At 57.2% G+C, this 58568-nt stretch overlaps 4 protein-coding genes across 11 annotated transcripts; all 4 read right to left on the bottom strand.

Annotated features, from left to right (window-relative positions):
* Positions 1 to 11036: 11036 nt before the first annotated feature.
* On the bottom strand, positions 11037 to 30148 carry EFNA2 (ephrin A2). 2 transcript variants are annotated; one of them, XM_037042345.1, is made up of 5 exons: positions 24292 to 30148; positions 14364 to 14677; positions 13367 to 13409; positions 12952 to 13017; positions 12320 to 12406 (listed from the first exon to the last, which is right to left on the bottom strand). In XM_037042345.1, exons 1-5 carry the CDS (start codon positions 24432 to 24434, stop codon positions 12403 to 12405), a joined length of 570 nt encoding a protein of 189 aa, XP_036898240.1. In that variant the 5' UTR covers positions 24435 to 30148; the 3' UTR covers positions 12320 to 12402. The 2 variants fall into 2 exon arrangements, with proteins under 2 accessions (XP_036898239.1, XP_036898240.1); XM_037042344.1 differs by lacking the exon at positions 13367 to 13409 and having other exon boundaries at positions 11037 to 12406.
* A 175-nt stretch (positions 30149 to 30323) lies between these two features.
* On the bottom strand, positions 30324 to 32990 carry FAM174C (family with sequence similarity 174 member C). Of its 2 annotated transcripts, XM_037042347.1 has the most exons (3): positions 32652 to 32987; positions 31464 to 31580; positions 30324 to 30709 (listed from the first exon to the last, which is right to left on the bottom strand). In XM_037042347.1, coding segments are annotated over exons 1-3 (399 nt in total). In that variant the 5' UTR covers positions 32933 to 32987; the 3' UTR covers positions 30324 to 30708. The 2 variants fall into 2 exon arrangements, with proteins under 2 accessions (XP_036898242.1, XP_036898241.1); XM_037042346.1 differs by lacking the exon at positions 30324 to 30709 and having other exon boundaries at positions 31460 to 31580; positions 32652 to 32990.
* Positions 32991 to 33931: 941 nt separating this feature from the next.
* CIRBP (cold inducible RNA binding protein) lies at positions 33932 to 37656 on the bottom strand. 3 transcript variants are annotated; one of them, XM_037042351.1, is made up of 7 exons: positions 37526 to 37656; positions 37333 to 37439; positions 37097 to 37238; positions 36921 to 36999; positions 36737 to 36807; positions 34261 to 34392; positions 33932 to 34086 (listed from the first exon to the last, which is right to left on the bottom strand). In XM_037042351.1, the coding sequence occupies exons 1-6, from the start codon at positions 37626 to 37628 to the stop codon at positions 34388 to 34390; spliced, it is 507 nt and encodes a 168-aa protein (XP_036898246.1). In that variant the 5' UTR covers positions 37629 to 37656; the 3' UTR covers positions 33932 to 34086; positions 34261 to 34387. The 3 variants fall into 3 exon arrangements, with proteins under 3 accessions (XP_036898246.1, XP_036898244.1, XP_036898243.1); XM_037042349.1 differs by having other exon boundaries at positions 33940 to 34086; positions 34261 to 36361; XM_037042348.1 differs by lacking the exons at positions 33932 to 34086; positions 34261 to 34392 and having other exon boundaries at positions 36605 to 36807.
* Positions 37657 to 46365: 8709 nt separating this feature from the next.
* Positions 46366 to 56179, bottom strand: MIDN (midnolin). 4 transcript variants are annotated; one of them, XM_037042360.1, is made up of 9 exons: positions 56049 to 56179; positions 54175 to 54827; positions 53050 to 53137; positions 52784 to 52846; positions 50705 to 50833; positions 50306 to 50620; positions 49944 to 50088; positions 49464 to 49724; positions 46366 to 48383 (listed from the first exon to the last, which is right to left on the bottom strand). In XM_037042360.1, the coding sequence occupies exons 2-9, from the start codon at positions 54405 to 54407 to the stop codon at positions 48106 to 48108; spliced, it is 1512 nt and encodes a 503-aa protein (XP_036898255.1). In that variant the 5' UTR covers positions 54408 to 54827; positions 56049 to 56179; the 3' UTR covers positions 46366 to 48105. The 4 variants fall into 4 exon arrangements, with proteins under 4 accessions (XP_036898255.1, XP_036898254.1, XP_036898257.1 ...); XM_037042359.1 differs by having other exon boundaries at positions 49944 to 50091; positions 56049 to 56176; XM_037042362.1 differs by lacking the exon at positions 50705 to 50833 and having other exon boundaries at positions 56049 to 56175.
* Positions 56180 to 58568: the final 2389 nt, after the last annotated feature.

Genomic DNA, 58568 nt, shown 5'->3' on the forward strand with positions numbered 1-58568 from the left:
TACTGGGGGGGGATCAAGGCCCAGAGAGGGCTTGGGGTGTAGGGACACACAGTGAGGATGGAGCCCAGAGAAGGTGCAGGCACAGGGTTTCATAGCAGGGCGCAGCGCTCAGAGAGGGCTCTGGGGGTGCACAGAGGAGAACTGGCCCAGAAAAGGCACACAATGCACAGCAGGGCGGGGCCCAAAGAGGAGACACAGGGCCACAGATAGAGAGTGGAATTCACCCCTACTCATGCGCAGTGAGAGCTGGAGCCTAAATAGGGCTGTGGGGGCCCAGAGACTGCATGAGCCACAGGGCACTCCCAGGATGACTGATGAGGCCTCACCCCTCTCCTCTCATCCATCCCTCTCCTCGGCTCGCTTTAGTCTGAGAGAGAAGTGTCTCCCGCATTCTCTCGTGTCAGGCTGGGAAATAGGCACAGAAGGGACAGGCCTGCCCCTAAAGTCACTGAGAAGGGCAGGTGGGTTCAACCCAAACTCCAGGGATTTATATCCTCCCTCCTCAGCTCGTGAACACAGAGGGTGGCCGGAGTCGTGGTGTGAAGTGGGGGCAATGACAGGAGTGTGGAGGTGTGGGGGGAGGGGCAGTGGCTGAGGGTGGACTGCTGAGGAGGGGACTGTCCACAGCACTGCCACTCTGGGATTCTAGGACCAATCTGAGCTGGGACCGAACCCCAGTACTGCCACCCACCTGCTCAGTAACCTTGGCCTACAACCTCCCGCTGTGGCCTCAGTTTCCTGTCTCTAAGATGAGCGTAATTATAGAGTAGTTGTGAGGTTCCAGGAAGATGAGACAGGTAAAACCGGTGGGTTGATGTTTGGTACATAGTAGGCACTAATAAATATGTTGGCAGCTGACTAACATTGAAGAATATTGTTACCAAGGCCTACCCACCCTCTACCTCGGCCCCCTCTCCCTTTCTGCTCCCATCACACAGGGCTCCTTGTGTTCCTCCACAGTATGATGCTCCCTACTGCCTTGGGGCCTTTGGACATGCTGTTCCCCCTGCCCGCTCCCTTACCCTGATTAAGCCTAACTCAATTTGTCTGCTCTGGTTCCCAGTGTATCCCTGGCATTCAGCACAGAATTAGGCACCCATGGCTGGCATAGCTCAGTGGATTGAGCGCGGGCCTATGATCCAAGGTATCATGGTTCGATTCCCAGTCAGGGCACATGCCTCGGATGCAGGCCAGTTCCCAGCAGGGGACACATGAGAGGCAACCATACATTGATATTTCTCTCCCTCTCTCTTCCCTTCCCCTCAAAAGATAAATAAAATCTTAAAAAAAAAAAGAATTAGGCACCCAAAGGGCACTTGGAAAAGCATGAGGTCGGAAGAAAACAGGGATGGCTGCAGACTGCCCTTCCTTGCCCCTCATTCTGTCCCTGAGGAAACGGGCACAGGGAACAGGCTGCAGAAGCCATCGCCTCCCCCTCCGGAACCCAGACCCCAAAGAGGGTCGGGCTGCAGAGGCAGAGAGCAGGCCAAATTGAAACTGATCACGGGGAACAGCTCAGCTGGGTGGAACAGACACAAGGCCTCCAGGGAGCACAGGGGCACCTGAGCATGAGAACACATTCCAGCCACTGAGAGAGAACAGTTTAATCTTCAGTGGAAGCTTCTAGCGGCCTCCAAGGAGCTGGAAGGCAAGTGACTAAATCACCACAGCCGGCAGAAGTAAAGACAGTCCTTCCTTCCTTCCTTCCTTCCTTCCTTCCTTCCTTCCTTCCTTCCTTCCTTCCTTCCTCCCCCCCCTCTTTCTTCCTATAACATTTATCAGGCGATATTGTGGTGTGCCAACCTTGATATTAATAGTCCCAGCTCCTCCTCAGTCACCCCTGCTGGGTTGGTGGCAGCAGGTCTTGTTCACAGTGACCAAAGCCACTTGTTCGGCCAGAGCCAGGGCCGAAGCCCAGCACCGTCCTGAGTTGCATGTACTGAGTGCCTGCTCTGTGCTCAGCCCTGCACTCGGCCTGATGAATGGGATCCCTCATTTCATCTCTGAGACAGCTCTTGTGTTAATATCCTCCTTGGGGAAGGCCCAGAAGAGGCCTTGCCCATGGGAGGGGAACCTGAGACTTGAACCCAGGATGCAAAGCTTGGTGGTCAGAGCTTTTGGCACCATCTCTGTGGCCCCTGTCTGGGCCATAAAAACTGTGTCAAAGACAGTGAAAGCTAGGGTGCAGTCCACAGCAGGGGAGAGCAGTTAGGTCAGGAAGCTGTTCCCCACACTCAGGGTGAGGAGACATCTGGGTGGTGTGCCCCCTTAGCCATCCCCCACCTCACAGGGCTGCATGGAGGCACAGAGCCAGCTAGACGCCAGATGTCCAGTGTAGCTGTGGGCTGCCTTCCAAGTCAGGCCAGAGTTCCCTGTTCTGAGGCTCAGAGAGGGTGGCTGCTGGTCCTCAGTCACGCAGCCTGGAGGTGCCAGGACCTGATTCCACCCTAGGCCTGGGAGCTTTTCAGGGCTCTGCCTGTCCTCTGTTTCGTCTGTGGGCCTCTGCAGGGTGGTGATCAGACACATGGCCAGGGGGGCAGCTATGTTCCCCCAAGCCCCTGCAACCCTGACCCGGAAGCCCCCCCTTGGTGCCTGGGGCAGGGGCCATACCCCAGCCTTCTCTCAGGGCCCCTTCCCAGTGAAGGCCTCAACTGGGATTAGGGGGCAGGGGGCAGGGGTCAACAGCATTTGCCTCTGCTCCTTTCAGGCCATGAACAGATCCGTTTTCCCTGCCACCTCGAATTTCCTGGACAAAGGCTCAGCAGAAGGACTGGGAGGAGAGCCAGCCGAGAAGCCCTGGGAAAGGCCTGGGAGGGTCCCCACACCCCCTACCCACCAATCTCTGCCCACATAGCCCCTATTCAATCCTCAATGACCAGGAAGTGGCCACTCTAGGCGCGCCTGTGCTGCAGGTGGGGAAACTCAGGAAGGGCACAGGGGTCTCTCTGCTGAGGGTCCAGTGGCTTTTTCTGTTCATCTTAGTCAGGCAGGGCCCACAGCTGAGTGACTAGGATGGGGGACTGTGAAATACAGCACTGGAGGTGGTGTCCACGATGGCAAGTGGGTGGGGGCCCCAGCAGCAGCCAAAGGTGAGCAGGCTGGGCCCACAGGGGCGCGTTCCGCTCGTCAGCGTCCGTTCCACTTGAGTCCGTCCTGGACAGGCCAGAACGATCCCCTGCTACAGCTGCTGGGCTGTGACGGCTTGAAGGAGCCCAGCAGGCCTGCCTGGAGGCCTCCCTCTCCGTGCTGGGAGTAGCATCGAGCCATCGCTGAGAATGATGATGAGGGAATTAAGTCACTTGAAGGTACACACTTCCTCTCATGCCACACAGCGAGACCAGCAGTCCACCAAGGCCCAGGTCCCCACTGGCCACACAGCTTCACCAGTGACCTGGAGGAATCTGGGGGCTGGGCCTGGCTGAGAATCACTCACCTCCTGATCATTTCCCAGCATCTGGGTGGCAGTTACACACAAGTGGCTGGACCGGGGCTGGACCAGGGCCCGGGAAGGGCCCCACTAGCTGTGCCTGAGGCCTGTATGAAGGGCTGTCTGCCATGTGCATCAGTCTCTATGCTGTTAGGGCTGCTCTGCATGGTGTCCCTGAGCTCCGCTACATGGGGGTGTGCAGGGTTGCCTTCTCCCTCCTCCCCATGCTCTGGGGGTGAATGGAAGGATTTCCATGAGGCATGGGGTTGGGGGGAACGTTTCCAGGAGTGGGGAACAGCTGAAGGAAGGACCCTGTAGCAGAACCCATGAAGCAGAGTGGGGGTCAAGCTAGGGGAACTGAGCTCCAGAGGGTGTTATCCTTTGGGGTCAATAGGTCAATATTCCCTCAATGGGAATATTCCCTCAATATTCCCGGGAGGGAAGCCAGGGCCAGTTGGTCTAAAAACCCACCTAGAGCTCCCTGTTGCCCTGAGAAGGAAATAAAATCCCCTTCTGCCAGGGTCTCCTCCCTTTCCAGCCTCGCCTTTCCCCTCTGGTCCCCAAGCCTCGGCTCCTGCAGGCGCCTGTATCTGGAGTGCCTGCTGGATGAAAGGTGTCAGCCCATCCATGGTGACTTCATTCGGGTCTGGGGACCCTGAGGGGCCCAGCTATAAAATGGGTACTGGCCTTTACAGAGGAAGACCTCTCTCCCTCTGCCCCAACCCCTGGGGCCATTTTCCCCAACCCTCCAGGGGCCTCAATTCTACAATGCTAACAGCCAGCCTCCATCTCAGTTTCCCCTCCCCAAGGCCTAATCCCCAGATTGTCTGAGGTCGGGTTTTACATACATTTAAAGGCTTTTCATAATAGAATTACTGAGCCCCAGAAAGGACCTTGCCAGGTGATTAGCTGCTCCTTAGCCCTCTTGGCCCCTCTCCGCTGGAGCTCCGGTGGAGGGAAGAGGCCAGGGAGGACCCCACAGCTGTGCGAGTCCCACAGGAGCCGTCCCATGTGCTGGATTGGGGTCTCCCTGGATTCCAACAGGACGGGGGCTGCTAAGACCTCACAAGAAGGATCCACTGCCAGCCCCAGCTACTGAGGAGCCGGGGTTGGCCAGGACACCACCCCAGTGTCCAGTGCTACCACAGTCCTGGGGGGGAGCATGGTCTCCTCGGGTCAGGTCGGGGCACGTGACTCACTCAGGGGCATCCAGCTGAGAAGCTGGACTTGCTCAAACCTGGGTGGGTGAGGGACCCTGGAGCTCCCAATTCAGGCCTCAGACTCCAGACCTCACTCCTGACCTCCTATGCACCTCCCCACATCCCCACCAGCCTGTAGGGTTGCTAAACATTCCCGGATAAAATGGAAGCTATGAAGACCTGGGAGGCAGTGATGCACCCCCACCCCATACTCCTCACTGCCAGGTCCCCATTCCGGGGACTTAATTCCACCTGTCACCAGGACATGGGTTGCATTCATTTATCTGGTATATAAAGATCTGCCAGCCAGCATGGCTGACCCCTGAGGTGTCCCCACCAACCCCCTGGACCTGGCCTTGCTTATGGAGGGAATGTGGAGAAAATGAGGCCGGTGCCTCCAGCCTCACCCAGCTGGTGACAAAGAGAGCTTAATGTGGAGTCCATGCCCAAAACACACTTATCCAGTCATTGAACAAACACTCACTGAGGGTTGGTGCTGGAACTCAGAGGCCTGCAGCTACACCCCCGCCAGGAGCTTAAGGAACCTCTCTGTGCCTCAGTTTCCTGCTCTGGCCACAGGGTGTCCAGAACTACAGCCTGGGCTGCGTATGATGAATGATGCTAATAACGGCCCCAAGTGTGCAAGGGCTCAGTGGGGCTGTGGTCTTTAACCCTTGGCTGGGATATTGCACACCATAACTCTGGGGCACCTGGCAGGGAGGGTGAGGCAAAGGGGAGGGGGGCTGTAAAATGTTCCCTGCAAGGGGCTGGCTGAGCATTGCTGAGTGGGTTTGTGGAGGGCCTATTTAGGGTTGCACCCCCATGTCCGGATAAAAACAGGCTCTAATTTTTACCACTTAAGGAGGATCTCAAGGACTGCCTGGAAGTAACCCCCACCATCCTCCCCTACCCCCAGCAGGACTTCTGGCTCCTCCCAGCCCATTTTGGTCTGTTATTGCCAAGAGTAAATATTCCGAACTCACCTGAACTGCTTACTGCAGCCACTGGGGAGAAAGTCCTGGCTGGGCCTCCACCCCGCCCGTGCCCGTGGGGGCAGCTCCAGCACCTACCTTGAGGACACAGCTATGGGGCCTGGGGCTGGTCTGCTCATCCTCTAGCCTCGGCTTTCTCAGCTGTACAGGGGGGTTCAAGTGGGTCTCTTCTGCATTGCAGGAGGGTAAACAGAGACCCAGAAAGGAAAACACTCACCCTGTCCTGAGGAACCCCACAGGAGAAAGAGGCTGAGTTGGCAATGGAACCCAAGCTCTGTGCCACATTGCACAGTTGGGGTAACTGAGTCCTAGAGGGGAAGGTAGCTTGGCCAAAGCTTGCCAAAATGGTGGGAGAAAGAAACCAGGCCTCCCCTCCCGCCTTCTAAGACCAGAGCTCATACTGTTTGTAAATGGGGAAACTGAGGCCTGGAGCACAGAACTGGGACCTAAAGGGTGAGATGCTCTTTCAATGGGATGGAGTGCTGGGAACAGGGTTTCCCATGGGAGGATTGGCCTCGGCCAAGGTGCAGAGGAGGGAAGACACTCCAGCTGGGAGAACGCTAAGGGAGGAGCCGAATGAGGGGTGGAGAGGGGCGGGACTTGGCCGCAGAAGCAGGGTCTTTGTTTTGGGGGCTCAGGGGAATCACCTTAGAGAGAAAGGGTGGGGGGCTGCGACATCCCCCGGATTCCCGGATCATCTCAAGATCTTTGTGGGGGTGCCCCCAGCCACAGCCACAGCTGCCCTGCCCCCACTCACCCACCAGTCCAAGTGACCACAAGAGGCTTTTAAGCACTTAAAGCTGCAAATGAATACGAGGTGAGTGGCGGGTTCTTCTGCCCACCCCGCCCTTGGGCCAAGAACAACGCCCTTGCCTCCTCTTCCTCCCCAGGATCCCCTTCCCCACTGGGACCACATGCCTGACACTTACCAGCCTCAGTGCCCCTTTTATTAAAGGGGCAGCTCCTTGGTGGTATCAGAAGTTAATTGTGAAAATAGGGGTGGACATGGGAGATGGGAGTGGCTTGGAGGCTGGGGGGCTCAGGTAAGTGCCATCATTAGTAACTGCCCCCTTACCTTCCTCCACCTCTGCGCTCACTCGCTCAGTGTACCCTTGGGAGCTAGAGTTCCAGAGGGGCCTGGCTGGAGAGCCTGTGCGAACAACTTTCCTGGAAGCTTTCCTCACTTCAGGAGTCGGGTGCGGTTGCCCCCAGACCTAGAGAGGCAACCACTCAGCAGATGTGGGATTCTGGACTCCAACCTGCCGCAGCTCCCACATCCCCCACGCCCATAAGTAAGTTGAGTAGGAGCTTCCAGGAGAGGGCAGCTGTGGGGTCCCTAGCACAGCCTGGCAGGATGAATGAACGCGTCTTGGAGGAGGAGGCATGCAGCCTGGGTCCCTACATCTAGTCCACCCCCCCTCTGGCTGCTGTGGCGGGGCCTGGTCCTGTGCCCCTGGGGCTGCCTGAGGCCCTGCTCAAATTGAATTCCTGATCCCATCAAGGCCTAGACTCACACTGGATTCACCTCTTTGACCTGTATACCTGGTGGGGCCTCAGTTTTCCCACCTGCACAGGAGGGGGGGGTCCCCTTCACTGCTCAGTGCCCACCATGGACTGCATTGTTCATTAGGATCCATTGATTATCTTTGGATTTCCCAACCTCCATTTCTGGATCGATGAAGCGGGAGTGTCCAGGCTCAGGTGGGTGGTCCCTGGGAGTCTCCCCCTGTCTCTGGCCTCAACCATAGAGTAGCGGGGACAGCAACGCCAACAGGACTGTGCTCCATCATTCCTGAGGCACGGAAGTCCAGTGCCCTCCTGGGTGATTCCGGTGGGAGGCAGCGCCAGTCTCAGGCTCAGCAGACTCAGGTTTGTAGTCCACTGCTCCTCCTTGGCCTACAGTCCTGCCCCAAAGCCTCTCATGCACCCCTGCCCGCCTCCTTTGCTCGAACTTCGAGGCCTCCCCTCCCTTCCAGCCTCCGTGAAGATGCAGGGAAAAGAAACATAACTGAATTGCCTTTCTATCTGGTCTCTGTGCCTCTACCAGTCCTGCCACCTGCCCCAAGCTCAGGATTCGAGACACCACCTCATCCACACCTGGGTCCGGACCTGGCCCTAATGATCATCACCTGTATGGTTCTAATAATGACCCGGCCCTCCCACCAGCTGTGAGCAGAGACCATGGGGAAGTGGGGCTCCTGACCCACCTACCATGGTCTCTGCCTCATCAGCCACACAGGCCCAGATGCGGCCATGTAATTTCTGGCTTGTGTGTCATCTCTCGGGGACTTATGGCTCCTCAGGGGCTCTGGGCTGCAAATTCCCTTTTTATTTGTCCATGAGTAGCCACCCAACCACATGCAACCTGGACCAAGGTCCCTAACACTGTGGCATCTTCCTATGGACTATAAGGCCCCCAAATATGGTGTTTGGAAACCACTGGGACAGGCTTCACCATCCTTACCCTGACACCACAGATTAAGGGAGGGCCCAGCACTGACTGCACATAGTAGGCACTCACTAAATGCTTGCTGGGGGTGCTGACATTGACCCAGGAAATGCAATTCTTATGTTATGCTCTCTTTTCTGACCATGCTGCTTCCAGGTAAATATATACATTTATTCATTCAAGCATTTAGTGAGTACCTACTGTATACCAGACATACTCTAGGAACTAGGGACATAGCAGTGACAAAAACTCCCACCCTCAGGTAGCTGACCATCTAGAGAACACAGACAAGAAACTGAATAAAGAAAAATAGGGCATGCCTGAGGGCTGATGAATAAATGCCAGAGAAGGAAACCACAGAGGAGGCAAGGAAGGGGTTCGGAAGGGTCTGAGGAGTAGCATTTCAGGAAAGCCCAAAGGAGGGGCAGGTGTACCGGGAGGGGGAAAGAGCAGGAGCAAAGGCCTGAGAGGTGGGAGTCCCCCCAGTGAGCAGGAGGGTGCTGGGAGGAACAGGTAGGAGAACTAGAGAAGGGCTTGATCCTACCCCTAAAAGCCCCTCCTGCATGGTCGCAGCAGGGGGCCCAGGGATGTAGACAGGACACTGGGGCCCAGAGAAGGAAACGAATGGAGAAGAGGCTGTGGGGCTTGTCCCTCCTACACACTAATGTGACCCCACTAAGGGGACCAGGGGGGGGGCGGGGAGCCACAGCTCTGCCGGAGCACCCAGAAGGGCAGGAGGAACCTCGGACTCCCCTGCCTGCTTCCTGGAACCCCTGCCCGGGTGGGGCACTGAGATGAAGAGAAAGAAATCACGTTCTTCCGGAACCTCTGGGCTGGAAGAGGTTCCTCAGGGGGAACCACATACCAATATCCCCATACCAGTTGCCGCCTGGGGACCTTCAGGTGGCCTCTGGGTGTCAGCTGCAGCAGAGGTCCCCAGCTCTGTACAGTGCAGCCTGGAGAGTGAGTGGTCACTCTGCATGTTCGTGGTGGCCCCGGAAAGAGTGACCAGTGGCCACTGAGGAACAGGGGTGGTTTCTAAAAGACCAGGGCCACAAATGCTTCTGGCAGTACATGATGCCTGAGGCCGTGCAACACACGTGTGCATGTGTCTACACACATGGCAAATGACAAGCCTGAAAAACTGGGCCAGGCACTGGGTCCCAGTGATGCCCCAACAGACAGAGGTTAGGGTCCCTAACCTCTGAGAGCTCCCAGCCAGTGAGGGAGACGGACAAATGAAGAATCAGTTATTTGACAGCTAGGGCCATGGTATGAGTGGCCACTTGGCTAGGGAGGTCAAGAGGTGACATCCGACCTGATCTGAAGGAGCCGAGAGCTGGGCAGTGATGTGCCAGGCAGGGAGCATAGCATGTGCCACAACCCTGGGGTAGGAACAGAGCTATTTCTGTATTTACCCATGGAAGGTCACTTTTTGTGCTAAACTGTCTCAAAAATTATAAGTGGTTATCATATCACAATATATAAATGTATTATATCAGCATGTACACCTTAAACTTAACACTATATTATGTTACCTCAGTTTAAAACAAGCTAATAATTAAAAATCTTTATAATAACTAAAAAGTGAAAGCAACTCAAAAATACTTCAGCAGATGAACAGATAAACGTGTCCATCACACACTGGAATATTACTCAGCCATGAAAAGGCATGAAACTCTGACACTCACAACAGCGTGGATGGACCCTGAACACACAATGCTTGGTAAGAGAAGCCAGACACAAAAGGCTTCTCTGTGTGATTCCATTTATGTGAAATGCCCAGGACAGACAGGAAGTGGATTAGCAGGGGCTAGGGGTGACTGCTGATGGGGATAGGTCTCTTTGGGGGTGATGGAAGGTTCTGAAATTGGACAGAGGTGCTGATCGTGCAACCCTGTGAATGTATTAAAAATTGTGGAATTATGCTTAGATGGATGGTGTGGTATGTGAATTATAATTGTATTTTTTTCCTTTTTTTTTTTAACAAAATCAAAGTCATTCAGCCCCATGATCCCTGCATTTAATTCTCTCCTTCTAGCTCCCTCTGACCCCATGGCTGAGCTGGAGTTTGGGCAAGGGATCTCAGGGAAGCCTCCACCCTCTCTGAGCTTCAGGGTCCTCACCGTTAAGGGGGCACTCTGGTCTCCCTCATGGAGCTCAGCACATGCATGCACGCTCCACCCCCTGCCATGGGGCAGAAGCGGGTGGGGGACACACAGGGGTCTTTGTGCTGTTGGCTGGCCTCATTAAGAGGCAGCCCCTGTCGCCAAGCCCTGCATGGCCAAGGCCAAATTCATTAACTGAGAGCCTTCCCTCTCAGCAAACTGTGCCCAAGACGCTGCAGTCCTGGGGGGTGAAACCAAGGCAGAAGCAGCCTCTTAGACCCCAGACCCTCAGCCCTGCTGGGTGTGCCCAGCTTCTCTGTGCTTCCACCTGGGGCTAAACTAGGGCGAAGGCTCCTGGAACCCTACAACCCACTGGCACATGCCTTTTGCATAACAGGAAAGGGATCCAGAGATGACAGACACAATCCTGCCTCCCGCCCTGGCCTGGGGCAGTTAGGGAAACTAAGTCACGCAGCAGCAGAGCTGGGCAATGGCCACAGAATTTGGTTCGTAAGAGACTCGTCATATGCTCCGAGGAACACTTAATAAACTCCTGCTGTGTACTCAGTACCAGCCCAGGGGAAATGCCAGCCCATCCTCCCAAGGGACCCCTACGGCACTGGGGGTTTGGTCCATTCCCATTTCTCAGAAGGGGAAAACCGAATCCCATGGGTGACAAGGAAGGTTACAGTGCCCCCATAAAATGTCTATTGCAGAGCCTGGCCCCCAAAAGATGGAGAGAACTAAAGAACCAATCGTGATCATCCCCAGATGTCCCTCTAGGGACGCCCCTCCCTCCCAAATTAGTAGTTCAAAACACTCCTGCAATGAGAGTCACAAGCCCCTCAGATGCACACCCTACATGTTTATGCTCATTTTATTATAAAAAATACAGAATCCAACATTGATTGTGACAGGAAGGGGGAGGTGCCATCACCAGCTCCAGGCGTGGTGACACCACTGCCCATGCCAACCCCTACAAAAGCCCCCCCCCCCAGCTGGCATGCCTGGTGGTCTCCTGGCAGCTGTGCACCATATATATTTATATATAATATATATAAAACACAGATAAGGAAGGGAGGGTAGAAATATGAAATCTGTATAAATGTGCCGTTTGCTTCATTAAAGTGTCTTCGGGAGGCCACTTCCTTTTTTGGTGGTGCTCCCACCCCCCATTTTGTTTTGTCCTGTTTTCTTTTTTCTTATAAACATAACTAGTCATAGAGTAGAGGAGGGGGCTCTGACAGACGAACAAGCTTATTGCAAAGTGCAGCTTCTATTCTAAAAAGTCCACCCCACCCCCGCCAAAATAAAACCCCCCATGAAGGTGTGACCAAAAAAACAACCTGTCCAGTTCATCCTCAAGAATACAGTAAAAATAAATCACAGTATATACTTGCTGGCTCTATTTACAGAAATGCAACGTCTTCTCGGACGCAGGGACGACTGTGAGAGGCTGTAGGACAGAGTGGAGAACTGTGATTCCAAGGGGGCCGGGGCCGCGCAGTGGCCTCTGATGTAACAGCGTGGATCTCCACTCTGGGTGACGATTGCCAGGCATGAGGGAGGGTGGGGTTGGGACTAGGGGGACAGGAATCTGAGGTGGGCTGAGAGTCCAGGGGTCTCACCTTGCCCTTCTGCCTCGTACTGGCCTGTCCTAGGGTGACTGTGGGTTCTGTGGTGGCCTTCAGCCAGGACCCAACAAACAGAGTAACCAGACTAGGGATCCCCATCCCCCAGGGGGCCAAGGACCTTCACCTCAATCCATTCTGTTTCCTTCCTAAAGTCACTGGCAACAGCAAGGAATAAATTAAATTAAAAACTCCAGTCTTTCTTAGCTAACCATGAAAAATAAACAAAAACCCCCAACATCACTGACAGTTTCTCAGGTTCTCCAGGCCCCTGATGAGAAGGCCTGGCCAGGAGCTGAGCTCACATACGGCCCCTCGGGCGTCTGGGGCGTTGGCGCCCCCTGCCCCTGGGGTCAGTCCTGGGGCCAGCGGACAGTCTTCTGCAGGTGGGGGCAGCACCAGTTGTGGGAGAGCCAGGTGTCTCTATTTGGTCTTGGATGCGGTCGTCCAGGTGGGGCTGGTGTCTTGCAGGCCAGGACTAGGAGCCCAAGAGGGTCCAGAGCACTGGGACAGTGCTGAGGAAGAGCTGGCAGCTGCCCAGATTGCTGCACGAATTATTGCTGGTGAAGATGGGCTCAGGGGCCTCGTACAGGGTCTCATCTGGGGGACACAGAGACAGGACGGTCAGTGGTGGCCCAGACCCCTCCCTCAATGGTCACCCCCCCCCCATGTGTTTTTCACTGCTTCCTAGAGCTTATCCTGACCTGACCGTCATTAAATGTCTCAACCTTGGCTGCCCTGTGGGGCACTGAGGTTTCTGTCTACCTTGACTGGGGCTGTGCCTCGCCCCTGGGTGAAGTCTCAAGGCTGCAGTAGCTCCTTCACCGCTGCGTGTGGCTGTAGTGTTTCAAGAGCTCAGAACACAGGCTCTTGGGTCTGTCTCAGGAAACTTCCCTGATGCCCATATCTCAGGGACCTCGGGGAGGGGCCTCATGATAGGCTTCAATCGTCACTTGTGAAGGTCTTAAATGTTCCGATTTGCAGATGGAAAACTGAGGCTCAAGAGTGAGCCTGCCATTGCTGAGGTGGTTGGACTCCCTGAGCTGTGCTGTGACCATCCCCCGACTCTTCTGACTGCTCAGAGGGTCCTCAGTGAGGACACAAGGGTTGGGGCCTGGACGCTGCCTGACTCCCTTGATACTTACTGGTTGGCCGCACATAGACCTTCAGCCGCAGGCAGGGTGTGTCCACAGCGTGGGGAGGCGTAGCAGCTGGAAGAGAGGAGTTGGACAAGATATCCTGGCACTGTGGCCCCTCCTGCACCTGTCCCCCGACCCTCCCTTTTGCTGAACCCTAACCTCAGAAATGGTGGGCATCTGCGTCTAGCTCCATCTTATCCTGGAGCAGCATAGGGCAAGGTTCAAAGCTGATAGATAAAAATACATTTACTTCCAACTGATTATCAAATCTCCATGTAACCAAATGGAGATTCATCATGGGGTCAAATCCCTGTTCTCTGGATGCCTGTCAGCAATCACTACCTGTCTGGGTCTCAGCTGGCACACAGTAGGTACTTGGAAAACAATTATTTCCATCTGGGAGACAGTAGAAGCCAGTTACCCCAGGACGGAGGCAGGTTCTACCTCTCCTGCAGGAAGCCACACTGCAGAAGTCACAGGAACACAGAAGCATATTGGGTCCTCATGCCTAAAATGCCATCGTTATTGCTCCTTGGTTCCTGGCCAATGTGACAAGGGCCCTGGAGGGGTGGTGCCACAGCTCAGCAATGAATCAGAGGGAGGTGGCTGGCACCGTGCACACCTGTAAATAGGTGAGGGCAGCTGCAGAGCTACAGCCAGGCCTGTCCCCACCTATCCCCTCAACCTGTCCTCTGTCTTTGGCTGCCACCTCTCTTCCAGCTCTCTTCTTACAAGTCTCAAACACCTTCTTCCCCTGCCCTCACCCCCTTCTTCCCTGAATTTAAAGGGAAAACCCTAATAGAGCAGAAAAGGAAGAAATGGAGTTTTTAAGTTTTTAAAAACCTTGTGGAGTTTAATTTGACACAGTAGGAACCTGAATATCAAGGAGCTGGGTCCCTTCCCTGCAGCCGGGGGTGGGGTGGGGTGGGGTGGGGTGGGGAGGTGGGGACAGGGCCCAGGAGACCCCTGCCCAGGCCAGGAGGTGCTGGGCAGAACAAGGGCTCCGCCCACTCTGACCAAGCTCCACTCTGCCACCAGACTCATTTTCCTCCCTCAGTGCTGCAGGGGTGGGGGGTGGGGGGCGGGGTAGGCAGCCCTGTCTCAGTGTGGGACAGGCTAACTGACAGTGAGGCCATTGGCCCCCAGAGCAAAAAAGAGGTCCAGTGGCTGATTCTGAAGCTGAGATCATATGTGTGGCCTCAGCCCCTCTGAGCCTCACTTTCCCCACCTGCAAAATGGGGACTCTGGCAGTGGGGTTTCTGCGGCTTGCTGGGTGGATAATAAGAACACCCAGGCTGACCTGGGGACACAGGCCAGCGCTGGACAAGGTACTGGACAGAACCATGCCCTAGCATCCACGGCCCCCGCCCTGCCCTTCCCCCCACCTCCTCATTTCCTGGCCCCACCTGCCCACTCACAGATGTAGTAGTATTCGTGGCCCGGGCGGAACTCGAAGCCCAGCGAGAAAGGCGTGAAGAGCTGGAATTTCTCAGAGAACTTGAGCGGTCCCCCGGGCGCCGCGGGCTGGTTGCACTCCCAGCGCTTGAAGCCGCGCTGCCGATGGTCACAGGAGGCGTGGCCCTCGCCATTGACCATGTACAGCACATAGTGCTCCATGCGTTCAACCGGCGGCAGTGGTGCCCCGTAGTGTGGGCAATAGATGTCCAGGTAGTCGTTGATGCTCACCTCCACCGTGTAACCCCCACTTTCGTCCGCTGCATCCGTGTGAAACCTGGGAGAAGGACCAGCGGTCAACGCAAAGCCGAGCCCACTCGGGGGCGGAGCCAGATGTCGAAGAGGTAGCCGGGACCCAAAAGTGTAAAAGGAAGGGCCAAAGCCAAAGCGGGGCGGGGTGAGGGACGGAAAACGTGAGGGGCAGGGTCTACGTGGAGGCGTGGTCAGCACGTGGCGGAGGATGGTTTTAGGAGACTGCTAGGTGGATGCTAAGAGAGATTCGAGGGTGAGAGCCCACGGTCCCGTGCCTGGCACTCACCACCACCCCCAGGTCTCGGGCTCAGCAAAACAGTCCGCTGGTAAGCAACTGAGCCTCCAGCCCACAACACGATTGGAGCTAGAAAAGAGTGACTGCCACCAGGTACTCTGGGTAACATGCAAACGATAGGTACCACGTGATTCCGAGGCACCTCCCACACCCCAGGCCCAGGCCTCTTAGGCAAACAGGCTTCGCACAACCTGTTCCCCCACCAGGAAGTCCTCCAGAAACGTTATTACCGCTTGACTTCTGTGTCCCCACCTCCAGACAGACCCTTATCCTGCTCATAATATACAGTCTTAGCTTTAGATCCGCCTGCCAAGATCTGCCTGCCAAGAAGGCCCAAGGTGGCGTGGTGACATACGCCTGGAGTTCCAGCCTCTGAGGCAAGCTCTGCCTCCACTACCCTTTCCCCACATGTGACAAGGCTCCAAAAGAGCGCCTCAATCACTTCCCCGCTCTAGCTCAGTGTCCTGGGTTTGACCGCAGCCCCACCCCTTCCGTCATGTGTGACCCCAGTGAGTCTCAAGAATCCGGGAGCTGCCCCCCAAGCTCTTGGTCACTCCACCACATTCCCCAGCCCATGACATCCCCACCCCCCTAGCCCTGACTCCCAGCCTTTGTCAGGGAGGTTCCTTTAGACTGTCATGCAGCTGAGCCCCTTCCTGGGGGAGCCCTGACCCAGCCTTGTTTCGGGAGGATGGAGGTCAGCTGGCAGCTCCCTTTCCATCACTGCCTCGGGTTACAGCGCCAGGAGCCTTCAGATCTTCTGGACATGGTCTCCTGGGTCCCTGTCTTGTTAATGCAGCCTGGACCGAGGGGGGGACAAGGGGGGCCTCCCCAGAGGGGCTTATTAGCACATAAAAGGCCTAAGCATCCAAGCTTGCAGAGTAGGCTCTGCCATGCATCCCCTGTATTCTCCCTTCCTGTACAGGCAGGGAAACTGAGACCCCCGCTAAAGTAGGTGGCAAGGAGGGCACAGGCTGCTGGGATCCCAGCTTTGCTGCTGCCTCTGTACCCACCCTGCCAGGAGCCTCAGCCCGTGGGAGGGAGCTCAGAGGGTCCCCATGCCAGGAGCAGTAATTGGCACAGCTGGCACCTGAGGGGGCAGAGGGATTACCAGATGGAAGAGGCTGGCCCCCTGCTGCCCCAGAGATGCTGCACCAGAGCCCCTGGGACCGGCAGGAGTGGGAATGAGGCAAGCAGAAGACCCTGCTCACTTGTACCCGTTTTCCTATCCATCACTACAGCAGTGATTTTGAGTCTGTAGCTAAGATCACAGCACACAGAATTTCAGTTCTGGGAGCTGAAGGGAGCAAATTCTCCCTGAGCCCCTTTCCATTCTGTTGGGTCTATCCAGGGATGGGGAGCTCATTCTGCCCCCAGAGAAATAAGAGGGTTTTTTAAATAGAATTAATGTGTCTGGAAACGAGACTCAGGAAGTGAGTGAGGGTCAGGCTGGGGTCAGGGTCAGCCTTGCATTCTGTCCAACCCTCAGGCTGCCCAAGACTGGCCAGGCATGGGTGTCTCAGTGATGGCCCATACTCTCCAGCCTCTTACGACTGATGGATGCAGAGACTATTCCAGGCTTTTTGAAAAGTCATTTTTGCTTCTTCCCAGCCCCACTGAAAACCCCATTGACAGCCTGGCTCTCTACAGGGCTTTTTTTGAGACCACAGTGGACTCAGGAAGGTGGGGCCACAGCATGATCCTTCCTTCCCCCTCCACCTCTGCCTGTGTGCCCCATTACACCTGCCTCCCCTGCACAAGCTGCCACCATCATTCTCCCTTCACCTTCTGAAAAGCATCAGAGACCAAGGACGCTTTGCTGGCTCAGAGGCTGGACATCTGTGCCCCACCAGGCCCGTCAGTCTTCTAGCCTTCCAAAATCCAGGGCTCGCTTTCCTGAATATGAGTCAGACTCTGATCCAATGGCTCAAAACCCTCCCCATTGCTCAGAATAAAACCCACAGTCCTACCCTAGCTGGTGTGGCTCAGTGGATTGGGTGCCGGCCGACAAACCAAAGGGTTGCTGGTTCAATTACCACTCAGGGCACATGCCTGGGTTGCTAGCCAGGTCCCTAGTAGGGGGCGCACAAGAGGCAACCACACATCGGTGTTTCTCCCCCTCTCTTTTTCCTTCCCTTCCCCTCTAAAAATAAATAAATAAAATCTTTTCTTAAAAATAACCCCACAAGCAGCCCTGGCTGGTGTAGCTCAGTGGATTGAGCGCGGGCCTGCAAACCAGAGAATCGCGGTTCGATTCCCAGTCAGGGCACATGCCTGGGTTGCAGGCCAGTTCCCTGCAGGCCAACTCCCAGCAGGGGACGCACAAAAGGCAACCATACATTGATGTTTCTCTCCCTCTCTCCTTCCCTTCCCCTCTAAAGATAAATTAAAAAAATAATAATAACCCCACAAGCCCTGGCTGGTGTAGCTCAGTGGATTGAGCACAGGCCTGCAAACCAGAGGATCACAGTTCGATTCCCAGTCAGAGTACATGCCTGGGTTGCAGGCCGGTTCCCTGCAGGCCAACTCCTAGCAGGGGACGCACGAAAGGCAACCATACATTGATGTTTCTCTCCCTCTCTCCTTCCTCTCTAAAGATAAATAAAATCTTTTTTAAAAAATAAAAAAAATAACCCCATAGTCCTCCCAGGCTCACAAGGCCCAATGTGGCCCCGACACCCCCACCCTCATCACCCTCTGCCTGCCTTCCAGCCACACCAGCTTCATGGCTGTTCCTGTTCCCACCCAGGGCCTTTGCACATGCTCTTCCCTATGCCTGAATGCTTTTCCCTGCCTCCTTATCACATACGTTATTACAATATCATCAGTTCTACCTCCATGTAGTCTACTGTCTGCCCTCCTGACCATGGGGGTCGGCCTCCTTCTCTGCCCCTCCCCTGTGACTAACACGGACCCTATATACAATGGCACTTAATACATGTTGGCTGATCAAACAAAGGCCAAGGATTCAAGGTGCTAGAGTCTTGGGGAGCAAACAGTGGTCCCCATGTGGGAAAGAGGACTCCAGGCAGGCGTGTCCCAGGAGAAGCCCCCCACCCCCTACCAGAACTCTGGCTACTTAAGTGGACCATTTTCTCCCCTTTCTGGTTCTAAAATAGCAATGGCCTTGCTGTGTCAGCATTCCTGGTGCCAAGTTGGCTATCAAGCCAAGGTGAGCACCTCTGCTCCTGCCTGTGTGGAGAGGAGCCTGGGGCCTGGTACCCTGGTACAAGCAATACAAAGCCTTCAATTCCTCCATCGGGGCTTTAGCCTGATAGGCAAATACTCTCCTTTTGCAGCAGATAGAGATGGAAATTCTCACTAAGGGGTTAGTGACTGACTGGGGATCTTTCCCAGACAGTGGGCTCTCCAGGCTTTCAGACCTTCTGCTCCCTCCCCTACTTCCACCAGCCACACCTCTGCCCCCATCTTGATCGCCTGCCGAAGTATGCTCCTCCAGGCAGTCCTCCCAGCCCCATGATCCCTCACCCATCAGGGGTCCCTGACCTGCCCTTCACAGCCACCCCAACACGGCCAGCCACCCACCCCCCTCCCTGCAATCATCAGGCAAATGGCTAATTAGCTCCAATTGGCCAACTGTCATCATTCGGAGCCAATAGCAAAGCAACTAATTAGGGAATCTCACCCAAAACAGATGTAGGGGCTTCCAAGACTGGAAAGTGAGGCACTGGGGGGTGGGCAGCAGGCCAGGGCCCTGGGCACCTATCCCGCACCCTAGTGGGTGGGTCACAGCCTCCTTGTCCCTGCTGCCCCAAGAGAGGCCCCTGAGGCCTTAGTGCCTACCCCCAGGGTTTTGAGGGGCTGAGAAGGTATTTCCCCATCTGAGGCCTGGGCACCAGGAAGTGAGGACTGGGTAGGACATCAGGGAAAATTAGGGCCCCAAATTAGTGCAGGGTTGGAGGGGACAGGTATGGTCTTGTGGGTATCGGAGATACATTGAATGCAGGGGCCCCAGAGTTAAAGCAAGAGGAAAAGGAAGGGACATGGTGGGTGCAAAGGTGGGAAAGGGGTGCGGAATCAGAATCAGTGAGGGGTCCTAGTCTCAGTAAGACATGGCCCAGATGCACTGTTCACAGGCCTTTCTGGGACGCCCCCACTCTGTCCCCAGAATGCACAGTGTCTGTGACACTCCCTGGTCAGCCCCAAATCTGGCTGCCTCTAGGAGAGGGGCAACACCCAGTTGTGCCTGGCTTCCCCATGGCCTTGGTTGCCTCACTCACTCTGGGTCTGTGAAATGGAAGCACAATGGGGCACCTGACGCACAAAACAGGTGGGTTAGAAGGCTGCCTGGCTGGGTGGTGGGCTGGGCGAGAGGGCAACTTGGCCCGTGTGGTGACTGGAGCCCCTCAAAGCCAATATCCTCAGGTTGACAGGAAGACCGAGGCACTGGGCTGAGTGTCCCAATAGTCAGGCGTGGGGTGCACCTGCAGTGGGGTTTGACTGGCCATGAGTTCAAAGTCTGGTTGAGGTGAAAACAAAACCCCCAACAGCTTTTGTGCTCACATGCCAACCTAGGATGGAGCAGCATGGTGGGAACTTGGCCCCTTCTCTGCCCACCACACAGGGCTCACCTGGTGAGTGGAAGACACATTCCAACCCTCCCTCTGGACCCACTTCCTGAAGAGAAAAATCCCACAGGGACACCATGGGGCATGTCCTGAAGTGGAGGGAAGGGGAAAGAGAGTGTCATGGAGAAAACCTGACTGATGGGGTGGGACCTCCATCCAGCCTGGCCCAGCACAGGAGCTGCAGAAGGCCATTGGAAGGAAATCACTGCCTCCTGCACCCCTATTAAGGGGGCTGCTGCCCCCAGGACAACTGCCACCTCCACCCATGCCCTGAGGGACTTGTAAACCTGGAGAAAACATCCGAGGGGAGGCCCAAAGGTGGGAGATGCCAGCGCCCTCCCCGGCCCAGCTCCCGGGCAGGTACAGGCCAACTCCATCAGTGTCTTCTGTTGGCCCTGACCCTCCATCCCAGATCCTGGGTCTTCCTCTGCTGAGACCACCCAGGGTTGTCTATGGTGGGGAGGGATGAAGGCTGGTAACAGGAGGACCCACCTGCCTACCAGACCACAGGAATCATGTGCACCCTATCTCACATCCAAATGGAAGGACCCAAGTCCCCAGCAGGTGGGCAGCCTTGGAACTGCCCCATTCAGCAATCCCCACCCCCTGGTCCTGCCATACCCACCTTGGAATGTCACTGTCACTATGGATTTGAAGGCCTGGAGGAACCTACTCTTGCCCACAGGAGCTGCCTCGTTTTCCCCCCTCTTTGGGAGGGCTCTCTTTGCCCCTGGGAGTCCTGCTGCCATCTGCCCAGGGGCACAGCCTGCCGGCCCTCATCTCACAGAATGAGGTCTAAACCCATCTCACAGAAAAGACATGGGTTTAGAGCAACCAGGCTGCTCACCTGAGATCACACCCAGGATTCCAGGACCCACAATTCCAAGTCCAGGCCCTCCCATGGCCTCCTGGACCCCACCTTCTTTTTTGTTTTTTTAAAGATTTTATTTATTTTTATTTTTAGAGAGACGGGAAAGGAAGGAAAAACGGAGGGGGGAGAAGCATCCATATGTGAAAGAAATGTGGATTGGTTACCTCTTGCAAACCCCCAACCAGGCAGGGTCCTGGCCTGAAACCCAGGCATGTGCCCTGACTGGGAATCAAAACGGCGACCTTTCCCTAGGCAAGCTGGTGCTCAATCCATTGAGCCACACCAGCCAGGGCACCTCCCTTTCTTGCTCCAAGTCCCCAGAGCCACCAGGTCTCACTCTCTAAGCCCCACAAGCCGAGTGGAAGAGCTTCTTTCAAACAAAACAAAAACACAGCATTACCTCCTGTGACAAAACATAGCATTACCCTTCAAAGCTGCCACCCTCAGAGGCCCAGGCAAGGCTGGCAGGGATGGGACAGGAACAGAGGCCTCACACCGACACCACGGGAACATCCTCCCCAAAGCCCCATTTTCCTGCCGGATCATCTGAAAGGAAATGCCGTCACTGCCCCCCGCACTGGGCAATCAGGCCAGTGGAGGGCCATGGGAGGCTAGCTAGAGCCCAAGACGCCCGGGTGGGGATAGGTGCCAAGCCCAGAGCCCCCATCTGGGTCCGCACAGCTGGGTCCACTTTGACTGCAGTGTTCTGGTTGGGTGGGGAGTATGAGGGCTGGCAGGCACCCTGCATGGTGCCCACTCTGCACAACAGTGGCCCCTCTGCACAGGGTCCAAGGGGTCTGGACACATCTCCTGGCAGGGACCCACCTGGCCCAAGGAGGGGGCAATGGGTGAACAAGGAGAGTAGATTATGTGTCACCATCAGTGAGGCCCTGGGACAGCTGAGCCAGGCTGCACATGCAGACACAAGTATTCACATGCTAAAGACACACATGTGTATCCCCACAGGGACACACATATTTTCTCCATGCACAGATATGAAGGTGCAGGTACACACACACATCCCCAGACACCACACACATTCCACAAACACGCTCCTGCAAATGTGTTACTCTCCACATGTGTGCACTCCAGGCATAATCACAAGGACATGTGTAAACACACCTGGGGTGCCGTGCATACATATGCATATGTGTCACTCTACCACATGAACCAGCGTATGCACCACACACACAGACAATGCACCTTCCAAGGTCCCCAGGACCCCCTCATGTCAGGGACAAGAGCACGTGCCAACACAGACACACCTCACAGCCCTCGTGAGCACAAGTGCACATGCAGCCTCACACTTGGCCAGCAGCCAGGCCAGGTAAGGGCAGCTGGCCCAAGAACCTGGCCCAGTGATGCCCAGTGGGCAGCCTGGGGATGGAGAGCAGCTGATGGGGGTGCTTAGGAGGGTGGCTGGACTGGCAACAGGATGCCTCCCCATGACAGTGTGGAAGTGGGTGTGGGGCTCCCTCTTTGACAAAGTCCACAGGCCGCAGGAAATGATCTGCACAGCAGGAGGACATAATTTGGGAACAGCTGTACACTTACTACCTCAGTGCAGGTAAGCACAACACCCAGCCATGCAAGGGTGCCTGTCCGTCCCCGTCTGACCACAGCTACCCCTTTGCTCCTCTCTTCTCTTCTCCCCGTCTGTCCTTGACTCGAGCTGCCCAGCCCTGAGTGCCCTTCCTCACAGAGCCCGTGTGCGTGCCACCTGGGCTCACCAACCACTCCTCTGGTTTCTGGGTTTCCCCAGCCTACCACCACCACTAATCTCTCTGGTTTGGCCCCACAGCTGTCTCTCCCCAGCCTGGCCTGTCTCTCATCTCCATCCCTGAAACCACCTCATGTCTCAGGCCTGTCTCTGACCCTGTACCTCTCCCTGGGCCACAGTCCCTGGACCAGTTGCCCTCAAACTCTGAGGCTGAACACCACCCCTCCACCTGTGCCTGAGACACCTCATCACTGGGCGCAGGTTCTAGTTCAGCCACCCCTGAACACCAAACCTCCCAAAGGGTCCAGAGCATCAAGGCCCCCTTTGGCAGAGCCCCCCCACCTCAGCAATGAATAGAGCCCACACCCACTCGACCCCCACCCCTACGACAAGATTTCAGGGGAGCCACCCCCTACCTGAGATGCCCCGGGCAGGAGGAGGAAGAGGAGGTGAGAAAGGTGCACGGGTCAGGGTCTGCGCCAGACCAGTAAGGCCATCCCTTAGGCAGTGGGTCAGAGCAGGCCAGCAACAGGAGGTGGCTACTGCACAGCCAAGACTGGATGCCCCCTTTTCCTGGCAGGATCCTGCCAGCAGCACAGTCCTGTGGCAGGTGGGGCAGAGGGCTGTCCCAGAGACCCCCTTCTGTCCCAGTTCCACATTTGTTTGGCATTTGCTAGAACAAAGGACAGGCCATGACAGGGACAGGAATTTTGGAGCTGAAACCAAAAACGGGCTGGGAAGCACTGCCCGCTGGGCTCCCTGCTCAGCCGGCTACAGGGAAGAACCTTAATCAAATCCACATGTGACCAGCAGGGCTAGCGGCAAGGGGACAGCACCAAGGTGGCCTTCCTTGGCATGGGGTCTCTGTCCTGGGCCCCGGAGTCTGACCCCACAGCTGGGTAACTGAAGGGAGTGTCTGGACATGCTCCCTGCCCCCATGGCGGACACTGGCCACCCTTGTCCCACAGACCGCCTCAAAGACTGACGTTTATACAACTTTTGGCCCAAGGACTGAGGACAGCAGAAGACAGTGGGAGAACGGCAGGCTCAGAAGGGCACTCGGCAGGGCTTAGAAAAGAAGAGAAAGTGATCAGTGGCAGAGGCGCTGGGAGCTGGGAGGCCATCTGCCTCAGACCCCGTGTGCAGCCCAGCCACCTCAGGAGAGCTGTGTGACCCCCTGTGCTGGCACCAACAATAAAGCCACAGGACTTCAGAGCCCTATCTCCCATGGGACCCCTAGCCCACTCTGGCCTTCAAGACCCAGGGATGGCCCGGAGACTTCTGCTGATGTCCAGGATGTGGTCAGTCACCAGCAAACTTTTCTCACTTCGTCTAACAGGGGCTTTTGCTGCTCCCCAAATTGTACTCAGTGCCCAGCACTGAGGAGGTTGTGCAGGCAGGCAGGCACTGGCACATAGTCAAGCTGGGCACGAGGCCACCTGGGTCCCTAGCCCAGTTCTGTTCCCTTGCCATGACCTTGAGCGAGTTGCTCATCCCTTCTGCCCCTCAGTTTCCCCATCAGAGCTAGGATGGGTGAGGGTACCAACAAATCAAGACTGGGGACTGACCCCTAGTGCCCTAGGTACCTCAGTCTCCCCGTTCCTACAAAGCACTGCACAGAAACCTAGAGGGAAAGTGGAAGTGGGGGTCAGTGGGGAGGGATATTCCAACTTCCTCAAGTTATTCTGGGGACCTGCTGGTAGGACATGCCTGTGGACCCTGGGGAGAAGGGGCACAGTCCCCCATCTCCAGGCACAGCTCAGTGTCGAGGTCCCCAGGGATCCCCACCAACTCCAAAAGGAGGTTCCCTGGAGAGGCCCAAGGACGGGATCCCCCAAGTCCAGAAGTGAACTTAGGGCTGCACGGCTTCTGAGGGTGCCAGAGGGGATCCCCAAACTCCTGGGGATGGCGGCGCTCTGGGGCATGCAGGCACAAGTCCCCCAAGACTGCATGGCAGTGGGGCACCCAGGAAGGAGAATACACAAGGAGTGTGAGTCCCCCAAACTCCAGTGGGGCTAGGACTCCCTGGGGGCTCCTGCGGGACCGGGCTCCCCCACTCCGGAAGCAGCGCGCTTGGAGGACGCCAGGAGCTCTGGGCGGGGAGGCCGGGCCAGGACGGGGGACATCCAGGTTCCCTCGGCGCCCCGTCCCCACCCGCACTCACCTGGGGTTGCTGCGGTTCCAGTAGACGGCATAGCGGTCCGAGTTGGCTCGGGTGGCGTCCTCCGCGCGCGCTAAGGGCGGCGACGGCGGTGGCAGGAGCAGCAGCAGTAGCACTGGCAGCAGTGGGCGCTGCGCGGGCGCCATGGCCCGGGTCCGGCCGCCGCGCTCGCCTGGCCACCGCCTGCCAGCCGTCTCCACCTCCTCCTCCGCCGCCACCGCCGCCGCCGCCACCACCACCGAGCAGGCGGGAGCAGGGCGGGCGGGAGGAGGGAGCTCCTACGCTTGGAGATCCCCGGCCGCCCCCTCCTGGGGGCGCGAGACCTCCGGCCCCGAAAAGTCAGTCGGCGATGGGCTGGGCGCCGGGGTCGCCCCGGGGCGCCGGCCCAGCCACAGGGACTCTTGGAGCTCGAGCCGCCACCGCACCCGCTGAAGAGGGGCCGGGGCTCCGGCCTTTGTCCCTCCCAAGCGCCGGGAGGGCCGCGGGCGCCCCCTCCTGCCGTGCCCCGGCCAAGCGGGGGTGGGCGGGGGCTGCTGCTTCAACCGCGCCCCCTGCCCCAGCTAAAGTGTCCAGGTCTGGTCCACGTCAGGCTGTCTAGACCCCAAGGATCCTGCCCCTGCGATCCCATCATTATCACGTGGCCCTGACCAAGGTTCCGAGTTCCTCTCTGTCCCCTCCATTCAGGCCACCAAGCCCAACTGAAGAGCCTGGCAATTCCAGGAGCAGGAGTCAGAGATGACTCACCCCCATCGAACCCCGGCATTTAAACCCAAATCCTGAACCAAACTGAGCCAACTCAATGCCCAGATCCCAAATCCTAAACCATGCCAAGCTGACTTCACCTCTCTGGTCCCACCTGGTGGAGACTTAAGTTGGGCTGACTGAAGTCCACTACTGCTCCTCTGGGAGCCCCCAGGACAGTCACATCCCTCCTGACCTCCATTTTCTCATCTGGGAAATGGAACAGTAGTCCCCACCTTGATATCTTCAGCAAGAAAGTCAACACATAAGGGAAGTCTGGCACAGGGAGAATAGGAAGGGCATTCAGGCAGAGGGCCTGGAGTGGACTCAGAGTGAGCATTCCTGGGGGGCTGACTTCTAGTTGTCTTCATTTATGCCACAGCCCCGATGAGACTGAGCTCATGGAGTTAAGCTGTCACCGAGTACTAGCTGGAAAATATTGACAGTGCACAGCCAGGTTCCATTTTGCTGGGCTTGTTTCCCTGGCCAAGGTCCACTGCAGGGTCCAGAGCCCAGAGCACTTGCACTGGAAGTTCCCCATGTGATGGACAGTTGAAGCTCCTGCTAAGGTCCATGAGGGGCCAGAAATGGGCAAACTAATCTGCGGCTAAGACCCATCCTAGACACACACCTCTATTATGTTGTGGGTACGTCATGTGGCCCTTGAGCTTCTCTGTAACTCCACTTCCCCCCTTGGCTTGCTGTACCTGGAGTCCCTCCCCTCTCCTTCTCATTAAAATTCTGTTCCTCCTTCAAGGCCTGTCCTACCCTGTGGCCCTACCCCCCACAGGATAAGCTTCTCAGTCCTTTGACCTCTAGGGAAATCAGCCCAGTCTGCTCTGGCTTGTGGGTCCTGTCCTAAGACCTGACTGCAGTTGCCCGTCCCAAGGCTGGCCCAATGACTCTGAGGAGGCAGGAACCTGCCTACAAGTAGTGGCTGGGGCAAGCCTGGAGGCCCAGAACTGGCCCAACACACCTGGCAGGGCCTTCAGACAAACTCTCTGGACACCCCTGGGCCACCCAGCTGGTTAGCTGGCTCTTTGTGGGGCAGAGGGACAGCTACTTCCTAAGCGGAGATGTGGTGGCTGAACCTAAGCACAGGAAGTGCCTGGCCCAGCCCACTAACCTGCGTGGTAAAGGGGACCCTTCCAGAAGCCTCCTATGCTGTTGGAAGAGAACCCTCCTACTTTATTGAACCTCAGGGATGCAGCAGGGCTTCCTGTCAAACCCATCAGGACTGGACCTGTGCAGGAAAGTGGGCAGGGCACCCGGGGCAGAGGGGACCTACTTCAAAAAGGCCCGCCATGTGCTGGCTCATTTGCATGCAGGGGCCACCAAGGCAAAGCGCAAGCCACCTCTGCAAGAGCTACCACTGCCGCTGAGTGGATTTCAGCTGAAGCTCCGTTTTCCTTCTGTTCTTGTCTCTCTCAAGGTCAGAGCTAGAGCATGGACAGGAACAAAAGGATGTGTCCCCGACTCGCACTCTCTTCGCCTGGGAGGGCCTGGGGGTGGGGGCAGGGCCAGGCAGCTGTGAGGCCTGGACCTCAGGCAAGGCACAGGAGGGAGGGGTAGAGACACAGGAATAGCTGACCAGATGTTCATGGGGACCCCTGCCCAGCCAGGGCCAGCTATGGGCACCCAAGAGGCCCTGTCCCCTCCCAGGGCTGGGGGCTGTCAAAGCCTCCAGCCTCAGCAGGCAGAGCATCAGCTGGGACCAGGGATCGTTCTGGAGTAAGCTTCCTCTGGAGTCAAGAGATGAACTTCGGGCTCACTCTGGGGACAGGATTTAATGCTCAGTTGGGGTCAAGGGTCACCCAGGGTCCTCTGTCAGCTCCAGGCTCAGGACAGGATTTCTGATGAGAGTCTATCCCCATCCACCTGGGTCTACATTCTTGGGCTCAAGGGTGTGCCCCAGACTCAGGAAGGACCTTGACCCAGCCAGTCCCAGATTTGGTCCCTAGCCTGTGCTCGGCACCCCTGGCTCAGCACCCAGTACCCACTGACCCCTGACCCAACACCGGCCACCCACTTACCACTGACGGTTGACCTGCTACCCAGCACCCATGATCCATCATCTGTCATCCAATACACAGGACAAGTCCCCAGGGTGGGAATCAGTGTCCAGGACCCTCACCCTCAGCCTCCAAAGGCCACGGCACCATGAAGACTAAAACTACGTGGGAATAAACTTCTTGTTACAGCATACATTGGATCAAATCCACGGCGTACTCTGGCTCCACTGGTTTTTAGGTGCCCAACTTAGCTAGGCAGATTTCTGGCAGAGAAGGGTGGCGGGGCCTTAGCAGGCTGGGCACCTGGGGTGGAGGGGTCAGGAGTTCCTCGAGGCTGGGTGGCTGCTGGTTTTAGTTACTAAGAATAAAATGTATCCCTTTGTCTTGCTGATAAATGAAACTTCCCACCCTTGTATCCACGCAGGCCCTTGAAACAGCCCAAACCTAAGATTCCTGCACCTGCAAAGTCTAGAAACTGAATGGGCCCCACATCCCTGCTAGTTCCCTTCTCCCCCTTACCCTCTCTCTTTCCTTCTAACCCTTCCAGCCCCAGGCCTGGACAGAGAGCAGTCCTCCATGGAGACCACCCACCAGTTTGGGGCTAGACTTCTCTGGAGGACCAAAACATTCCAGATCTTTTCCATCACATAAGTGTCCCAAGCTCCAGGTAGCTATTGCACACATGGAATTCGGCCAGTGCAGCCAGGAACAGGGCTTTTAATTTCACTTTGAGTGTAAATGTAAACAATTACATGTGACTGCTATGCTGGGTACCACAGCTCCAGGTGCACCTGCACAGCCATACCTGCCCAAGACAGGACATCATTGGTGGGTGGGTGTGTGTGTGTGGGGGAGGTGTATGGCAGCCCAGACTCCTCCAGGGAGGATGAGATGAGCTACCTGACAGAATGGGGGATCAGAGAGGACTTCTGTCCTGGGAACCCCAGGAGGGCACAGCGGCATCACTTGCTAAGACCAGGTGAGAGGGATGTGGCCCTACTGGATGCAGGGGCCATGTCCTAGGGAGCCCACATCAGAGCCAGCAGAACCCTCACTTCCTGCAAGACAACTTGATTACCACCAGCCACTGGCCTGAGACAGCCGGCCACAAACCACCCCTTTAATGAACCTTAAGTATCCAGCTCCCACTTGTCCACGTTCCTAAGATGGAGTAGCCATTCAGTGGTCAACCAGGAGCTGGAGACTCCAACCTACCCATGGTTGAGGGGACAGGTTTGCTGCATATTCAGTGGATATGTGTGGAGGAAGGTGGTGGAGGTACTAAGAGGGGCCTCAAGGGGGCCAGGCCATGCACTGCACACCCCAATCTGGCTCTGGCTTGGGGTCTGTTAGAGGTGGTACGTCAGCATGTATGTCCTGTATGTGATAGTCCATGTCACGTGCTACATATCCTGTGCCTGCGTGAGTGTTGAGAGGTGGAAAAATGCTAGAAGCCCCTCCATGCTCAAATGTATGCGCACACATGGGCCCTCAAGCCACCAGACCCGGGCCTTTCATCTTGTGCTGACAGGCCCCTCTTCCAGCTTTTAGCCACTGAGAACTTCCTGCTAATATTGCATTAACCTTGGAGGGGCTGCCAATTACTCCACATTAACTAATGCAGGGGGTGTGTGGTGCGGCTGACAGGCACTGACAGGTGCTGGGGCCTGGAAGCAAGGGGCACCCTACCCTGCCCCATGGGGTGGGCAAGAGGCAGCCAGGCTGGAGGGCATGTAGTGTGTTTTCGGCTCAGGATGGCAGGCGTGGGGTCTCTCCTGACCTCATTAGAGTAATTAATGTGCCTTTTGAAGCTCAAGAAATTGCTCAGAGCTGTGGGAGAGGGGCACAGATCACAGAGTGGGGGAACCCACATGGTTTCTATGCACCTGTTAAAAGCATGTCCCAGTGGTTCAGACAGGGAGAGAGAGAGAGAGCAGAGACAGTCTGAAACGAAGGGAGACCAAGTGAGAGGATATGCAGATATAGAGACACAAACAGGGAGGCAGGCAGGGGCTTAGAAGTGGAGAAAGACAGAGATGTGTGGAGAGGGGTGGGGACAGATAGGGAGGGAAGAGCCAGAGCCCAAGAAGCAGGGGGTGTGACATCTGGGGCCTCCAGGGGACTCTGGCCTAATGTCTTCAACCTTCCCTGGAGGATCTACTGGTGCCTCAGTGCAGGATCCTCTCAAAAAATGGTGGTGGGGGTGGGCAGGAAGCAGTCATGGAGAGAAAACTTCCTGAGGGTTGAGGGGAAAGGGAAATAGAAATGTGAAGAGTTAGGAGGCGCAGATAGAGATGCCCAAGGAAGCCAACTGGGGATCAGCTCAGAGGACCAGAGATGGAGAGAGGAGTGATGAACTGACTGGCAGAGATGGCAATAGGCAGGGACCCAGGCTCAGCCCTGGTGAGGAGGGTCAGTGGGGCTGAGAAGGACAGGCCCAGGAGGCTGATGGATCCCAAATGGGCAGCATGCTTGGCCTATCCCACAGTGGACATGGGAACAAGGTGAGGCTCAGGAAGTAGGTATGAAAAAAAAGGCTTCCAGATGGACCTATTTCCCCACCTGTACAAGTGGCTGAGCCCAGGCCACACCAGGGCCCAGCAGGCTAGTGGGGCAGAGGCCAGACAGCACAAGGCTACCACCTAGTGGCTGCTCTCCCTAATGACATGGCCATGGTGGCTCTGGCCAGTGGCCTGGGGGAGGACCTCAGGTTGTGGGGCTGCCAGAGGCCAGCCCTTCTCCTTGGCTGCACCGCCCCCCACCCCAACTCTCCAGGATCATTTACAGTGGACAGGGGTGACAGAGTTGGAACCTGTACAGACATAGTGACTTGAAGGAAAAACAAAGCCCACAGAGGAACCCCTCGACTCTCACCAGGAATGAAGTTGGGTGCCTGGGTCAATGAGGCTGACAGGGATAGGGCATGGTGGGCACAGGGATCCTGAGGCTTCAGGAAGCTCCAGCACCCCAAAGGTGCTGGTGGTGTGAATGGGGTGAGGCAAGTATCCCAGAGAATACAACCTTTAAGGGCCCTAGACTAAAGGAAACACAAAAGGGGGAGCCTCTACACAGGGCCTTTGGTAAAGTAGGCCCAGAAGCAATGACTTGGAAGTCCCCCCATTTCTGTCTACCTCACTGAACTCCTCCTTGTGCCCTCTGGAAAGCTGGGGATAAGACCAAAGAAACTCAGCATGGTCACAGGTAAGAAAAGCCAGGCCTGAACCAAGCTCTGTTCTGCTATTCACCCTGCTTTTGAGCCAGGATGCCAGGTCTGGCCCAATATGGAGTTGGGTGACAGCTACAGAGCTACTGCTGCCTTTATTGTTCTCAGCCCAGTGGCAAGGCACTCCCAGACAGGACCATAAGCCCACCTGCCTGCCAGGCCTCAGCTGTGTCCCCATGGGGTAGGGTCAAGGGCACAAGTCAAAGTCCAGTCATAGGGTTTCAGAATCCTGGATGGGGCAGCCAGAGGCCCCTCTGGTTCGCACCTGGCATCCTGGGTGGTACGGTGGCAGTGGAGGGCCAAGGTGGCTTCAGGTTGGCTGGGCAGGTCCCACTCGAGCTCTCAGGCCAGCAGAACTGCCAGGTGTGTAGGCATTGGGAGTGAGGCCCTGTCTCTTGTCCTTTCCCCAAGGCTGCTGGGAACACTGCCTCCCCGACCTGAATGTCTGGAAGATGAAGGATAGGGGTGAGAGGTATGGAGCGAGGAGCCCACCCTGATCCACTCCCTTCCACTGTGCCTGAGGTTCACCCTCCAAGTGCCCAGGAGCCTTCTCACCTGTCCTACTGCTGCCCCCAGGTCAACCAGGGTCCACCTCCCCCAGCCTGCCAGGCCCTGCCTGATTTTGCACGTTGGGGAAAGGGGGAAGGGGTTCCCCAGCCAAAGGTGGGAGGAGACCAGAGGGGCTACCACATTATAGCAATGTCTCCCCTGGGAAGCTTGGAAAGCCAGAACCGTACCCTGGTCTCCTGATCTGAGCACCTGTGTACCCAACAAGCTGGGTTCAACAGCCATTACTCCATGCTCAGGTTCAGTCCCAGCTCTGTGCCCAGCAGCCCCTGGGCCCTCAGTCCTGCCCTCCTTCTTCCTTCCTGCCATTCCCTTTGCCGTCTATGCTCTTCCTGGGGCTGGAGCCATGAAGAGACCACCCAACCCACCCCCTCTGTAGCACCCTGCAGTTAATTCTCCAACTCTGATGACGATGTTGGTCTTCAGGGCTGGGCCCAGAGCACTGACTGGGGCCCCTTCCCATGTGAAAGAAATGAGAAACTGAGGCTGGGTGGGGCACAAGTCTTACCCAAAGCCGCACAGCCTGGTCACAAGTGATGACCTCAAGAATCAGTGGTCTTCCCAACTCTCCAACCCTGCTCCACCTACCCACCCACCCAGAGCTTCTGGAGGTAGGGGGAAGACTTCACTACCATCTCCAATTCCTGGTATCAAAGACAGTTTCCTCATCGCTGCCCAGGAAGGCCATCTCTGTGGGGTCCTCGTTGTTGGCAAGGAGGCCGTAGCTCCTCCGCTGGGGTTTCCTCAACCTGGAAGCAGTCCCAGGCACAATCAGTGGCTGTCTTGAGTCACCTCTGGGGGTGGCTCACACCCTATCCTGCTTCCTGCCTTCTCCCATGAGCCTCCATTGTCTTTGCTCTCCACTTCATCTCCCAATCCCTAAAGTTTTGCTGTGAAGCTTCCTTGTCCAATTGTGTTTCTTTTGCTTCATAGCGTTCATAGTAATTATTAGTAGCTCTTTTGTCAATAAATGGGAGGTGGATGCTTCCTTGGCAGGACCTCTCAAGAGGGCGCTGTTATCCCACTCTAATGATGAGAAAACGGGGTCTCAGAGTACGGTTAGGGATACAAGGGACACCTAAACTGAAGGCTGTCCATCTCAGGCGCAAGCCCTCGCTCTTGACCACCACCACGGAGAGGATGGAGGCTTTCTGTAGCAGATGCAGCAAGATTAAGTACTCAGAGGGAACAAGAGCACTGTGCACCCACAGGAGTGCCAGTCGGGGACAAACAGGACCTCTTTAAAGCGTCTGAACATGGTCAGCTCTGTGTGACAAAGGCACTCTGGAGCTCAGCCCCGAAGAGGAAGTGAAACAGGGAAGCCAAAGACCTAACCAGAACCTGGCAGGGCATGTGGGCCATGGTCGAGGAAAAGGAGTCCTCAACTCTCTAAAGAGAACACCGGAAGAACCAAGAAACTGATTTCCGGGTAAGGAAAGAGCAGTTCCATCCAGCCCTGCCCAGTGGGCTCTCCTCTCCATTATCTGGGCTGGGTGGCTTAAAAGGGAGGGTGCAGATGCTGGGACCACAGACCCACGTTGGGCTGCTGGGCGTCGCCTGGTACAGGGGACTGCAGAAAAAACATAAAGCGAGTACAAGCCCCTCCCCCCTCTCCCCCGATCCAGCCTGGATTGCCGCCCCCGAAACACCCCCCCTCTCCCCCGCACCCGCATTAGAAAGTACCAAGGCCTCACGTGACCCATGTAACCCACCCAGACCACATGATGACACGATGACACGCACCATCCACGCCCACTCTGGAGGGCAAAGCGCACACTGGTTGGGCTCGCGAGGGAGGCGGTGGCGTGCGCCTGACGTACCTGAAGGCCCGGATGAGGAAGTAGAGCGTAGCCAGGCCGGTGAAGCCAATAAGCACGTACAAAGAGCGCAGTAGCTGCGAGCCCAGCGAGCCCGGCAGCTGCGGATGCGTACTGTTGTGCGGCGCAGCCAGCTGGCTTCCGTTTGCTATGGCCTGTGGTGGCGAGAGCGTAGACTGCGAGGAGCGTGATGACAGACAAGTGACCTCCTGGACTCCGCAGAATAGCGCCAACAGCAGCAGTATCGGCAGGAGCAACACCAGCGGTACCACACACAGCCCCATCGCCCTGCGGAAGCAGTGGCTCCGACCCACCCCCGCCAACTCCTGTCCTTCACTGGCACAGGGCGGTATCAACCAATAGCTCACAGGGGGCGGAGCTTGACACTTGGAAATAACCGGCCCCTTAACCCCGCTTCACCTCTGCCGTCCTGGGCTTTTCCTTCAGCGCTTTGCACCTAGCCAGCTGTGCATACAACCTGCATCTTGAGCCTGGAGGCTGAAGCTTGTTCCTCCTGGGTCCCATCCTGAGTGCCCCAGCCACGAGGAACTCCCAGTCAGAAAAGGGTGCCTGGAGCCCACTCTACAAGCCACACAGGATCTAGTGCCTTCCCAGGAAGGAGGTTCCCAACTGTATAGTGGGGTCAAAGACCTGTCCAAGGGACATGGTCCTACAAAGCTCAGCACAATACCCTTGAAGCTTCTCCCCCATGGGCTTGAGAACTCTTGCTGCTTTAGTCCCCACCCTGGCTCTTGTGCAGAGGAACAGGCCCTCCTGGAGAGTCCTGCCTGTCCTAGCCTGGGCATTCTGCCCTGGGTGGCTGTAGGGAGCACCCTGACTGCACTGCACTGACCCAACCTTGGGTCAGCTGCCACCATCCTTTCCTCCCCACCTCCCTCAGTTCAGCAGACAGGCCCAACCCCAAGGGGCTCTCAGCCACCAGCTCAGGAAGAAAGCTTGGCCCTATGGGTAACACAGATGATGTCTAAGGTCACTCTGCCAACACCGTCGCCAGGGCCCTGAGAGACAGAAGCCTCTTCTAAGATGAGGAGACCCAGAGGCCACCACCTTCTCCTCTCAGGCTGCGTGTGTCCCCAGGTGAACCCAAGAAGACAGTGAAGTGACTAGCTGGTCTGGTTTGGGTCCAGCTAGTACCCTGAACCAAGGCCAAAAGTTGTTTTTCTCTAGGGCACTCCCACTTCCCACCCAGCCTTCACCTGAGACTCAGGTACTCCCCCCCCACCACCACCACCCCTGCTCAGCCACACCCCAAACGACTCAGATTTCTAGGTAGACACACCAGTCCTTTATTCAAATCTGACTTCCATGTCCTGCCACACCGTTGCAGGTGAGGACTGGCCAGGTGCAAGCTGCCAGTCACTCGTCCTCCTGGAGTGACTTCAAGCCCTGCATTCCATCCTTGCCAGTGAAGCACCTGCTGGATAAATGAGGAAGTAAAAGGAGAACTAGAGCTGGCTCCAGTAGGAGAAATACAGAAAGGTGTCCCCAAAGGGTGCTGTGGGTTGGAGAGGAAACCAGAAAGAACCCACAGGGAAGACCAGACACTACCAGGGCCATAGGATTGTGTATCATCCCCCAGAAAAGAACTTACAGGTGACAGGCTGCAAGAGCAGGGGGCTTTGCCTTTGGCTCCTGCTCCCAGGTGAAATCCCTCTTGGGACAGTATGCCAGGTCATCACTGCTCTTGGGCCACCCTTCTGAGATGCACTGGCTTCCCTTCAACCTGCCAAAACAAAGGAGTGTTACCCCCAGGGACTTGGATGTGCTCACAGCTGCCCCTCCCCACCTCACCCGAAACCATCCACAGCTCCTAGGAGGGTCTCAAGCTAGTCATCGGGCCATCCTGGCAGAGCCCCCATCATGGGCTGGCATGACCAGGGCAAGCCTGAACCTTGACCAGGCCACATTCCATCCCTAAGCAGAGCCAGCTACCCACTGGGGATGGAGCTGCTTAGAGAACGGTGTGGGATCTGGGGGAAAAAAACTCATGGTGGCAACAAACATCAGAGAGCTGTAAGTTAGGAGTGTGACTTAAGGAGGTCTGGAAAACACTGTCAATTGACGAACAAAAAAGCCAAAAGGCAGGATGCTCAGCGCTCTCCAATCCTGCTTACAGATTGAACCTACTTGTGAAGCGCAACTGCCTGGCCTGCTTGCCTGGCTGCAGGTGGGGAAGGGCTAATGGCTGGGATCTGACTTTAGTTCCAGCTTGATTTTTTTTTAAAAAAGAAAAGAAAATGGAAAAGCAAAAAACAGTCAAAGAAACATTACCCAGGCACATAATTTTACTTTCAAATGAGCTCTTGACAAGAGGGATGTGGACACGAGCAAAAGGAGTTACCTCGAATTACAGGGCTATTTCCACATATGAGCTAGCCAAGGGAGCAGCTTGCGTCTCAGAGGTTTCTGTTGGGCGCACAACACTTCTGTCCTCCGAGGGGCTGCAGCTTCCATAGGCTAGCGGAGAACTCTCAGAACTTGTAAAGCAACAGCAGAGCTAGCTAACAAGCAGTCAGTCTGTGGTCACCCAGGGACACTGCCCACAGTCTGCTCTCTGGCCTGCTTCTAGGCTATGCAGTGTGGTCAACGTCAAGTGCCCATGTGTCTACTGTTCCTGCTGAGCTGCCCACCCCATTGAGCCCTCCGGCTGCCACCGCCAGAAGCCTGCCAGGGCTGCCTGGAGGTCCAACCTGCCCAGTTTTGTCACCCACCTGCTCACCTAACCAGAACCAGTGGCAGTCAGCTGTCACAAGGGGCCTGTCAGTGTCAGTTTACTCAGCCTTCCTGGTCTAGCTCTCTGCAAGCCTCAGGCAGGGCTCGCAGGTCTGCTTCTCAAATTGCCCTCTCTGCTGAGGTCTGGGTGCCAAGAGCTAGCAGCAGGAGTATGTTGAGCAATGAAAGGGAAATTGTCAGAGCAAGGTTCATTTCAGACGGTCTTTTAATCAGCTTCGTAAAGCCAAAGAAACTGTGTACAAGAATCCCTTAACCACTTCAAATACAACATCAATAGGATATGCATATGGTCTTCCAGTAAAAAAAGGACAATATAAATAAAATATTTTCAAGAACCTCTCAGGGACATCTTCGAGTCTACTGTGAGCTATACACAGCAGATGGGCTGTACAGGCTGGGCCCAGACAGCCAGGCACCTCTGCTGCCACCTGGGGCCCGTCCCACCATGCTACACTCAGGAACAGTACATGGAATTGAAAAAAAGCTACGGCCTGCTCAGCTTCCAACAAAAAGCGGACTCAGAGTCTGTCCAATCTCAGCGACTTGAATCAGGCGAAGGTGGGGGAGCCCAACTTCACCCAACCCCACTAAAAAGGAAAATATAAAAAAAGACAACACAACCAAAACCAAAAAACCCACACAACCCCCAATGATTTTCTCAAAAGCTCAAGGCTCATGGTTTAAAAAAAAAATTAAATCAGAAGTGCTTTTCAAAAACGTTTTTAAAACCCTTAAAAACTGACAGCACTTCCTTAAAAATAAAGTCTAATAAACCATCTAGGGGGTGAGAAGCAGTCAGGTTGTGTTTGACAAGATTAGAACTGGTAAGACTACAAAAGTGGGTACAGGAGGTGTGTTCACTACACATTAACGATTCAGCGAAGCTCCCAAAATCTTTAAATATACAGCCATTGGAAGGACGATCTTGAGCAGGAAGGATTTTTACTCGTTGTGTGTAGCTGAGAACAAGAAGCAGGTACAGTGTAAAAGCACTGAAGCACGCAACAAGAGGCAGCATTCCACTCCCGGGTTCAGACCTGAAGGGCTTGGCTCTGTGGCCTCGGGAGCAACCAACCCCCCCCACAGCTGAGGGCAGCGGGGCTGGGTGGCCACACATGCACTTATGCTGCCTGCTCAGCGGGCCCCTCGTCTCCCTTTCTTTCTTGGTCTGGTCTAGCTTTTATGTTTTGTGGTAGAAATGGCTGCTGGCATGGAGATCTGAGAGGGCAATCTCGTCCCTTATGGGCAAGCACAGTGACAAGGTCTGAGTGTTGCTCACAGAGGGTGCCAAAGCTTGCTCAGCTCCCACCACAGGCCCTCAGAATGTGACTTACCATAACTGTCGTAGCTGTCTCTATAGGACCCTCCTGAGCTCCGGTCACCATAGCCACCACCCTGACTCCGGCTGTAGGAAGGAAATATGTGGGCGCTGGAGGGTATCTTAGTCTACCCACCCTGACCCTGTGCCAGCATCCCAACAGAAGCCTGCCACACACTCAGGCAGAACCACAACCTCACCTGCTGTAGTCTCTGGAGCCCCCATAGCCCCCACTCCTGGACTCAAACCGGCTCCCCCCATAGCCTCGGTCCCCTCCTCCTACAGACAAGAATAGGGAGGACAAGTGAGTGCCAGCTCCTTGCAGCAGTGCTCCCATCATGACCTCAAGGGCCTCAGGCGTCAAAGTGGCACTCACCTCTAGAGAACCCACGTCCCCGGCCTCGACCCCCACGGAAGAAGCCTCCTCGGCCCCCAGCAGAGCCACCTCGGTACCCTCGGGATCGGTTGTCAGATGACTTGCCAGCCTGGTCAACTCGAATCTGTCGCCCATCTACAGACTGTGGAGACCAAGAGACTGGCTCAGGTCAGCTTCTGTACCTCCGAGCCCTGTAAACCAGAACCCTCTACATCCCCAAAGCAGTTGCCCCTCACCTTCCCATTCATGGCCATCATGGCGTCCTTGGCGTCGTCAATGTTCTCAAAGGTGACAAACCCAAAGCCCCGTGACCGCTGGGTCTCCCTGTCTTTCACGACCACCACTGTGCAGGGGAGAGGTCTGCAGTTGGCACCCAACATCCCCAAAAGAAGTTTTGCTCAGCTGCCACCAGGCCAGGACCAGCCTCACCTTCAGAAATTTGTCCATATTTTGAGAAGACCTGCTCCAGCGACTGCTCGTTGGTGTCAAAACTCAGCCCTCCAACAAAAAGCTTGCCTTCATCTGATGCCATGGTGGCCTGTGGCAAACCGTTGAAATCTTGAGGTCCTCCAGAGGCTTCATTGTTCACCCCTCCCTCCTATTCTACTTTATATACAAGTAATATATGCTTGTTGAGAACACGCTAAAAAATTATCTTTCTGCTACTTACCATCCTAGGCCCACACCCAAAACTTAATTCAAAACAAGCTGTTAATTCCTTCATTACTCTGGGCCCCATGACCCCACCTAGGGCTCCCTGATAGTGGGCCAGGTTCTTTGTACTCCTCAGTACAATCCTGGCAGTAGACCCCAGATGATGCCTTTAAGAGATATTTAGGACTGGACACTTAAGGCAGGCAAGTGCTTCCTTTATCATCTCGGTTCTTCCTTTCGCACACAGGCACCGAACTACTTAACAGAACCATTGGGGTGGAAATAGCAAAGTCATTGGCCTGTGAGGTGGGGTGGCCAGAAACCAGGCCTTCGTAGGGTGATGGGGTGGGGTTCCGACGTGCAGTGGGTATGTGGGGCCGGTGCTGATTTGGACCGACCCTTTCTGGGCTGGAAGAACCCCTGCCATATGGTTCCGGAAACTCAGGCCTGGAAACGTGCAACTGGAAACCCAACTTGGGACTGAGACCCGGGGTCTTCGTTCACCTCGTGCAAATTCAACGAGAAACCGAGGAAGCAGAGGGAGTAGCAGAGATCCGCCAAGTGGCCCCACCCCAAGCCCGCCCACACCTTGCGCATGCGTCCTGCACGGGCCCTGAGACCTGGCATCCGGGCACTCGGCGCTCCCGCCATTTCGCGGGGCGCAGCCTCGCGCTCACGGCCGCCATTTTGCGGCAGCGGCGCCCCACTTTCGGCAAGCCTAGGCCACCGAGGGGACGCCCCCCGGCTGCGGCTCGGCCGGGTCTACCGCCGCCCCACATCGCCGGTGGGGCAGACTCCACCCTGAGCCCGCCCCGGCACTACCCCTACTCAGGGGCGTACCGCCGCCGCCCTGCTTCCTCCGGCCGGCCCCAGGCCGCCCGCCGCCCGGGGCCCTTGGAGCCAGTGCCGCCAGGGCCCTCACCACAGAGTAGGGCAGGTCCCTGACGCTGGCAGGAAGACGACACCACAAAACGATCAGAGCCTCCTAACGCGCAAGTGAGGGGGGGCCCCCACCGGGGGCCGCTCTTATGTACGCCGCCACTGGGCTCCGCCCCCAGATGTCGCCTTGGCCAATCTCAGGCTAGGCGATCATTGGCCACGCCTTATATTCATAATGTAGGCCGGGCTTGTATAGGCCACGCCTTTTCCGCGCTCCGGCGCCGGGCGCTGTAACTGGCGGGAACGCGCAGGTCCTCAGTGCCCAGCCCCCGAGAGGGGGTGGGACAGGGGCGGGGCTGACCCACTTCCGCGTACCCACCTCCCACCTGGAACAAAGGCCTCCGCTGTTGCCAGAGGCTGGAGCCTGGTGGAACTGTGACCTTTGCTTTGCTCCAACAATTGCCTACATTTCCACCTCACCCAGGTTCCCATAGATACTACGCCCAGTTTTGATACTTCAACAACATTTGAACCCCGACAACAGTCCTGTATACTTGTTCATATAACTATATTTGTCCATCACTCCCAGGAGTCCAAAGCTCCGAATCGCCACTTCACGAGACTGACTGCAAAGCCCACCCAAACCCGGACACTGAGACAAGCTCATTTACGTGGACCCCAATATTCACCACAATTCAAATTCTCCATACTTCCCAACTTTGGGGAACCCACTTCACTCAGTTCAGTTTGCCTGCAAATCCGACCTGCACCAGCCCACACCCCAACACTCACCTAGCCAACCACTTGTGCATCTCAGCTCTAGCCGCAGACTGATTCCACCGGCCTTTCAAGCCCGCCACTAGGGCCCAATCCTCCAGTCTTCACTGGGCTCAACCCTGGCTTACCCTCCACTAGTTGCTCCGTCACCCCTGCCCCAGTGCACCCAGAACCCACTCTGCACCCACAGGGGGCCGGCGCCATTCTAATCCTCCCCTTTTGTCGTTTTCCTGTCTTTTCAAGGCGTCCCCAACATCTCTGCTATCAGGAGAATGATCTTTGCAGGAATCCTCAACCCTTGGGGAGTCCCTTGCTGTAGCCAACACCTGCCTCCTGCCCAAGTCTCTGCTCATGCTGTCTCCTGTGGCCCTAGACCCTTCCATGGGTAAAGAAAGTTAGTGCAGATCCCTGCCTGCCAGACCAAAGATTCAAGCTACATGCCTGCACTAGAAAGTCTTCAGAGGTTTTGCAAAATGCCTTGTTCATTTGTCCGTCCATTTCACCAGCACAAATTTATTAAACGTTTACTATGATCCCATTGCTGCTATGGACTGCAGTGTCCTGGGTTCCCATCAACTGATAACTGTGGATACCTGTCCCTGGGTGCACCTGCACCAGGCATCGTGTAGGAATTGTGTACTTGCGTCACAAGTATGTAAAATGTCTCCATGTCTGTTTCTGTGGTAACACGAGTATGTGTGTCCCTATGACTCGGAGTTAACCAAAACCGTGTGTCTCCCATGGGGTGCTCTCAGGGGGCTGGGACCACTTTCATCTCTGCCACAGCCGCTGTGTCACGTTCACCCCAAGGACAGTAGGGGGCGCTGCGGCCTAGCTGTCACCCTGACCCGCGTTCTGTCAGGCCCGCCACGAGTCCCAGCGTGGGAGGGGGTCTTCGTCTCGCCCCACGCCTCAGCCCGAGCGCTGCAGGGGTGGGTAGCCGGGGAGGAGGAGGCTCAAAATAGCCGCAGACGGGGGCGAGGCTGCTATTTGCGGCCCGGAACGCGCGGTACTCGCCGCCTCCTTGGCGGGGACTGGGGATTAGGCCGGGAGGACCCGGTCGGCGCATTCAGAAATCGCCCCTCCCCAAAGGGCCGCCAAGGAGGAGGCGCCCCCCTCCTAAACCCCCACAGCGGTCTCCGCCGCAACCAAGGCTGGACGCCCCGCCCCTCCCCGCATTGGCATCGCCATGGAGACGGAGGGTGTGGCCACCTCGCTCCGTACCACCCCCTCCATCCTCTCAGCTGGGCCTCGCCCGCCGGATGCCAGGTTCTACCCTGACACAAGAGTAATGACCAGGCAGGAGACACTAATGAGGACCTCAGACGTGGACGGTAGTGGCTGGGATGAGACGATTGTATGTGGGAGACCTGGGGGCCGTCTAATTACCACACCCTTCTGGCCTGCCAGGCGAGGGCTGGAAGGTGCATCCGGTGCCTGTCGAGCCAGGGCGAGGAAGCACGAGGATCCTGGCCCACACCGGGGTCCAGAGCCAGGGTTGGGGAAACAGAGACTGAATGTGTGTTCGAGTTGCCAGGTGTGGTGCACATGTGTGCCCGTGGGCAGTCTATTCATGGGTGCAGAGAGGGAAACAAGGATTTCTGGGGACACTTACTTGTGTGGACATGAAAATGGGACTATGTAAGTGTGCACACAGGTATGGCAGTGAGTGCATGGAACTCATCTGTGTGAGAAAACTGGCATGGAGGTGTGTGTGAGCGCACATGGAAACATACTTTGCAGGGCACTCCACATGGAAAATCGCAGGGGGTTGTGCATTCAGGATGTGGATGTGGGAGCAGCTGGGGACAGGGCTGGGTGTGCGTGACTTGGATAGACTGGTCTCACAAAGCATATGTGTCCATGGCTGGTGGCATGACTCATGCTCCTGGGGTGGGCACCCATGCTGTGCATCAGCAGTGGCCAGAGCCTCTTGGGGCAGAGGAGGGACACAGGAGGCCACAACCAGGAGGTTTGAAACTGACCCTAACCTAGTTTCCACCTGCAGGAGGAGGTGGGGGCTTCTGATCCTAGGAGGCCCCAGCTGGTTGCCAACTGTGAGCACAGGAGATTTAGCTGCCCTGAGCTTAGTTTCTCTGGTCTCTAAGAGGAGGTCTCCACATGGAGGAGGATTCGAAGGGCAGGGGGACAACTGGCAGATACCAATGACCCAGTCTAGAACATGGAGACTGGCTTGTTTGTGCCCCCTCAGGTTCCCATCCCAGGAGTATAAAGGCCAGGTAGTGACCCCAGTCCCCACAAACTACATGCACACATGATGGGCTGCAAAGTGGGATCCTGGGGGACACAAGGAGACACAGACCTTGTGCATTTGCTCAAACCTGCACTTGGGCAGAAGGCCTGTGGGACCTACAAGCCTGCCTCTCCCATCATACACGTTTGCTCTTTCCCCACTTCATGATGGTGGCCCCTTCTACTGAGGAAAACTGAGGCACAGACAGGGTGGTAAATGCAGTGACTGGCAAGCACACACCAAACATGCATTCAGGCATAAAGCATGGATCAGGAGGAGCTAATCCCTACATATGCCCTGTACACTTGACCTTGGCCCCACACACAAGTGTCTTCCACACACAGGCTCTCCACAGGCACAAGGGGCTTGTGGCATATCCATGGCAACACTGGAGTACACAAATGAAGAGTGCTCCCTCCCTGGGCAGCTGCAGGGACTCAGGGAAGAGCTGTGGGGCAAGCAGCCCACACATGTGCCCACACCCCCTTGCACCTGTCCCCACCAGAATCACCTGGCTGGGCTCCAGTGGGCCTGTGTGGGCGAGCCTGTGGCTGAGTGCTGGGCGTGTCTGGGGAGGGTGCTGCATTGGGTGAGCAAGTCTTCCAGGACCTGAGTGTCCAATGCTGGGTGTAACTTCCAACTTTGCAGTTTTCTTATAGGAGATCTTGGCCCAGGCTGAGAGTGGAGGTGCGGTTTGATTTGAGGGTCACGCAGTTGATTGAGGATGTGGCAGAACCAAAGTATGGGTTGGGGCTGGTTTGGGGTGTGTGCAGAGTGTTGTGTATTAGGGTTGCTGTGTTGCAGAACATGGAGCCACTGGACTATGCAGGAGGGTGCCTCATGTAAATGTCCAGTAAGAAGGCACATTGGTCTGTCTGAGGCTGTAAGGGGCCCTGCGAGGGAGTCTGAGGTGGTGTTGCTTCTCCTGGAGGCCTGTGGAGAGCATCTGGGGAGTGGGGAGGGGGGTACAGTGCAGTTGGGGTCAGCCTGTGAGGGGCTGCCTTCCCCTGCCACCCTGTGGGGTGGCCCCACCCAGATTCCAGAAGGGTTAGGGGGTGTACTCCCCACCTCGGCCTGCTACCCAACCTGTAACCTTGGCCCAAGCCCACTTCCTTGGTTCTGGGCACCCAACTCAGGTGGAGCAGCTGGCTCCAGGGACGGGTAGTGAGCATGGGTGGAGGCCAGAATGCGCCTAGGGTAATAAAAGAAGGGGCCCCCAGAGCGGGGCAGAAGTAGTGGAGGGGCTGCTGGGACAGAGACCAGATGAAAATAGAGGGAGACCCATACAGGAACAGGACAGGCCAAGAGACTAAGTAGGGCAAAAAGAAAGAGAGGGGACAAAGACAGAGGAGGAGAAGCGGGCAGAGGGAGGAGAGGAAGGCAGAGACGGATGGAGACCAGGGGCAGACATGAAGGCAGCAGAACAAGGACACAGGTAGGGTACAGCAGTCAGGAAGCAGGGCCTCAGGGGCCCTGCCCCCACCCACAGGCAGGCTGCTCATCTGCCCTCAGTGACACCAGAGGCTGCTGATCCTCTGTCCTCCCAGGGTTGGGCAGCCGTGGGTGGGATTGGAGTCAAGACTCCTGGGTTGGGCCCCAGTGCTCTTGGCTTGGTAACTCCCATTCCCAATGAGCCTGGAAAGGAGGGCAGGTTCCACCAGGCCCCGTGGTGGGGAGGGTAGCTGTGCCCCAGGCACTCTCCCAGTGCTGTGGGTGCAGCTGGCCCTGGTGGCACACCACTCACTCCATCTCATCAGATGGCTCCACCCTAATGTCCTCCCCAAGCGACCCCCTGGCTGACTTCAGCCTTTGGCATTTCAACATCATTCAGCTAGCCCCAGTGACCCATTTAACCACCCCCGGAGGGCTCTTGCCCCAAGCAGAAAGCCATGACCCCAATGACTTCCTGCCCACCCACAGCAGCCTCTTCACCCCAGGAGCACTGTCCACCTGTGAGCCACCACCTGGAATCAGGCTCCACACCTTGGTGGCCACGCCATTCCACACCACCATCCCCCACCGGACCCTCATCTCAGTCTTGAGCTCTCTGCCTGGGACCAATGGTTTGGCTCACATCCTCCCCAGCTGGCAGACTACTCTGTTCACGCAGACCTCTGCCTTCTCTGTGTAACTCCTGGTCACAGCCCAATCTGAACCACAGCCAGGCAGCGACATGGACTTCCTGCTGCCCTAATCTCTCCCTCTGGGGTGCTCAACAATCTCTGCCTAGAGGCTGGCCAGGTACTAGGGGCTCTTAAAAGGCACCTTTCTCCGATATCCCAGCTACCTGAAGCTCCCATGCCTATCACCTCGCTGAGAACAGGAGGCCCCTTCAAACAATACCTCATCTGTTCCTTCTCTGCACTTCTCTGGCCTCTCCCCCAAGCCCAGGCCCAGCGTCCAGCCACGTTCGTCCTCTACGTCCTGGTTTCTGTTCCCTCCGCCAGCTCCTCCTTGGTTGCCATCTCATTCCCCAAACCACAGACTTGGAGAAACCCTTTCGGGTCCTTGGCCTTTTGTTTCTCCCGCATCCAGATCTCCCGGCTGCTCCCAAAATGCCCTTGCTTTTACGCCTCCTAGTTTTTGTGTACGCCGTGCCCTCCACCTGGGGGGAGGCCCCCTGTTCCTCTATTTGGCAAACTCCAAATCCTTCCGCAGCCTCAGCCCAACTCAACTTGCCTTCCTCCCGTTCGGTCCCCAACGCTCCCACAGCGTGGGGACTGCAGTACTCCCCCAGCTCGGGATCTCGCACACGGTGTCGTGGGAGAGGGGGCAGAAAGCAATACCTGGGCGTGGAAGGGTGCACGCGATGGCGCGGGTACGGGTAGGGGGTAGCCGCGTGCTGAGCCCCCGGATACGCCCCCTCTTCCGTCCAGGCCTATCTGCCACTGTCAAAACTGCCGCTAGAGGCAGGGGTGGGGTGCCTAACGCCTCCGCTTCGCGCTTGCGCACTTAGCCCGGTCACCAAGCAGTACCTCTTCAGGGAGGCAACCACGCACCACTATTGGTTTGTACAGAAGAGCCAATGGGGAAACAACCAATGAGGCGTCCCCAAGTGGGCGGGGCCTGGGCTTCAAACGCACTGTAGGAGGTGGGCAGGGGCGCCCTTTTCTTGGTGACGTCAGACACGTTTCGCGGCATGTTGCCCTGGAAACCACGTTTCCATCCCCGAGGGTTTCCGGGGACCGCCTCTTCCCATTCATCTTTTTCCTCAATGAGAGAGGGGGCGGTGCAGGGCCGATCCGGACCCTTGCTGTCCCTGCCCTCTCTGGCCATCAGTTTACCTTTCTGTGCCTCCCAGTCCTTCCTGGTCTGACCCGCTGTCCCTCCGGCCACTGTACACCCTTGGCTGGCAACCCCACCCCACCTCCTGAAGGTGTGTGAGCTGTGACCCTAAGCCCCCACGAAGGGTGGGGTGCTCCTAGGACACTCGGGCTGGGCCGTGACTCTCGCACCCGGAGCTGCGCCCTGAGGAGTAGGTTCCAGAGCTGCAAGAAAAGAGAAGTGCTCCCCGCCCTGCATGGTGCAGACACAGCCCCGTGATTCAGCGGATTCCTCAATCGACCACCTCCCTCCGCATCCCCCACCTAGCTCTAAGGAGGTCACCTGGGTCACAGAGCTCAGTCACCCCCGGAACCGGACTGCATAGGCGGAAGTTCCACCTGACTTGTCCCACCCACGCTTCCACCACCTGCAGGGACGTTTACCCCGTTGACATTGAGGTCTGAAGGGATCCGCCTGACCTGGGCATCCTGATACCTTTTTCCTGTTGATTTTGGGGTAACTGGGCAATGGAAGAAAGGCAGAAAGGCCTCCACAAAATGCTTCCAATGACACTCCTGGGAAGGAAACTTTCCCTTCCTTTTAGGGTCCCTGGAGCTGGTGCTTTGGATGGCAGGAGCTTGGGTCATCACAAACTGGCCAGAAGTAGTAGTCACTAATTTCAGAAACACCAATTGTCCCCAGGGCAAGTAAATGATGCTTCTCTCTAGGCCTCCATAAGTGGGAATGTAATTATGTCTCCTAGGTGGCAGTGCTTGTTAAGTGAGGAAATCCATGTAAAATAGCTAAGCTCTATGATTATCCCCTCACCCAGCCCCAAAGTGATTGAAGGTGGGACCCCCGGCTGTGGAGGTTGTAGATGCCAGCTAAGTTCCCAGGCCCAGCAGGGCAGGGGTGCTTGAGAAGGTAGTGCCTGGGTAGGGCACAGCCTGGAGGTTGGATGCATGAAGGTCAGAGCTGGGGAGTGCTGGAATGCAAGGCCAAGGAGTCCACCCAGGGCCAGGTTGCCTAGCACACCAGTCCTGGGCCCTGGGAATTTAGAAGACTGGGTCCTCCGGAGGTCTGAGACAAGGAGGGAGCCTTGGTGGTATTCTGGGAGAGGAGGGGGCTCGACTCAGGGGCCAACCAGAGCAGGGAAACCAGAAGACCCCAGTCTGGGCCCACGCCCTACAGGACTTCCGGTCTTGGGTGCCTGAGGTGGCCTGCCCCTCCCTCCTTTGCAGGGGTAGCTTCCTGCCTGCCCTCACCCCAAGCCATGGAGGGCGCCTCGAATGTTAAGGGATGCAACCCTTCCTCTTTTTACACTGGGACACCCTTCAAACTCAGATAGTAGAGGACCCCAGCATACCACCACATAACCCCCCATGCCATCCCCAGGCATGTAATACCCACCCCCCACCCCAGGGGAGCAGACAGTCTTTTACTTGTGTCATTTTCTCTTTATTACTTGAAATCACTGTGTTTGTGTAGGCTTTTTTTTCATACAGGAAACTCATGAAAGGTGCAGGCACACCTCACAGCCTGACCCCCACCCCCAGGGCGGGTAATGCTTTCTTCAGGGGGCCATGGGGAGGGTTGGGGGCTGGGCAGGGCCTGTTCCTGCCTGGGGCCTCTACCCTTAGACCCTGGGAACACAGACATTACTTAAAAATTGATAAAAAAACAAAAACAAAAACAAGAGAACACACATTTAAATATCCAGGACAGTTCTTCAAAAACAAACCCGCCCTTTTCCCCTGTTGAAAAAAAAAATCCTTGACCCCTAACCCTCTGACCCCTCCCTGCCCGCCCCCCCCCACAAAAAAAATTTACAGAGCTACAGTTAACACATGATGTTCACATCTGAAACCATTAACTTGAAACACATAATGAGGAGGGTTGAAGACCTGGGGTTCATCTACAGGTAGGACAAAGGGAGGGAGACAGGCAAGGGGTGGGGTATTCTATAGGACACACAGGTGGGGGAGGGGGAAGGCCCAGACATCTCCATTTATCAGTAAAAAAGTGAATGAAAAATAAACACCCCCATTGAAATGGCCCCAATGGGGAGGGGATCTGTCCCTCTGCTATAGGGGCCAAAGACCCCTGGGGAATGGGCATGAATGGGGAGGTTCCAAATTAGACCAGCAGCAACCCCCCCCAGGGGGTTAATGCTACACAGTGTAGCCCCTAACCATGCGATTCACAGCTCAGCACCCCCTCCCCTCCAGGCTGCAGGAGGGCCACCCCCAGACAGTCCACAGGCCCAGCTCTCTCAGGTTGGGCTGAGGGCATCTCCCTGGCCCCACAGCCATTTCTCTCCTGATTTTTCAAGGGATTCCCAACTACTATTGGCTCAGTCAGAAAATTAACAGTCTATAAATACCCCGAGCTCAGAAAGAAAAATGGGGTGGGGCGGGGGGGGGGGCTGGAGAGTAGCATCAGAGGATATAGCACAGTGCGTGGCCGGCAAAGGCTGGCAACAGGTCTGTTCCTGTTCCTCTCTTTCCTGCTAGGGAAAGGGTAGCGCATCATCACCCAAACCCAAGGTAGGCTTTGGCCAGCCTCTCCCCTGAAACAGCTTTTGTTTTCCGGAAAAAAGAAACCAAGAGAAAAAAGTACAGACGGGGAATAGACAGCCACTCGTTGGTGTAGCTGCAGGTCCTATGAGGTGTTTGGAGCCCTGCGGGGCCCTGCTGGCTGGGGGAAGGCCAGAATTGGCAGTGGGGGTTCTCTTCTCTGTGCCCCCCTCCTGTCTGTAAAGTGCATATGAGGCATCTACATTTTTGACTTAAACCTGAAGAGGGTGGGGGGCTGCAGAGCCAGTGGAAGGGCTGGGGCAGCTTTCTCATCTCTGCTCTGATCTGGAAAGACTGCTACATATGTGGAGCTTGGGAAGATGGGCAGGGAAGGACCCTGTGTGGCTGAGGCAGGGCAACAGAGGAAATGATGAGAAGGTGGGGAGGTGTGAGCTGAACCGAGAAGGCAGGAACCCATGGCAATGCAGGGTTTGGAAAATCGTGGTGAGGAATGAAATTAAAAAAAAAAAACCCACAAACAAACAAAAAATAAAAGAGAAGGATGCTGGCCAGGGAGGGAGGGGCCTCCTGCAGTGCCCACTGCCCGCCCTCCTGAGCTGGGCAATACTCTCAGCCACCCTGGGGAGGGGCGTGGGACAAGATTCCTAGGCAACCACGAACTCTGACTTGATATCAGGGTTGACTTCTGGCTTCCAGACTGATTCCTCGAAGTCAAGGCCCAAGCCAGCGGCCTCACTGGGGCTGCCACTGCTGCCTCCACTGCTGCTGTCACTGCGGCCAGCCTTGCGGCTGGGTGGCCAGTGGTAAGGGCCACGGGCATCCCTCCGGGCCTTTCTGCGGAGCCGTTTCTGCTGGAGCAGCAGCTGCAGGCGCTCCACCTTGCAGCGGGTGGCTCGGTTCTCTGTCTGCCGCAGCCGGTCCCCTGTAAAAGAGGCAGTGACCGTGACCCCCTGGGAGAAACCGGACCCCCAGCAAATGCCCCTCCAACCCAGCATTAGGCACAGCCCAAGCCTCCTGGACACTCGCTCCACTCACTCTCCAGTAGATCTCTGGGATCTGTGGGTTCATTAAAACTTGTTGCAGCTGTGGCTGGGTAGCTCAGTTGGTTAGTGTGTTATCCCATATGCCAAGAATATGGGTTTGATCCCCAGTCAGGATACATAAGAATCAATCAATGAGTGCATAAATAAGTGGAACAACAATCTGTATTTTTCTCTCCCCTTCTTTCTTTATAACAATTTAAAAAAATGCCCTGACCAGTGTGGCTCAGTTGAATGGGCACTCTCCCACAAAGCAAAAGGTCACTGGTTTGATTCCCAGTCAGGGCACGTGCCTGGGTTGTGGGATTAGTCCCAGTAGGGAAGCAGTCAAGGCACGTAGGACAGGCAGCCAATCAATGTTTCTCACACTGATGTTTCTTTCCCTCCCTTCCCCTCTCTCTAAAACTTGATCCAGGGCCCAGTACACTAGCTTCGAACCTAGTGAAGGCAGGGCCATGTCTAAGACAGGCACTCAGGAAGCATTCATTACATGAATTAAATGCATATTGAGCCCTTCCAGCTGCTTCTGTGACTGAGAAGAACTCAGGTTTGTGCCTTGGTTTCCCCTTCATGGCCTGGGTTGGGGAGCCCACCAGACACAGTGGCATCACTGGTCAGCACGAATGCAGATTTACAGGGTAAAAACAGGTTGGGAGACAAGGGTTGTTGTGTGGGAGGGGAGGCTGGGTTCCCTCCTTAGCCTGACTAGGCCATTCACAAAGGGTCCACTTGCCATCTGGAGAAGGCGCCCGAGTGGTGTGAGGAGGAAGTGAGAACAAACCCCCTTCGGAAAGAACAAGGACACTTTGTGCCCCCAACACACGATCCCTTCTCTCTGGGCTCTCCCAAAGCAGGCTGAGTGGCAGCTGGTCACTCCCCAGCCTGAGGTGGGCCAGCTGCTCTGAGCCTCACACAGAAGGGCGTTGAGTAGTGAGGATGGGTAGGGCACCCTGGACACTCACCCGTGGGCTTGCCCAGGCGGGCCTGGCTCAGGGAGGCCGGGGATGTGGCTGCCAGCTTCTCACAGGAGGTAGTTTTGGGGGTGAGGTCTGCGGCGGGTGAGACTGGTGCACATTGGGCGTGGCATCGCAGTTGGGTCAGTGACGGGGGCATTCCCTGGTAGTGCCTTGTGGCACTCAGGAGGTCATTGAGGATCTGCAGAATGGTTCCAATGTCCCGTCGTGGCCGCCCACTGCTATCCTGGCAGTTGGGGTGCAGCGTGCCTAACGGGCGCAAGTTCGTTGGTGAGTGCCCAGGAGGTAGGACCCTGGGGCCAGAGTGACATGAGGATCCCCCCAATGCATGAGGACACAAAGCCTGCTGTAGGGTCATGAGTGTACATGGAGATTACAAGTGTACATAGAACTGTGAGAGTGTCCCACCCACCGTGTATGTGCGTGCACATGACAACTGGGAAACAAGTGGAAGCCACTGACACCTACCAGAGAAGGTCCCTGAGAAGACCCCCGGGGCGTGGTTCACGAAGCTCTCGATAATGGCACCAGGTTTTCGGGAACGGGAGGTGGGGCTGCCCCCAGGGGTGGATGTGGGGCTGGCCCGGGTGCTGGTAGCAGGGGAACAGTCCATCTGCTGATGTGGGAGGGGGCACATGAACTTAGGGTATAAGCACAGACCTTGGTGTTCAGGGTCTAGGAATTACCTACCAGCCCAGGGTCCAGGGACAGACTTTGAAATAAGGAATGCAGTAGGGGCTCTAAGTCCCTGTGCCAGCCCCTCACCCCCAACACCATGTTCCAGCAAAGCCCAGCCTTGGGTTCACAAGATAAGCCCTTCCCAGACTTACCTCGGGGCAGGTGGTGGGGGCCGAGTGGGAACGGAAGGAGCCGGCTGTCACAGGTGAGGGGGATGCAGGCGCAGGGCTGGTGGGCACTGGGGGAACGCGGGCAGCACTGGACAGTGGCCGGCAGGGAGAGGACATGGGGGTAGTCATGCTGGGGTCCCCACGGGTGGCAGCAGCTGCAGCAGCTGCAGCAGCCAGCACATGCCGGTGTTGTAGTGGGGCATGCTGGGCTGCAAGCTGAAGCTGGACGAACATCATGTGGTCACCCACTCGAAGAGCCAGGGTCAGTGGCGAGCGGCCCGACAAGAAGTCACTGACCTGCAAGAAATGACCCATCAACCCCAAGGTACCAGCCCTAGGCATCCCCGGCCCGTCCCAGCCCAGCCCCCCATGCTGTGTGACCTGGGGCCTCTCGCCGCCCCTCTCTGGGCTCTGGGGTCCCTGTCGGTGCCACGGATGCTTAAATAAAATGAATCGGTATTTCCGGAAGCCGCCTCCGCCAGCCCGGCCCGGCCCGGGCGCCGCTGGGGGCTGTGGGGGACAGAGGCAGGTCAGACAGCAGGGCCTGGCCCTCCCTGGCCAACTTGGTTCTTTTAAGGGGAAAGTGAGGTGGGAGGGGGCGGGGCCTAGCTGGAGGTCACTGCCCTAACCTTCACCTTGTACATTTTCCCCTCCCTCGAACCCTGGAATCCTCTCTGCCTAGGTTTATGGCACAGGGACCTATCTTGGGCCCCCTTCCAGTTAAACCACGGGGGTGGGCAATGAGTGGGTGGAATTGCTGGACAAATTCTTCATCCTAACCTTTGCTTTCTCAAGATAAATATTTATCTGTCCTGGGCGGGGCAGAGGCTGAGAGGCGTCACTGCTGTGGGAGGGGCCCTGACTAGTTCCCTAGAGCCAGGGTCCCCCAGGGCCTAAACTCGGCCCACACAAACACAAACCCTCCAATTGGGGCCCCCTTTCTCAGAGGGTGTGGGGTGCCTCTGACCCCCCAGCTGCACTGGGGCCTGGCCAGCACAGAACTCTCCCCAGGGGCCGGACTAGAGGTTGGGGGGGAGGCTTCTGAGAAGTGACACAGGCTGGATGACTCAGAACAGCCGCCTCCCAGCTCTCCCCTGGCAGCGGCTGGTGTAACCTTCTGTGCTTGGTGGCCTCAGGGAGGAGGCGAGGGAGGCAAGCAGTGCGAAGCCCCCAGCCCCCAGCCCAGTCTGCATGACCCTCCCTATCCCCAGAAATGCCCTTTGCAGGAAGAGCAGCTGGGGAGCACCTTCCATTCCCTCCCACAACTTCCTCCCTTGGGAGGAGGAATGGGCAGGCATGATGTGGTGGTGCCAGGCAGGGAGCAGCCCTGGGAGTCCAGTTGATCCACCCAGTGCCCCCCCATCTCCCTCCTGACGCAGGCACCCCAGGGCGGATGTGAACCAAACACACAGGGCCCCCTTGGCAACCACATTTCCCCTTCCCCCAGGAGAAGGGAGCTCAGTTCACATCTGCCCCAGGAAATTAAGAGTCCCCTTGGGGCTGCCAGGACCCCTGTTCTTCCCCTACCCCACCACCAGTCCTGATGGCAGACCACCCAGTTCCTGGCCCCCCTTGTCTTCCACACTAGCCTGCTGGTGAGGGCAGGATGCTACTTGTCGGGGAGGGGGCGAGGGCCTCAGGCAGGAGGAAGGGAAGCGGCTGAGCAGGTTTCCTGCGGCTGGCCAGCCCAGACAGGGAGGCCTAGAACCTGCCCACCCCCTCTAGGGGAGGGCAGCAGCCTGCTTCCCCCACCCTGGCAGCAGGCGGATAGCTGAGGCCTGTGTCACCCTCCTGGGAGGAGGCCCTGCCGCCAGAAAAATGAGAAAAGGAGGGGGGGAAAAAGGCTGCAACAAAACCGGGAATCTGGGTGTGTGCCAGCCCAGGCCTCCCTCCTCATCTCCCTCTAGGCTGGTTACTAAATATTTTCCTAACATCCTGTGTTGGCCTAGCTGGGTGCCTAGTTGCCCCCCCACCCCTCCCCCTTTTGGGGCAGAGAACAAAGGCCAGAAAGAGGAGGGGGAGGAGTGACTATCCACCCCTCACAAAAGGGTCATGGAAGGCAGGAGTGTCACTCAGGCCAGCCCCTCCCTCCCCCCCACCCAGCTTAAATTTTATAAAGGTCGCTCCGGGGAAACCAGTGGCCCTGGAAGGGGGTGCTCAGGGACATAGGCCCCAGGGGTGGGAGACTGGGCCAAGGTCACCCCAAAGGGAGGCTTGTGAAAGCTTGACCCCCTCCCTCTATGGCAGGGACCGTGGGAGAGAAGGCCCTCAAGGTCAGGTGGTGAGTGCAGGGAGGGGGAAGAGGAAGCTGGGTGACCAGGCCAAGATGTCAAGAAGGTGGGGCAGCAAAAGTCCCCTCCCCACAGGCTTCCTGGGAGTACAAACAACCTCAGGCTCTCCAGAGGGGCTTGGCACTGGGCCTGCTACCCAGTGGGCTAGGAGGGGCGGCGCATATCTCACCTGGGTCTCGGTCAAGCTCTCCAGGGCCTGCATCACAGACTGTTCTGGCCTTGAGGCCTGAGACTGCAAAGAGAGGGAGGGGAGAAGAGGAGACCCTGAGTATGCATCCTGGGCTGGGCACCTGGGCTGGGAGGGAACTGCTAGGTGGGGAGGTTGGAAGGGGGTGGCTGCCTTGGAGGGCAAGGGAGCCCAGACTTGTATGATGGGGACCATGCTGGCATGAAAGGGGGCTGCCCACCCAAGTTGGGGCCTCCTCAGCCATTTACCATGAGGCCCGCCTCCACGGTGGGCACGAGAGTCAGCTTGCTGCCATCCCCCACGCCGAACTCCTGCAGCTTCCCCGAACTGAGCCGGCTGGTGGGGGTGGGGGGAGGAAGGAAGAGGGTGAGGCTACAGCACAGACCAGGCAGGGACACGGAAGCAGCGGCTGAGGGAGAGGTCTGTGCTTACTGAGGTGAGACCATAGTTTTTCCACCCCATCTCTCACTGGCCCCTAGACCCAGGGAACTGAACATAGGGCGAGGTTCTGGCCCTGGGCTCCCATGCTATTGATTCAGACCCCTTCTCTCAAGGAACACCATCTGTGGACTGTGGCACCTTTACATCTCAGCAAGTCAGTTTTCATTACCCGTGCCCCATTGTGCCCTGTGACACCTTCCCAGTCACCCCAGGGCCAGCCCTGCCTATAATTTACCCACTGGGACCCTGGGCTCGTCTTTGTGGGGCCACAGGGCTTAGCCTTTAGGGGCTTTGCCCGGCCGGGCTCCCCCTCCTCCCTCCCTCCCTGGCGCAGGCTGCCGCCGTTCAGACAAAGGAGACCCTCCCCCTCCCGCCCCTCCCCCACCGGGGCCCCTCCGCTGGGGATGGACACAGCGTGTCCCTGGAGGCCCGCGGGAGGAGGGCTCCCCAGCCTGGAGGCGATTTAAATACCATGGGGGAGGGGGAGGCTGAGGGGAGTGCTGGGTGGCGAGAACAAAGGGGGGCAGAGAGAGGCAAGTGGGAAGAGACAGCTAGCCGCAGAGGGGGCCTCAGAGCAGATACGTAAACCGGCAGAAGACGAAGGTTGGGGAAGCGACGGCAGCGCACCCCACCCCCGCAGCCAGGAGCACCGCACCACCCCGGGGGCTCCTGCCGTCCTGTAAGGGGGGTCACCTAAGCCCAGCTGGGGCACTCTCGAAGCCGCCTTTGTGCAGCGACCCCGGACAGGGGAGGGGGCTGAAACAAGCAAGGCCGAGCAGAGGGCGCCCGAGAGCGCGCCACCCCCACCCACCGCGTTTGGCCGCCCCCTTCCTTCCCCGAGCTGCGAGCTCTTTGTTCCCGTCCAGGGGCCGGGGCCAAAGGGGGCAGCAGACCAGGGGTGCACTGGGGCCGGGGCGGCGCGCGGTACTTACGTGTCTTTGTGGAGCAGCGCCAGGCGCTCCTTGGGTACTTTGAGCCGCTGGGACAGCCTCTTTCGCAGCCCCTCCACCGTCTCGTCGGGGGACACAGACAACTCGTAGCGGGTGCCCGTCGTGCTGTGGATGGCCAGGCTCATGGACGCCACATCCGCCACCGGGCCTAACTCGCAGGCACCGCCGGGGCCCCCGCGCCGGCAGCTCCGAGCACCGCCGGGCTGCGGCTCCATCCCCTGCCCGCGCTAGGGGGCTGGGGTCCGCGGGGCGCCGCCAATCCTCGCCGCGCCTCCGGGCAGGGCAGGGCAGGGCAGGGGCTCCCCGAACCAGGGTCCTAGGGGGGGGGCACTAGGGATGAAAGGCAGCGTGTGTTCCCTTCGAGAAGGTCCCAGGAGCAAATGGCGAATCAAGAATCCCAGTGGCGCTCAGGGGTCGCGTCGGCTCGTTGGGGCGCCTTCCGGGGGTGGGGACGGCACTTTCGGCTTCTTTCAAGGGCAGCAGGCGGCGACCAAGACACCGCGGTCGCGGGGGGAGAGTCCCAAAGGAATCGGCGCCCCAGGCCGGCACTTAGGTCCGTCTGCCGCTCGGGCCGCGCTTCCCGGCGCGTCACCTCCCTTAGCAACAATCGCAGCCGCCGCCGCCGCTCCGAGGATCTGGGGGTGAAAGTAACAAGAAAAAAAAGTTATAATGTAGCAATGTTCCAAGGGGCGGGGTCTCCGCCCCCTCCCATTCACTACTTACTCCGCCGGCCCCGAGCCGGCCAATCGGCGCGCGGCGAACGCTTAGTAGGCCGTGCTGTCCAGCCAATGGGAGTAACCGCGGCGCTGCCCCACGTGGCCGCCGCGCCCGCCTCTGGCCCCGCCCCTGTCCCAGTGGCCAAGGGGAATGCGGCGGGGGCGGAGCTGGCGCTGCAGAAGCCGGCCCCCACGCCCCCGCCCGCGCTGGGGGCCATTCATAAGGCCTGCTGCCCACAACAAAGGGCGAACAGCCCGGTAAGGCGCGAGACCCCGGCCGGGAGTAGTGCGGCGTGAAGGCGGGCATTGTCCCCGCTCCAGAAGGGGCAGGATGTCGCGTGGCCTCTCCCCGCGTCAATCCGGGAAGCTACTGCGGGCGGAAGCCAGGCAATCCCCGCGCCTCATGGCTGGGCCCCTTTCGGCGGCTCGCGGGTGCGCTCGACTTTGGGGCACGAAGTCTCCAGGAGGAGTGGGGCTGAGGGCGAAGTCTGCATACCGGTGACGTAGCCGGTGTCGGGAGCAACCTTCCCGCGCCGGTGCCACCTCACGTCCCACCCCAGTCTCGCGGGCCAAGCCCGCTTCTCAAGTCGCACCCGCCCGAGCAATGACGTGACGCGGCGTCCCTGTTGCGCCCGCGCGCACCGCTCTGCTCGGGGCTGGGGTGAGTCAGCAGCGCTAGCGTGCCCTCTGCCGGCCTGGTCCGGGAATGCTGCCGGGAGTCCTGGGGAAGGGGCGAGAGGCTGCCCCGGACAGGAGTGAAAGCGAACCGACTGTGGGCTTGGGGAGAGCCTTGCTATGAGTGTGAAGCCTCTAAATCAGGAAACTGGGACCATACAGCGGGGGGGGAAGCGGGAAACTGGGACCATACAGCGGGACCATACAGGCTAGAGCAGCAAATAGCTCAAGGTCACTCTGGGGAGGGGGAGTTGCCTAGGGTGAGGGGGCGGGGCGGGGGCTGAGGTCCCTCCACCGGGGTGCTGGCGGTGCCTAGCTCCTCCCATTCCAAGTCCCGGGGCTGCTTCCCAGAACTGGAGATATTCCGAATTCTGCCTGCCCCAAGAACAAAGAAAAGTGAGACACCCTTAAGAGCCTAAAGTGGGGAAGCCCTCTTTGGCCCAGGAGATCCCGCCCAAAACTCACCAAGCACGGCCAGCCGGAGGTCACAACAATCCTGAATGTACCCAAGTAAAGATCAACTGCGCGGTGCCAGGGTAGGTCTGGGGCAGAGCAGCCGGCCCGAACCTTTATCCGCGCCGCCTTCCCTGGGGTGGAGTTTGGGCGGGCAGGGGGCGGGGGTGAGGGGAAACGGGCTGGTGGTGACGCAGGCTATCCCCCGCCCCTCCCAGCGGGCATGGGCCCTGGGGCGCCGCCCGGCCTGGGCCACTGGCCTCGCAAATGACTGTACTCCCTGAATGCCGCTGAACCCGGGACGCACCCCTGCTCAAGCCTCGGGAACTGGGTTTCGGGGTGCACAGTCGAGTTCCCTGTCTCGCTCTCTTTTTCTGCCCTTCCAGGCTCTGTGCTTCGGCCTGAGGGCGCTGGCGTCTTGGGTGGGGGACAGGAAGGGGAGCCTGAGTCAGCAGTGCAGTCCAGGAAAACAGGCTGGCTGAAGTCACCTGCCTGGAGTGGGGGGGGGGGGGTGCCCCAGCAGGCGGCCTCCTGCATCCCTTAACAGTGACCTCAGAGGGCATTTAGGGAGCGATTAACCAGCACCAGGCCTGCCTTGTGCAGCAGCCAGTCACCATAGGTCCTGTGACCTCGGGAGGGTTTTGGCCTCTGGAGCCTGTTTCTCTCAGCTGGCCGTGGGTTGGAATGAGAATGCTGCAGCATGCCTCACCCTGGGGCCTGAGGTATGGGTTTCTTACACAGACCCAGCGATGCTGTCAGTGCTCAATAATACAAGTTCACAGCCCACTGTCCATCCTTTAGGGTAGGTATAACCCCCCCTATCCATTTTACATACTAGAAAACAGGTCACACAGACAGGAATGTGGCATGTCCTTTCTCCCTGCAATTGCCCAGGGTGGGAGGCTTTCTGAGGATGTTCTTGGTTGGTGGTGGGGCCTTCTTGGTCTTCCTGCCCCCTCTGCATAGAGAGGGACCCCAAGTTCTATACCCCTGTCCACTTATCTGGTTTCTCCCTTTATCCGACCTGCCCAACCCCACCTCCAACTCCACCCTGGCCATCCCTCCCAGGGCTGGGCTCTTTCTGCTCTCACCCAGTGCTCCTGTGGCCTCTGCTCCCACCCCAGCACACCCAGACACTCCCAGCTCTGCAGGGTCAGTCAGGGTCAGTCAATGCTGGGTCAGCAGGAGGGAGTAGCTGGGGCTGGGGTTGAGGGATGGAAAGGAGTTTGCCACACACAGAAGATGATGCTCCAGGAAGTGGAAACAGCTAGTGCAAAGCTCTGCAGACTTAAGTAGCTGCAGGCTGAGTGGTCCATGGTGAGGGTGGTTTCCAGAGCAGGCATGGAGATAGCAGAAGCAGAAGAAGCAGGCTAGATGGGACCCTTAAGGAGCAGGTGTGCTCCTCTCGGGGTGGGCAGAACTTTGTGCTCTCTGGAGGGGCTCTGACCTTAACTCTGCAAATCTAACTTAATAAATGTGTTAATCTACTGGCTTCCTGTTCCTTCTCTTTTAGTGTGTCCCCATAGTTCAGCAATTCTGCCAGGATGTGAGCACAGGTGTACCAGAGGACCCCCTTCTTGCCCTCATCGGGTCCCAAGCCTACCCTACCCTATGGAAGAGGTCTCAATTCCTGGCTCCTGGCTCTGTGGTCTGCTCCACCCAGACCCCTCCTATCCCAGGACTTGGCCCTGCCAGCACTAGCCCATGTCAGGGGGGCAGTGTCCCCAAGGCTCACAGGTCTCCCACAAGGGCTGTGCTATGAGGGCCCAGTTGCATCCTGTTCTCCTAGCTGGAAGCTAAAGCCTCTCAAGGCGGGGCCAGGAGATCCCTGTTGTGGGAGGTGCTGGAGGAGTGTCTTAGTGAAGGTGTCCCTCTTCATCCCTCCTTCCTTGGTCTTACAGTGCCCAACCTGGCCAAGAACCCTAGGACCTTGGCTCTGAGCTAGAGACACGGAGGGGTGGAGCTGTACCTGTGACATCCCTGGCTGTCACAGCTTCTCTGGGCTGGGGGTTCCTGGGAGGTTGGGGAATGCTGCTGGGGCCTCATCTGTCTAAGAGTAGGGAGAACCAGACACACGCACCTCCCTCCACTGAGCTGTGGGCTTGCCTGGAGGCCCATACACACAGGTCTCCCACCATGTCAAGAGTCAAACACAAAAATGACAGTCACTTACATGAGATTGTGATACAGTACTGCATAGCAAATCACAGCTGATGACACACCCCGGGGTGGCCTCCCTGTGTGTCACAGGGAGGCCCAGGCTCTCCCACACAGTCACTCCCCTGGAATACCCTGTAAGCCCTACCCAGGCTCAGGGCTGAGAAGAGAGGGCAAGAAAACTCATTCATGCTTTAAAGCCCCTTGCCTACCACCCGAAGCCCAAGTCTGGGTCACCTAGAGGGTTACAAAAGGGAAGAGGTGGGGCAGCAGAGTAAAGGCATGCACTGCCAGGGCCACCCCTCCCCAGATACCCCACCTCATTTGGGGCTGGGTGCTAGAGAGATGCCAACACCACCAGGGGTTAAGCAGCCA

Source organism: Sturnira hondurensis, unplaced genomic scaffold, assembly GCF_014824575.4.
Source record: "Sturnira hondurensis isolate 20B ecotype Veracruz unplaced genomic scaffold, ASM1482457v3 Scaffold0003693, whole genome shotgun sequence".
NCBI lineage: Eukaryota > Metazoa > Chordata > Mammalia > Chiroptera > Phyllostomidae > Sturnira > Sturnira hondurensis.

Bases quoted from the DNA above. Each gene is read 5' to 3' on its own strand.
- EFNA2 (XM_037042344.1), bottom strand. From the start codon at position 24,434: ATGGCGCCCGCGCAGCGCCCACTGCTGCCAGTGCTACTGCTGCTGCTC. The intron at 14,678-24,291 runs GTGAGTGCGGGT...TCCTTCTCCCAG, and splicing joins TGGAACCGCAGCAACCCCAG to GTTTCACACGGATGCAGCGG. The intron at 13,018-14,363 runs GTGAGTGGGCAG...CCTCTCTTCCAG, and splicing joins CCACGAATACTACTACATCT to CTGCTACGCCTCCCCACGCT.
- FAM174C (XM_037042346.1), bottom strand. From the start codon at position 32,932: ATGGGGCTGTGTGTGGTACCGCTGGTGTTGCTCCTGCCGATACTGCTG. The intron at 31,581-32,651 runs GTACGTCAGGCG...GACTGCTTCCAG, and splicing joins TTCCTCATCCGGGCCTTCAG to GTTGAGGAAACCCCAGCGGA.
- CIRBP (XM_037042348.1), bottom strand. From the start codon at position 37,628: ATGGCATCAGATGAAGGCAAGCTTTTTGTTGGAGGGCTGAGTTTTGAC. The intron at 37,440-37,525 runs GTGAGGCTGGTC...TCCCCTGCACAG, and splicing joins ATATGGACAAATTTCTGAAG to TGGTGGTCGTGAAAGACAGG. The intron at 36,808-36,920 runs GTGAGGTTGTGG...TCCTTCCTACAG, and splicing joins GGCTCCAGAGACTACAGCAG to CCGGAGTCAGGGTGGTGGCT.
- MIDN (XM_037042359.1), bottom strand. From the start codon at position 54,407: ATGGAGCCGCAGCCCGGCGGTGCTCGGAGCTGCCGGCGCGGGGGCCCC. The intron at 50,092-50,305 runs GTAAGTCTGGGA...CTCCCACATCAG, and splicing joins CCCCCACCACCTGCCCCGAG to CAGATGGACTGTTCCCCTGC. The intron at 48,384-49,463 runs GTGAGTGTCCAG...CCTCTTTTACAG, and splicing joins CCGCCTGGGCAAGCCCACGG to GGGACCGGCTGCGGCAGACA.